Source organism: Solanum lycopersicum, chromosome 7, assembly GCF_036512215.1.
Source record: "Solanum lycopersicum chromosome 7, SLM_r2.1".
In the NCBI taxonomy this organism is placed as follows: Eukaryota; Viridiplantae; Streptophyta; class Magnoliopsida; order Solanales; family Solanaceae; genus Solanum; species Solanum lycopersicum.
In genome coordinates, this window is record NC_090806.1 from 2,891,146 (window position 1) to 2,946,151 (window position 55,006).

The 55,006-nt window shown below is 31.1% G+C and overlaps 4 protein-coding genes across 4 annotated transcripts; 2 read left to right on the forward strand and 2 right to left on the reverse strand.

The window, feature by feature from the left end:
• The first annotated feature begins 1,577 nt into the window (after positions 1–1,577).
• Positions 1,578–10,691, forward strand: LOC101263426 (cyclic nucleotide-gated ion channel 17). The gene is made up of 7 exons (XM_004242614.5): positions 1,578–1,944; positions 2,824–3,364; positions 4,887–5,099; positions 5,293–5,594; positions 6,293–6,404; positions 8,066–8,302; positions 9,633–10,691. The coding sequence occupies exons 1-7, from the start codon at positions 1,916–1,918 to the stop codon at positions 10,359–10,361; spliced, it is 2,163 nt and encodes a 720-aa protein (XP_004242662.1). The 5' UTR covers positions 1,578–1,915; the 3' UTR covers positions 10,362–10,691.
• Positions 10,692–11,126: 435 nt separating this feature from the next.
• LOC101263722 (preprotein translocase subunit SCY1, chloroplastic) lies at positions 11,127–19,129 on the reverse strand. The gene is made up of 8 exons (XM_004242615.5): positions 18,244–19,129; positions 15,962–16,104; positions 15,485–15,870; positions 14,691–14,990; positions 14,513–14,605; positions 13,391–13,514; positions 12,666–12,829; positions 11,127–11,593 (listed from the first exon to the last, which is right to left on the reverse strand). The coding sequence occupies exons 1-8, from the start codon at positions 18,414–18,416 to the stop codon at positions 11,366–11,368; spliced, it is 1,611 nt and encodes a 536-aa protein (XP_004242663.2). The 5' UTR covers positions 18,417–19,129; the 3' UTR covers positions 11,127–11,365.
• A 27-nt stretch (positions 19,130–19,156) lies between these two features.
• On the forward strand, positions 19,157–25,529 carry LOC101263129 (uncharacterized). The gene is made up of 10 exons (XM_004242613.5): positions 19,157–19,354; positions 21,206–21,358; positions 21,502–21,717; positions 22,097–22,279; positions 22,429–22,650; positions 23,086–23,202; positions 23,286–23,429; positions 23,849–23,950; positions 24,099–24,167; positions 24,735–25,529. The coding sequence occupies exons 1-10, from the start codon at positions 19,157–19,159 to the stop codon at positions 24,969–24,971; spliced, it is 1,641 nt and encodes a 546-aa protein (XP_004242661.2). The 3' UTR covers positions 24,972–25,529.
• Positions 25,530–37,944: 12,415 nt separating this feature from the next.
• LOC101262825 (SMAX1-like protein) lies at positions 37,945–45,219 on the reverse strand. Its single transcript, XM_004242612.5, has 3 exons — positions 40,769–45,219; positions 39,997–40,294; positions 37,945–39,903 (listed from the first exon to the last, which is right to left on the reverse strand). Exons 1-3 carry the CDS (start codon positions 42,028–42,030, stop codon positions 38,305–38,307), a joined length of 3,159 nt encoding a protein of 1,052 aa, XP_004242660.2. The 5' UTR covers positions 42,031–45,219; the 3' UTR covers positions 37,945–38,304.
• Between the last annotated feature and the right edge of the window lie 9,787 nt (positions 45,220–55,006).

The following is a 55,006-nucleotide window of genomic DNA, read 5'->3' on the forward strand; positions in this document are numbered from 1 at the left end:
TATATATATAATTTTTTTATGAGTATATATAATCGATGATGATAGATACTTGAAAGAAAATCTCAGCCACTAATGGGTAGTGACGAAAATTATTGTTAAATGATTTTTCGTTTTGTGATACTATATATATTTTTACTTTAAAAATAGTTGCACAATCAATGAAAAGAGACAATAAGATTTGATCGTTCTAGTAACGCAAATTGTTATACAATAACTGAGAAATTCTATCATATAGTATCCCCTCAATTTTGAATAAACTAATTATTGATCTCCTTTTGTAGTTCTATATATGACGAATTCAAATTTATAAAATTTTAATTTAATTTTCGATTCGATTTTTTTTTGTCCAATAACAACACCAACATACATAATAGCAACTTGGATTTGGATTTTGGGTTGGACTGCTGCTGAAAAAAAGGAATAAATTAGGGGTATGGGCTTGGATTGTGAAAAGTTTTGAGCCCAAATATGAGTATATGTAACTTTAATATTTTCTAAAAAGTTTGAGCTCAAACAAAGTCTATGACACTTATTCCAAAATCAAAGGTAAACTTATATAAAATTTACTAATTTAGAAGCTAATTATTTAGATATATTCTAGTTCGTAATATTATTTATCTTATTAGCTTTTGATACCTCTAGATAGATGTATCTCAGATACATGCGGTGAAAATTAAAGTAATTTGTTATGGATAAGTTGTAACCAAATAGAGTCACATGTACATTTGATAGATAGACAATCTCGCTCGCCTATCTCCCATCTCACTCGTCACCTTTTCATATTTGATATCTAAATACATGCAAATCACTCAAGATACATACATATACATGTATCTAGAGTGTATCTAGTGTGATAATATCTAAGTGTATTTTCTTTCTATTTTTTTGCAGCAAAAATACATGTATATCTAAGTGTATTTTCTTCAATATATGATAAGAAACTCTTAATTAGTGGTAAGATATGTAATATTACGAAAGTATGAATAATAATAGTATATATGATAATGAAAATATGTCTTATAGTGTAGCTTTTACAAAAATGAAATGAACTAATACATATAAAAATCGAGATGATGCTGAATTCTTTTTTAATGATGCATAAATTTTAAAATCACAAAATTTAAGCTCAAACAAAAGGTCACATATATTTCCAAAAAATTATAGACTAATTGAAATAATCCTTAATTCTTATTTGATGACACATAAGCTCCAAAAAATGACTCCACCTTTCAAAAATAACGATTATCATTTAATAGATCGTCACGAACAAATCATTTCTTTTTTCATTATGGGGAAAATTAAGAATAAACAAAGAAAAGATTAGTAGGTCCACTAGTAACCATGCCTCACAATAAGATAATCAATTTTTTTTTTTTTGAAAAAACAAAAAATTCTTCATGGACCCACAAATGAATATGACTTCACATGATTTTTTTATTTTTTTAAAAAATGCAATTTATTAATTATATAATTATATATATACATATAGTCCTGTTCTGGTCAACATTTTTTGACTAATTGCATCTGTACCTTAATTAACACCATAATTTAATACTAACAACTAACACTAATTTATTAAAATAAATTAATTACTTTGAAATTTTCCAAATCTAACTCACTCTTCCTGTTCACACTAAAATTATTTATTTTATCAGAATTTTACAGAACTCTGCAAATCTTAACTACAAAACATACTTTCAAGAATGTTTTTTGTTTTTTATAATTTTTTTTATCTATTTTCTTGATTAAAGGGCTTTTTGGGTATTTTTGGTTTAGTTCACTGTTCCCTTCTGACCACTTTTTTTTTTTTCCTTTTCTGAAGACTTGTTTTGTGTTCACATTTAGAAGAGATGAAAGGGTAAAGGGGGTTAAAAAAAGCATATTCTTGATTATTTTTTTGGTTACCCTTCTTGGAATGGAGCTGAAGAAGGAGAGGTTTGTAAGGTATGTGGTATTTTTAAAAAAAATTTGTTTTGTTTTTGGTTTAGTTTATGTGATTTGATGAATTCTTGTGTGGTTATTTGGAAAAAAGATGAGATCTTTTTTGTTTTTTTGGGTGATGTATTGTAGAAAGTAGAACTTTGGGTGTTTAAAGATTGGATTTTTTTTTGGTTCTTGATTGTTCTGGATGCTAGATGTTGAGATATTTTGTGTTCATTTCTGCTTTTCCAAAATATGAATTGGAACATAAGCTGGATTGTGCAATTTTGTGTTTTGATTTCTTTGCTGGAAGATCATTTTGTTAGTTCAATGAGGTTTTGTCGACTGGGCAAAGCGCGGGCAAGTTTTCCTAGTTTTATCATGATCAAGGACCTACTTTGATTTGATGTATTTGAGCTGAGGGTCCTCTGGAAACAGGTAGAGGTAAGGTATGCGTGCACTATACCCTTCCTGGACCTCATTTGTGGGATTTCACTAGGTATGTTGTTGTTGTTGTTGTTGTGTCGTAATCAAGGACTTCCTTGTTTAGCTCATGTAGTTGATTTGTGCATTTTTTTTGTTCTTTATTGTTCTGGACTCTAGATATTGGTTTCTGCTTAATATGACCTGGAACATAAGCTCGATTGTACAATTTTGTATTTTGATTTCTTTACTGAATATTGAAGCTCATTTTGTTGTTCAATGAGGGCAAATTATCCTAGTTTTATCATAGTCAAGGACCTACTTTGATTTGATGTACTCGAGCCGAGGGTCACTGTACCCTCCTTAGACTCCACTTGTGGATATTACTGTGTATGTTGTTGTTGTTGTTGTTGCTGTTGTTGTTGTATTGTAATCAAGGACTTTCTTGTTTAGCTCATAGTTGATTTATGCATTTTTTAGGTTCTACTCTGGTGAAAAGCAACAAGGTAGTTTTTTGGGAGGAATAGCAGACAGTTCGAACGTAGAGAAAAAATTCTCACCTCCATTATTGAACTCTGATGGAAAATATAAAGTCGCTGATACTCTTAAGTTTGGGAGGCCGAAGAAGGTGTATCCCGAGGACCATGAGTCCTGGAGGAAGCGAATACTTGATCCGGGGAGTGACCTTGTAATCCAGTGGAATAGAATTTTTATTATATCATGCTTGCTGGCACTGTTTGTTGATCCATTGTATTTCTTTTTGCCCATCATACAAGGAACGAAAGAGTCGAGTTGTGTGAAAACAGATTTGAATTTGCGAATTGTTGTCACCATTTTCCGAACTATAGCGGATTTTTTCTATCTATTGCATGTGTTCATTAAGTTCCGGACTGCTTATGTTGCCCCAAATACAAGGGTATTTGGGAAGGGTGAGCTTGTAATGGATCCTGGAGAAATTGCTCGAAGATATTTAAAATCCGACTTTTTCATAGATCTGATTGCCACTCTTCCTCTACCTCAGGTATGTTGTTCTACTAGAAGAATTTTACCTTATAAACATTCACAAGCTTCTGTACTTAATTGGATTGCGACAATTTGAATGATTCAAACATAAGCTGATCATTTAGTATTCTATAGGCATTAATCTCATGACAAACATATCGTTTTAACTGTTTATTTGATGACATTGTTATCACAAGTAACTGTCATGAAGGTATTGCATAACTTAAGCAACATATATCAAGTCAATTTCATATTAAGGATTTGGGGAAGCCGAAATACTTTCGAGGCATTGAGGTGATACAGTCTGATAATAGCATTGTCATCTCATAAAGAAAATATGCCTTAGATATTTTGGAAGACACAAGTATGTTGAACTACACACTTGTGGACACTCCATGGATCCAAGTACTAAGCTTGTTGAATGATAGGGGGAGCCTCTAACGGATCAAGGTAGATATTGTGGACTTGTTAAAAAACTCAACTATCTTACGATCACCCAACCAGTTCTCCAATCACCTTGTGATAGTCATGGGAATGCAGTATCTCACGTCCTAATATATATGAAAGGCCTCTAGGACAAGGTCAATTGGGGCAATGGAGATGCACTCTTTGGGTATTCTGATGCAAATTAGGCAGATTGTCCCTTTGATAGACGGTCTACTTCAGGTTATTATATTTTATGTGGCAATATTTGACCAAGCATAAGTTTAAAAAAGAATGGAGTACTTTTGAAATTTGTGGTCTAAAACAAACCTTAAACATTTATGGAACAGGGAATTTAAGTGTTTCTGTGAAATTAGATCTTAGGTCTAACTCATACCGCAAGCTAGCTCAAAGGGAGGAGGATTGCCCAAGCCTTATAAGGCGTCCACCCATCTCATTAATCACCGATGTGGGACTTTTGTCATTCTTTAACAGTTTCTAATTATAAAAAGGTAACATTCTTTTTGGTGTAAACAAAAAAAAGTGCCACATAAATTGGGACGAAGGATTAATTTATGATAATCAACCCATACTAGATATCGTTTCAAATCTAGTCTTTTATGAAAGAACGAAACACATTGAATTGGATTGTCATTTCATACGACAAAAAGATTGAGTTTGGGTGCATTGTTATGAGTTTGTCAACTCAAAAGGCCAACTAACTGATGTTCTCATAACACTGTGAGGATCCAAAATTGACCACATTTCTGGCAAGCTAGGGTCATACTTATATACACCCATTTTGAGGGGAGTATGAGATATGGTAAAATATATACCCTTGTAAATATTGGATGATTCTCATATATTATAATTAGGAGGTTTTGTAGGAATGATGGCCTGATTTTGGACTAGTCACTAGTGATTTTGCCGCACTGTTCCAGTTTCTTGATTCTAGTTGGCAACAGGGTATTTGAATCATATGCTGTTTAAAGGTGGTAGCTTTACATGTGAAGAAATTGATAACACGTTCTTCTAGTTTATATCTCATCTGTCCTTAAAATTTCTCTATTTTTACTGTAGTAGAGCAGTGCATGATGAAACAGTAATCTTTCTTGCAGATAGTCATCTGGTTCATTATACCAGCGACGAGAAGCCAGCATGCTAATCATAACAATAATGCTCTTGCACTGATTGTCCTAATCCAATACATCCCCAGATTGTATCTTATATTTCCACTAAGTTCACAAATAATCAAAGCTACTGGAGTTGTCACAAAAACTGCTTGGGCAGGGGCTGCATATAATCTACTTCTCTACATGTTGGCAAGTCATGTATGTAGCTCCAACAACTTTATTTCCAAAATTAATGCATTAAAAGTCTGGTTAGTTGTAGTATTAACTTGTGACCGTTACAAAGTATTGGTCGAAAACCTCTGCATTTATGCAGGAGTTTTGCTTCTTTTTGTTTTCTTTTCTTAGAGTTGATGTAACGACGGAGTATTTGTTTTTCTTTCTTTTTCTTCAGGTTATAGGTGCAGCATGGTATTTACTGTCAGTTGATCGATATACTTCTTGCTGGAAATCAATATGCCGAAAGGAAGACAGCTCTACGCAGTGTGTGCTTCGCTACTTGGATTGTGATACTTTTGACCTAAATCCTCGTAAGAGTTGGGCAAATATCACCAAGGTATTTGAAAGTTGTGATCCAGATGGGGATAGTACTTTTAAATATGGAATATTTGCAAGTGCAGTTAAAAAGGATGTTGTCTCCTCAAGTTTTATAGCAAAGTACTTCTATTGCTTGTGGTGGGGCTTACAACAGCTGAGGTAATTTTCCTGTGGGGTTGGACCAAATAATGATGTCATTTACATGTATAATGTTCTTATCTAGTGTTTTTGCTGTAATTTATTGAAATGATAAACCAATTAGGCATTTCCAATCTTGGAAGTGCATCCCGCCTAGCGGTCAATGAAGTGGGTTGTACACCATAAGGTCTCACGTTCAAATCTCATTAGATACAAAATAGGTGATCTTCCATCTGATCTAACCTTGGTGGATAGAGTTACCTAGTACCTGTTATTGGTGGGATGTGGCAGGTAGCCCGTGTAATTAATCGAGGTGCACGCGAGCTGACTCGGACACCATGGTTATTTAAAAATAACCTTGTGTATGAGTTCCAACTATCTAATTCACGACATCTTTCTCAGGGAGTTTCTGGGGGTGATGTGATTATTATTGTCTTTCCAAGAACAGTCGTAGATGATCACTGTTTATTGTGGGTATCCATACATCTTTTGTTTCATTAAACAAGCTAGCACCTAGAAATGTTGATATAGCGGGATCTGTCGTCTATAAATCATGGTTTTGTCTGCTTTGTCTTACATGATGGAGTCGTTGAAAAAGGTTCTTAAGGATTTTATTACATTTAGAGAGTAAATGTGCCAGTTGTCCTTCTAATCCACTTATTAACTATCCATTTGTAGGAAGATCTGAACTTCAAATCTTTCCATTTCTTGTGTTACAGCTCTTATGGGCAGAATTTGTCAACGAGTACATTTATCGGGGAGACTTCCTTTGCTATACTTATTGCAATTTTGGGTCTGGTTTTGTTCGCACACCTTATTGGGAATATGCAGGTAAATCAAAGGTTCTGCTGCTATTCATTCTCCCTCGATATGAGCTTGTTTTATTAGACCTTGTACTTCTTTCTCTTGACTGTCTATTAATAGCATGATCTTGACCAACAGGTGGACAGTTATAATTGTTGCTCTTGATTTGACATATCCTAGATTATGCTTGATTGGTGAATTTTTTGCATATATTATTACTCTTTATAGATTTATTTGTCTGTAGAAAATGTAGAGAGCTTCTAGAGTTAAAGAAACTACTATCGTTGTATAAATGTAATGTTTGATTCACATGGGCTTACTACATGGACCTTGAAGGTTCAACATAGCCGATCCAACTGGAATCAACGTGGTAGTAATTTTATAATTCCTCTTTACGTGCATAAATTTTGCATGAATGTCATGGGATGCTTAAGTTTTTGAGTGCAACTTAATATCAAGGTTTACATAATAACAGTTGCAGGAGTATCAAACTGCTAGTTCATGAAACTTATTGTTAGTATGAGATGGTTTTTCATGTTCTGTGTTGCCCTCTAGGTGCACCAGTCGATAGGCATGAAACCATGATGAATATAGGTTTTAAAAGGGATAGTCAGAGTTAAAATCACATGGAAGGGGAAGATGTTTGAAAGACGAATTTCTTGGAATCGATGCAGACTTAGCGAAAGATAAGACTACAGAAGAAAAAGATGTATATAGGCATGGGTGGTAGTAATTAATCAGGGATATATTTTGTATTTAGGCGGTACTAATTAATTAGGAATATATTTTGTTCATGTTAGTACATTTTTATTAAGTGCTATGATTTCTAGGAGTTTTTGAACCTCATTCGAGACTTCTATGCCAATAGAAAAGAACTTCTAGTATTTTTATCTTTTAAATTTTTTGTATAACGTTGGCCTGAGATAGTATTTAAATGGAGAACATGATCACTAAGGATTCATACAGTCAACCTTAACTTGTTTGGGACTGAATCATCGTTTGTTTATAGCATCATCATGAATAAAATTAGTAGTATCTAGTCATATGGTTTTACAATTTATAGTTAGTGGGTAAGACTTATAAATATAAACCTTTGATATGATTTTTTATGCTCTTCTTTTTAGTTTTTTAAAAATAGTCGATCAAAATTAATACATGCTGCTCTTAAGATCATGTAATCACGCACTTGATCCGACCAAGTAAAACAAATGACGCATAAGCTCTGTCAAGGATTTAAAAACAAGCTTTTAACAAATTCAGGTGCTTTAATGAAAACCCAGGGAATAGGAGGGGCGGAATGTCAACACGGAATAGTATATCATAAATGTGCCAATTAGGCTATCTGGCCTTTCAAGAATGATCTTTTCTGCAAACTTCAGTTATAAGGTGGTGGATAGAGGAGCCATGCTCAAGTCTAACAAGTTTGGTTGGCCTTGTTTGATAAAAATAATGATATTAGTTTAATAAATGATAAATAGTGTTATACTCTAGCGGAAACAGCCTCTTTACCTCACAAGGTAGGGATAAGGTTTGTGTACACACTACCCTCTCCAAACCCCACTTGTTGTTGTCATGTTAATACTCTCATTGGGTGCAAACTGCAAGTTGTACATAACTTTAGGACTTTGCAATCAACTTCTTCTCATATCATTTTTGGATATTAACTCCTAATTTTTTCTTGCATGTAGACATACTTGCAGTCTTTGACGTTGAGGCTCGAGGAATGGAGACTCAAGAGAAGAGATACTGAAGAGTGGATGGAGCATCGTCAACTTCCAGAAGATTTGAGAAAGCGTGTTAGACGTTTTGATCAGTATAAATGGGTTGCTACTAGAGGAGTAGATGAAGAGACAATTTTGCATGGCCTGCCTACTGATCTTCGTCGTGACATCCAACGCCATCTTTGCCTGGATCTTGTCCGAAGGGTATGATTTTCCTTCATCTTGACTGATTCTTTTGGAAGTGTTTGGTATATTTATCAAAAAGCACGTGTTCGAAGGGTGGCCTCTAAAAAGATGCACCCTTATATTGTTGGTCTTTTTTCCGTTTCTTCAGTATGTTCTCAATATGCATCTCTATTACTCCACCCTTTTTGGCCCTGGTATCTTGCATATGTCTACTGCTGTCAGATAAACACATTTTTATATCGAGTTAATGGTAACAACATAGCTGAAGTTTCACGTTTTGCGAGTCTTCTACCTGAACTATCAAGTAATCACTTTTCCTACCTAAACCATCACCAACTATTTATCTAAACACACCTCAACTATCAGTTGTTCCCTTTTCCTACCTGAAATATCACCATCGTTCAGATTGGAAAAGGGAACAACTGGTCGTTGAAGTGTGTTTTGATAAATAGTTAGTGGTATAGTTCAGGTAGGAAAAGTGAACACCTTTCAATAGGAAACTCGCTAATATGTGATACTTCAGGCGTGTTCTTGACCATCATCTCTTTTATATTTTCTCACTTTTCGATCCGTATAGGACAGATGTTTGTTGATTCAGTTGGAGACGGAAACCTAAATAAGCCATAAAAATATAAAAATGACCAAAATAAGGCACTATTTTAGTTACTAACTAAAATAAGCTTAGTGGAAGAAAAAATTCCACTTTATCTAATTTTCTAAACATTTTCCGTTAGTGTCATAACGTGTATTTTTAACGCATAACAGAACTTTTTCTTACACTTTATAAAGTAGAATTTTTTCTTCCATTTTATAAAATGGAATTTTTTCTTCCACTTTATAAAGTGGAAAATTACTTTATAGAAAATTACTTTCCTTCTCTCTTTCACTTTCATGTCTTCTAAGTTTTTTTACTTTTTGAAGATTAACATTGATGGTTCAGTTGTCGGATTGGGACAATCAATGTTAATCTTCAAAGTGTAAAAAAGCTTAGAAGCCATGAAAGTGAAAGAGAGAAGGAGAATGTGAAAAGGTAAAGTAATTTTCTATAAAGTGAAAAATTTATAAAATGGAAGAAAAACTTCCACTTTATAAAGTGTTAAGAAAAAGTTCCGTTATACATTAAAAATACATGTTATGACACTAACGGAAAACGTTTAAAGTGAAACTTTTTCTTCCACTAAGCTTATTTTAGTTAGTAACTAAAGTAGTGCCTTATTTTGATCATTTTTATATTTTTGTGGCTTATTTAGGTTTACGACTCATTCAGTTGCAATTATATAAATAGTGTTACAGATGCAGTCTCTGTCATGTTAAGCTCATCTTGACTTATTCTGTTTTAACTATTTAGGTTCCATTTTTCTCCCAAATGGATGATCAATTACTTGATGCAATATGCGAACGTCTAGTCTCGTCCTTAAGCACAGAAGGCACTTATATTGTCCGTGAAGGAGATCCAGTCACGGAAATGTTGTTTATCATCAGAGGTAGGCTCGAGAGTTCTACAACGAATGGTGGTCGGACTGGTTTCTTCAATTGCATTACATTGAGGCCTGGAGATTTTTGCGGAGAGGAGCTACTCGCTTGGGCTTTGCTTCCGAAATCAACAACGAACTTGCCTTCTTCGACCAGAACAGTCAAGGCGCTTGTTGAAGTAGAAGCATTTGCATTGAGAGCTGAAGATCTCAAGTTTGTAGCCAACCAATTTAGACGCCTTCATAGCAAGAAGCTCCAGCATACATTCCGGTTCTACTCTCACCATTGGCGCACATGGGCAGCCTGTTTCATCCAGGCTGCATGGAGACGACACAAGCGGAGAACAATGGCAAAAGATCTTGCAGCACTGGAATCATTTTCTCTGGATGAGAGTACGGTCGATGAAACAGAGCAAAATGAGGAGCACGATCAAGGTAACGCTAACTCAAATCCGTCCCCAAGAATATCACACCTCGGAGTCACAATATTGGCTTCAAGATTTGCTGCTAACACAAGAAGAGGAGCTCAAAAACTTAAAGAAGTAAGATTACCTAAGTTACAGAAACCTGAAGAGCCTGACTTTTCAGCTGAGCCTGATGACTAGATTACGATTGATAGTTTCATTGAGATATCGATACGATGACCAACTCTGAGATTGAAGTTTTCCGCGATACATTCTTACACTCAGGATCATCGCTGTACATGTAGAACGCGCGTTTCTTAAAGATAATAGTGTTGCAAGAGAGGGAGCTTTTGGTAAGGGAATCTGGTTTTTCATTTTCCCTTTTGGTTAATGTAATTGTATTTAAGATTAGTTGTTTCAGTATCAGGATGCTAAATATGTACTTGTATAAACTCAATAACATCTCAAGTCATTTGTAAAAACTTAGAGTTGCTAGTTCCATAGTACAAGTAAATGAGTATTTTATCAAAATTTTACAATGTTTCATGTCCTTCCCCCCCCAAATATCTTGCTTCAAGGTACTTGGAATCTGATTTTGGTTATGCTTATAAATTTGTATCCACGGTGGGTCTTTCGGAATTAGCCTCTTTACCTTTAAGGTATGGATAACCGGATAAGGTCTGTATATACTCTATCCTTCCCTAATAATACATGGAACGCAATGTAGGCCCTTAACTACTTTAAGGGTAAAATAGAAAAATACTATAGATTTTCGCATAACTTATACCCTCGGAAACGCCTTGGAAACTCGAGGGATGATGAGTTCACACATCAAGAATTGGTTCACACAGATCTGTGACTTAAGACACAAGTCCCTCAACCTTTGGTCTAAGGCTATAAGTTTCAACATTTTCCCTCAACTAACTACTTAACAGAAGTCCAGATATATTGAGACACTCCAGAAAATTGAATAAAAGCAAATAACACAAAAAAAGATGGCAGTTGTGTGTTACAAAGATCTAAGAAACATGTACATCTAAGTTAGTATTACAGAGAAACTAGGATAAATTGATTATGAAAAGTAGGGGGGCCGGGGGAGTCGACAGTAGAGTCTCTCACGTCCAGATCAAGTTTTTGTCGTGGCGTTTATGTTCTCTTTTATGTAATACAATCTCATTTCTCCAGCTTTAACCAGAAGTCTTGTTTCAATATTTATTATCAATGTCGTAAAACTCAATATTCTTGTACTTTTGGGATATGATCTCCGCTTGTACTTTCCTTGCAGTGTCTGTAGCACAACCAACAAGAATAAGCACTGACGTGCCTGCAAAGCCTCGGAAAGCAGTGAGGTGTGTGGCTTGTTCAATCACAGCAGGGCCAGCAGCGAGAAGTGCCAAAAATGCTGAACCAAGAACTGATATCCGGCTGAGTACCTGTAAATCCCCCATTTATGGCATGCATCAAGACAAAACACTTTCATCTTTGAACCTTAATAAGATTACCGCGTGCAGCTATTTATACAGTATATATGCGGTACATCAATTACTGATTCTAGAGAGTCAAGTATAAAGAAGTGGGACACTATCCTTACTAGAAAAGAAACAATGAAGTGAAATAGCACTACCAAAGGTTGTGGTGGGATAAATAGTGTCCTTCAACCCTTAACCAGAGATCTCTTATTCGAGCCTTGAGAATGGTGAAACTCCTAGTAGGGAGCTTCACCCTTTAATAGGCCTTATGCGACACAAATTCAGATTAATCGGGTCATCGATTTCAAACACAAGATCCACCTTGCTTAAAACAGATGAGGATCCAAATATGGTGGCTAATCTAACTATTAAAGGTAATACATATAACTATGGGGATATGACACTATAACCATGGGGTCAATCATTTTTCTTTGATGAGAATTTTTCCATCTTATTATCTTGAATTATTCTTATTTTAAGTCGAAGATCTATCCGAAACAACCTTTTGTCAACCCCCAAACCCACTTCTGGGATTACATTGGGTATTTGTTATTGTATTATCTTGAATTGTTAACCTTGTGACTTCTATTACTTTTATGTAGTTTCAAATATACGTCTATTTTCTTCAAAAAGTTTGATAAATCTGTCTAAATTCCAACCAAAAATTAGGTGCTTTGACCCTCACTCTCCGAACTTATCACATAGAATGAGACAGAGAGAGAGTGTGTCTTTTATATAAATATCTAAACATATTTACAGCTTTCTGATATCTCCATCAAAAGATCCAAATACTGAAAATGCCTATTCTCACTTAAGAATGAGCATCGGTCCTGCTAGATTAATACTAGAACGATTTATAGTTTCTTAGTGCAGTAACAACTGAGCTTACCAAAGCTGTGGGACAATTTCCCGTTAGATGTGTCAGATAATTTCGATGTTATGAAAATGATGGGTGAAGAACTATTTTGAGAATCAAGATAGGCATTAAGCAGAAAGAGAACGCGACTATCAAAGAAACCGGAGAAGGGAAAAATACCGTTTTGATGAATGCCGCTGTGCTTTTACCCGGTCGAACAAGTGGGATTGAGGCACCTTGTCGTTTCAACTGATCACTGACATCGTCAGGGTCCAATTGCAGGAATGTATAATAGTAATTGAAGAAGGCAATCAACAAAATGTTTGTCGGCAGATAGAAAGAACCTGCAAATGAACAGCTGTTTAGTTGTAGCCCTCAAAATGTTACAAAATGAAAAAAATTAAGTCCACACATGCATGTGCTGAAAGAAATGTACTATCAATAATAATACGCTAATTCTCATTGTTTTGCTATTTCTTTTGTTGAAAATACAAAAAAACAGTTTTTATCTTTTCCCTTTTATTTCCAAAATGACAGTCACCAACTCACCGATAATCTCCCCTTGGGGAGAAGATTTGGACCACAACCCCATGTAATTCCTCCGTAGTGCAAGGCTTTAATATGAATACCACCTAGTCCACCTTAGACAAGTCACTTTCCCATTTCTGCCTCTAGTTGCTCTATCTTTTGCGTATTACCACTAACTCAAAAGTATTGCACAACAGGTTTTACAAGACTAAACCTCTTCGCTTAGAGATAGTCGGCAATTTTGTTTCAAATTTTTTGTACATCAGGAAAGGAGATGCATATGCATCATAACTTCAGACAGAGTCGAGTTTAATGCACAAAATTTTTTCAGTGAAAGGTGAACGTGAAGTAAGGTAACTGCACTGTCTTTTACTTACCTCCAGGGTTTAAACCTGCTGCAGCGTTTCTCAGAAAACCTACACCGGTGAAACGTGCCAAAGTGCCAGGAAGGGCTAGTGATGATGTAGAGAAAATAATCGGCATTACTCCTGAACTGTTCACCTGTTCATTGTAATATATCTGTAAGTTGTAACTAAGAAGGATCATAAATTTCTAAGTGCAAAAGAACTTCACTGCACACTTCCATCACAAATATAAGGATTAGCAGGACCGATGTGTCTCCTTGTCTTATTCACTTGAGCTACCAAACAATCTACAAAAAGTACTGGAGATTACAATATAATGACTCTGATAAAAGCATGCGCATGAAACAAAACATGACTATGGTCTAAGTTGCTCAGACTCGGGTGCAGGTGTCCGATACGGGTACGGATCTAGAATTTTAAGATTCGGGGTATAGATCCAAAAGCCGAGACGGGTGAGGGGATTTGGCTAAATTTAATTCAAATATCTAAGAATAGAGTTATACGTCTAAATTTTGACATAATATGTGGAAAAGTAACAAGGTATTCCGAGGAGAAAAGATTGATCAAGAGGAAAATCCTAGAAGTAGATATAAAGAAAAGGATTGACAGAGAAATTTCTATATACAAAGTATTCCATTTTCTTCAATTTCACCTTAACTTTTGTTTTAACATCAAAAAATCATTGCATCTGCACCAATTTCTCTGTCGATTTTGGTCAAAGTATCCAAAATTGGTTGCCAGATCCAGTAAGGATCCCATTCCCACACCTGCTCCCAGACCAACATCGTGTTGATACGGGTGCAGCACTGAAAGTGAGAAGTTTGAGCAACTTAGATTACGGATGTAGAGTTGGGGTTTCTAGGGTGTTCGGAAGATAAATTGTAGTTCTGAACCTATGACGCAATTGTCGCACTCACTTCTCCCGCACATGCTTGCATGTGAAATGACACATCCGATGACTAACCACAAACGAAGCAAGAGGAAATTTCAAACCAGTACTAAGTAACTTCTTCCACAGGTAAATAATTTCAACCCTCACTCCTCTCATAAAATAAGAGTCCGCACCTCGCGTTTATTTAGCATTACAATCCTTCAAAATTGACTAAATGAAAGAGGAGACAAAAGACTACTAACTTTAAATGGTAAGTATGCAGATTTTTGAAGTCCTCCTCCTGTTCTGCCAGTATACCTTGATGCATAATTTAGCGGAATTTTCCTCTCTGCTTCCTGAAAAACGTGGTTGAGAACGCTGTTAGCAATCAACGGCATGAAAATAAGTTAAATGCCAAGTAATTTAGACATAAGAACATACCTGAACATATACAATGCTAAGGACTAGCAGGAAGAACGAGACTAGGATGCCAACGAGCCCAACATAATTACCATCTTGATAGGCCTGCGCGACTGTCCTACCAAAGGACGCTGGCAAGTAGGAGATGATATTTGTAAAGATCAAAAGAGATGTACCATTTCCAAGTTTTAAATCAGTGATTCGCTCCCCAATATAAGTCGTAAATACTGAGCCGAGGGTCAAAAGTACAACGGAAGAAATTGCCCACTGGGTACTGAAGTCATTAACATAAGGGCGAAGGAACAATACTTGGCCAATTGCCTGCCACAGAAGTTAAAGAAAAGTGTAATTTTCCAATTGATTCTGCAATTATTTGACCACGACGTACAAGTGAGATCAGATTGAAAACAGACTACAGATACTGTTTTGTTCACGAAATATCTTATTCAAAAGGTAAAATACATAAACAGATAGACAAACTTGGCCTTAGCTGGAAAGTAAGCGCTCCAACGTTGAGTATGCACATCAAGACACCTCAACTCGTCACCACTGTCAGTTGAACACTCCAACTAACAAAATGATCATCTAGACAACTCCAAAACATATGTCCACGTCAGCGTCGAGTGTCCACAAGACACAGAGGGGACAAGTTGGAGTGTCAAGTTGTCAGTTGCGACCAAGTTGAGGTGTCTAGATGTGCACTCTCGGGGAGCTTACTTGCCAGTTGAGTTCAAGTTTGAGTGTTTGGTTGTGTATTATGCCTAATCAAAATGCTTCTTCATTCAAGTAATAACAGTTTTTCTAGGAAATATTACCTGTACTACGGCAAATCCAACAGAAGCATAGCGAGTATACTGGAGAACTTTCTTTCTTCCAGCTTCACCTTCTCTTTTCTGAAGTTCTTGCAACTTGGGGTAGATTTGAGCAAGAAGTTGAAACACAATTTGTGCATTAATGAAGGGAACAATACCTAGGGAGCATATTCCAAGGCGACCTATACCTCCACCGGAAAAGGAATCCAAAGTACTTAAAATACTATTCTCATCTAAATTGCCAACAAAGGCCTCCCGATTTACTCCACCGAGCGGTATATAGATCCCGAGTCGTGACAAAGCCAAAAAGCCTAATAGCTTTAGAAACTTTCCCGGTAACGGGCCTTTGAAGAAGTCTCCAAAATCAATGCTAGTATCTTCAATTGCAGCTGACAGTGACAAGAAATCCTAATCAAAGGTTAAGATTGTGGGGTGTTATCAAAAGTATAAAAGCACAGTAACACAGATTAGTTAGACTACCTGCCAACCCTCTAGCTGATGAATTTTTCTCTTTTCTAGTGTTTGAGGAGCTTTCAAATGTCTGAGAGAGCAAGCTCACTAAATTATCCCAGGATGATTTACCTGAATTGATACCCAATGGATCAAATACTGAATTATCACAGCTGGAGAAAGAGGGTAACAGTCAGAAAGAAGAAAAAAATTAAAAATTTAGGAATTTGGTGCAGAAATAGTTAAATCAATGAAATGGATCGACAGAAAATAGTAGCACAAAGAGATCAAGGAAGGAGAAAGTGTATGTAAATGGCACATAACAGTTCAAGATTTCATGCACAAATCCAACTACTTCACAACCTCAAAATCATAAAAAGAATGTGTATGATCAACATACAAAAATAGAGAAATAAAAGTTGATATCCAACCATGACAAAACTTTGATGTCCCGAATAAGCATATCCTTCTATAGTTCAACTTAAAGAGTTTTCTTTCTAGTGAGCAAGTGTCTCAACACTCTAAGTGACTAGCTTTTAAAAAAAGGCCAAAGTTCAAAAGAAGAAAAAAAAAGAACTTCTGAGCACTACTTAAATCTTCCCATATGCAATGTTGTCAAAGGTACACTTAAGCCCTGAAGCGAGGCTCAAAACGTGTTGAGCACTTCACCTCGATTAATGTACATTTTAGTGTCATCAACAAAGCTCTAAGGCACACATTCCCTTGCCAATGAGCCTCTTTTAAAGAGGCGGGACCAAACAATTGATGTTTCACTTTATCGTAAAAAAATTCCAATCTCCTTTCATATATTTGCTATTCATGCTTATAATTAGTCTTGGACTAAGCATATATCCCTTTGAGCCTTTTCTCATTGAAGCTCACACTCTATTTGCATATCGCGCTTAAAGCCCCCATGGACCGTAGAGCTTTTTTACGCTGCCGATAAATCGCACCAATCTCCAGGGCTGAACTTTCTCTAGATTCCCTTTCCATAAGTCCTTTTATCTAGTTTCAAGATAAGGGCCCTTACTCTTACATTTCCTCCATTGTTCTCAAAAAAAGAATATACTCAATAAGTCAAAGATTTATTGAACTTCCTCCGCGGGAGAAAAAGAAATTATCCATCTCATGCTTTTAACCGGAAAAAAAACCTTCAGATTATAATTTAGCAATAGGACCATAGTAAAATTCTCCAAAACAAACAAGCATTCAGATTCAGTAATTCTTTTCAGAGAAAACACTCAACATGAAAGTAAAAAACACAATTCCGAAAAAGAAAAGGCAACACAAATGTCTTAAATTCCTCAAAATTAGAAGCTCTATACAAGAATCATCACAATAAACAGCATGGAAGGTCAAGGCTTGTTTGAGGAATCAATGAATTAAAAGTTATAAGTTTTAAACATGACTCATTACAACAAATAGGTGAGAAAGTTCAAGTCTTTATCTACATAACATATTTTCATCGAATTGAGCAAAAACCAAGGCATCTAAGAACAATGAGACTAAAAGGGTATATTCCATTTTCAACAAAGTATCTGTTTGTGGAGTGAAGAAAACCAATATGAATGTTCAAGACTTCTTTGAGGAATCAATGAATTAAAATTTAGAAGTTTCAAACATGACCCATTACAACAAACAGTAAGAAAGTTCAAGTGTTATTTTTTATAACCGTGGTGTCCGGGCTAGCTTGCGCGCACCTCGACTAATTCCACGGGATCCCACCGCCAATAAGCAATAGGTACAAGGTAACTTTGTCCAACAAAGACAAGAACCAATGGAAAGAAATCATCTAGTGTTTTTGTCTGTGTTGAACCTGAGACCTTATCATGGTCAACCAACTACATCGACCACTAGGCCACACCCTCGTAGGCATAAACTTCAAGTTTTTATCTTCTTCACAGCACATTTTTATCAAATTGAGCAAAACCCAACTCAAGTGAGAGCAAAGACACATTTTTATCAAGAAAGTACCTATCTTTGAAATAAAGAAGACCAAAATGGTACATTTTATTTTCAAGGAAGTACCAAAAACCATTACAACAAGCAGAATAAGAAAGTTCAAGTCTTTTCCATTCACAGCATATATTTTAATCAAATTGAGTAAAATCTGAACAAAGAAACCAAAAGGGTTCATTTTATTTTCAAGACAGCACCTACCTTGGATCAAACATAACCAGGATTAAACAAAAAAAAAAAAATTACAACAAACAGAGCAAAAAGCTCAAGTCTTTATATTCACAGCATATAGTTTTTATCAAATTGAGCAAAAAAACTGAACAAAAGGGTACATTTTATTTTCAAGAAATTACCTGTTTGTGGATTCAAAAAGACCAAGATTCCATGATGGGGCAGTGGATTTTTTATGGAAACTGAGGCTGCTGGCTTTACAAATTGGGGTGACTCTATTAACCTTTAAAGAGTGTAGCTGCTTGGAATTGAAGCACAGAGAAGAAGAAGAAATTTCTCTGACTGTTATCAACATTATCCTCTCACACAGACACACACTCTTCAATTTTTATCTTGAAATTTTATTTATGAATTACATTATTCTTGAACTAGAAAGAATATATACTTTAGCTCTTTCTATATATAAGTTCATTGATGATCACTTGGGTCCTTATAGTTTATAATTATTAGCTTTTAGGTTTCCTTAGTTTGAGAAAGTTATATTTTCCTCTTATTGATAATCAAATAGAAAATTTTTGAAGGTTTAAAACGTATCATTTGAAACTCAATGGATAATGAATTCGTCTTTTTATCCTTTTCATTTAAATAAATATCTTTATTTGATTTGAATTCATAATCTATACTTAATTCAAACATCATTTTATTTATTTGAATCATAATAAGTTTGGTGATTTATAGCCATTGTGATGTCATTTGAAAATTCATATTTTTTTCTTAGAATCTATTTTCTAATTGGTGAACTTTTATTGATTTTTATTTTATTATAACATCAAACACCAATAAATATTTCATGTTTCATTTGTCACGCCTTTTTTATTTGATATGAAATTTTTTAAAATTTATAAAAATATGTAAAATATATAAAAAATTATTTAATTTTGACCTTGAGCAGGTTCTTAAACCAAATTTCCCTTCCACAAATAAATAATAAAAGAAAAAAAAACAAGTTTATTATAACAGTAAAAAAGAACACTTCACCAAAAAACTAAAACCCTACTTCTCTTGTAGTCCTACCAAGTTCAGCTCAAAAAAAAAATGGAACTTGGAACTTCTTTCAGTGCTTCAGGTGTCAACAAGACAATGTATTTATCGAACCCCATTACCCAAAAATCCAACTTTCTTCAAAATTCTTGGCTAAATCAATTGAATTTTTCGTTTCCAGTAAGAAAAATCTGTTCTTGCAGAGGAATAGCTAAAGGGTCTACTATCAGCTCTTTGAAAACTCAAGAAAAGGTTAGATTTTTCTTAATGGGGTTCTTTTATATGAGATGAAGTTTCAATTTGTGGTGTTTTCTTTGGACAATTCTTCCTTTTTATTTGTTTGGTTTTTATGCTGAAGACTGTTTTTTTATGTGTTTGTGAATTAATTTTATCAGTTCCTATGTATTTAATGATGTGAGCTAACACCAATAGTATACTCTGTGTTGGAATGTTATGGCACAAGTGGGGTCGGAAGAGGATAGGATGTATGCACACCTTACCTCTACCTTTACTGGAAGAGGGAATGCTGTTTGAATCTTAAAGAATCCATATAACAGCAGAGTTGTTAGCAGTTTAGGAGTTCATAGGGGAATTATGTTTTAGATGCTTGCTTACTAGCTCTGTGGCTACTTAGTACTAATAGAAGAAAAATAGTTTTTTGGGAGCATTCTTGTATGCATATTTCCAGATGACAGGGTGCTGATTAACCTTCCATGTGTTGTTTGTGTCTTTTTTAACTATCTTTTGATAGAAAAAATCTTCCCATTGTGTGAGAGATTGGTAAGTTGCACATGGAAAATGGCTTTTTAGCTCTCGCATTTGCTCGTTTTCCCTAATTTTAAAAGCACTAGTTTGATTGGCGAGTTTTAAGCATGAGATATGTGCATCTAAGGGTGTAGTTTATTGGTCAATGAAGTAGGTGTAAACATTGGAGGTCAGGACTCAAATCCTAAAGAGATAAAGATATCCCTTTTAGTTGTATGTTTTCGTCCGGACTTACTTTAGTGGACTGTCTAACTTTAGTTCCTTGCAAACACATCTGCTAATTAGAACTGATCTTTATAACATCAGCAATTGCGCATCAATACCAATCAAGTTGCAGGCTGCTATATGGATCTTCATTGTACACAGTGTTCCATTTAAGCTTATCTATCTATTTTGAGGACTCAACATAACTTGACTAGTTTTATCCTGAATGTCAAGTTACCACAACTTTTCTCCTTTATCACGGCTACCATCTAGGTCAATTTGCTATATGGTATATGCATATTACATAAAGGTGCAATCTTGATGATAAACAGTTGGGTTTTCATTCTCCTTCTTTTAGGATTCTCTCCTCCTTTGCCACTGCTGGCACGATTCTTGTCAGCTTGTTGGGATGAGACAATTATTCAATAGAATTCATGAAAACCACCTTTCACAACAGCCATCACAGTTCTAAGCAGTAAAACAACAGGGAAAGAAGTACACAACTTCAACCCAAAATCACCAGAGTCCTCCTTCAACAGCAATGCAAGATATTTATCGTTTAAGAGAAAAAGTATACACCATAAAATAACGTATTGAGAGATCATTTCCACTAAATTTCACTCTCTTCTTTGTTGTCACTAGATCTACAATTCCATGGTTTAGAATATGGTCGTGTATATTTACATCTACTTCTATCCGAACCTAGGCGTTGCAGAATCTCTGCAATTTATTGAACAGGCTGTCCAGTAAAGTGTCTATTCTTGTTACCCGCCAAAACAACGAAAAAAAGAGATGTTAGTTCCCTGTTTTGTATTCCTAAGTTGACTAGGGGGAATTGCATAGTTCCAGATGCTTTTGTGGGACAACATCTGATTTACCATCTTGCAGCAAATGCTCTATGGGAATTGATAATGTACGAGATGTATCATTTGATGGGGTAAGATGCAATTATGGGAAGACTCATTATGTTATGTAATTTTTCCTACAATTTCATATCTCTGTGTGGAGTTCATTGGTACTCAGCTCATCTTATTATTATTATCTTGTGGAATGATGTCTCTTTCTTTTTTTCTTTTTTTGGAGGAATTAACGCTTGAATAATGTATTGATATGGTATCTTCTTAAACTTCCCAGGTCACAGAGATGTCTTCTAATCATTCTCAAGATCTAGAACTCTCAAGTTTAACAGCTTTATGCCCATTGGATGGTCGTTATTGGGGTAAAGTCAAAGAATTGGCTCCGTTTATGAGCGAGTATGGATTAATTCGGTTCCGCATTTTGGTTGAGGTGGTTACTTTTTCCTCCTTGACTATCTAGTAGTAAAGTTTAATTTTGAAATATTCCTTTGAGAATTTTTGAAAAAAAATTAGATTGCTGTGTGGATAAACACTTAGCAATAGTGAAATTTTTGTGATGTCTCTTCTTGTCAGATTAAGTGGTTGATAAAAATGTCTCAAATACCTCAAATTATTGAAGTTCCAACCTTCTCTGAAGAAGCTCAGACATTTTTGCATGACTTGATTGATGGATTTAGTATGAATGATGCCTTGGAAGTTAAGAAGATCGAGAGAGTCACAAACCATGATGTGAAAGCAGTGGAATACTTCTTGAAACAAAAATGCCAATCACATCCAGAGATATCTAAGGTATGAATAGATTCTTGTCATACTATTGTTCGGGGTGGCTCAGAAGGTTTGGCTTGGGACTTCTATTATGGAGGTCTCAAGTTCGAAACACTTTGACTCCGACAGCAGGGAGTTGGCCTTCTGGGTTGAGCTCGTCGCATGGGGCTTGACTAGTGTGGTTTACCTCTCTTGTCTGATTTGTGAGCTATTGTGTACGGGGTTTGCCTTGTGCGCACCCAAAGGGTAGTGGCGTTCCTTGTCCAAAAAATAATAATTCCTGTCATACTTTCCACGTGCATCTTCTTTCAAGCTAAAAGTATTTCTATGAGACCTGGCAACCCCCGAAAGCTTTATTTTGCACATGCATCTTTTTTTATAGTTGTCCCTCTTTTTGTGGTAGGTAATCGAGTTTTTTCACTTTGCATGTACATCTGAGGACATCAACAATCTCGCCCATGCATTGATGCTGAAAGGAGCTTTGAACACGGTCATCTTGCCAGTCATGGATGAATTGATTAAAGCAATTTGTGACATGGCCACAACACATTCTTCTGTTCCTATGCTTTCTCGCACCCATGGGCAGGTATACGTCTTTTCCCGACAGTCCTCTAGTTAGGTGTACTTTGAATAGGTTTTGATACAAGAAGCTTAACGTCCGTGGAAAACAGTGGTCTTATATATATCCTCAGTGACTGCATAATGTAGTTCACTCATTCTTTTTTCACCTTATAGCCAGCTTCACCGACAACCCTTGGAAAGGAAATGGCAATTTTTGCTTATCGATTGAGTAGGGAAAGAAAGGAGATTTCTCAAATTGAGATGCTTGGGAAATTTGCTGGTGCTGTAGGAAACTACAATGCACATGTAGCTGCGTATCCTGAAATAAACTGGCCAGAAATTGCAGAGGAGTTTGTCTTGTCACTTGGATTAGAATTCAATCCATATGTTCCTCAGGTTTGTTTTATAGGCTGATTCCTTTTGTTCTTTTCAATCAGCTTCGGTGTAGCTTTACTTTCCTTTCTTCTTTTCTAATTTATTGTATTGGATGTAGCATAATTCATTTTGAAACAGAGCTTTATGCATTAGTTAGAGGGAGGTTTATAGCTGGTGTATAACTTATGTATTGAGTTTAAGAAATAAAGACTTTTAGTGCATAGGCCAAATATATGTAACACACTAAATTAACCCTTAGAATCTTGCGGTCTTCAACATGTCATGTCATCAGGGCAAAATGTGAAATGTTAAAGTCGAAGGAATTCCAAATATAGACATAAGTTGATCTTTTTGGAACAGTCCAGAAAGGAACGTGTGATATAAAATGGAAAGGAGGGTGTATTACCACATTAGCAAACGTTTTTTAACTTCTAACTCAATATCATTGTAATGCAGATTGAAACTCATGACTATATGGCCAAACTTTTTCACTCGGTCGTCCAGTTTAACAACATTTTGGTTGATTTTGATAGAGATGTTTGGGGATACATTTCTCTCGGTTACTTTAAACAGGTGACTATCCTGTATTTTAGATATATCTTCTATTATATTCTTTTGGCAGAAAATGGAGTTCATAATTCTTTTATGTTACGTAGACAACTAAAGCTGGTGAAATTGGGTCCTCGACAATGCCTCACAAAGTAAATCCAATTGACTTTGAAAATAGTGAAGGCAATCTTGGAGTAGCTAATGGAGATTTATCTCATTTGAGCACTAAACTACCTATTTCACGCTGGCAGGTATGTCAAATCTGGTCATGGTATCTTTATCTTGTTTGTAAATGTTATACCAAATAATTTAAGCTTCATTTTTCGTTGATTAAACACATATTTGGGTGCTACAGTAAGACCTCTCTTATAACAACATTTCACTATAACGGCCAAATTCTTTTCAGAGCTGATTTTACATGTTCTGGTAATGTAACATTTGGCTATGGCAGACAAAAAATATTGAAACGAACGATGCAACTATAGAAGCGTTTGACAGGAGTAGTTTTCTACTCGTGAATCGTGATGGCATATTATAAAGTTTGAAGCCCTTAGGACTTGTATAAAAACATATCTTAGAGCATGTCGATTTGTGGGCTGTGCTCTTATATGATGCCTTTAGTTGCTTGTCTTGTTCATAAATTTTTCTTGATCCAAATTGTCTTTTGCAGCGGGATTTGACAGATTCAACTGTTCTGAGAAACATGGGAGTAGGACTAGGGCATTCTCTTCTTGCTTATAGAAGTGCATTACAGGGAATTCAGAAGCTTCAGGTAAGCATTACGTTGAAATTGTACGATTAAACTACATGTTGCAGACATTTTATTTTATTTTGAGAATGTAATGAAATACGACCCATGCTGAAGCATGAACTCATCAAATTGTTCCGACTTTGCTGACTTATTGGTTTTTTGAATATAGGTGAATGAAGCTGCTCTGATGGAAGATTTAGACAAAACATGGGAGGTTCTTGCTGAACCAATACAAACGGTATGCAGCTTTTGCTTTATCTGGACTTCTTATCGGTATTAGTCAAGCCTGAAAGGCATATGCATTTACTTTTTATCCGTACGTCCTTATATGAAATATATTAGGTATAAAGCTGGTAGTGCTTGCAAAGATATGTTTCAAGGTCTGGTCTTCAAACCTATCTATTGATATACAACAAAGCCTCCAATCCCAAACAAGTTAGGGTCGGCTATATGAATCATCACTGACAATGTTGTTCTAATTAAAACTCGTCTCAGACTGATATTGCACTAAATAAATACGAATTGAAAAGTACTAGGATTTCGCTATTTTCAACTGGCATAAAAATGTCTGCAATGACTAGTAGACTCGTAAATGACATAGGACCTAAAGTAAACATAACATAATAACATAACCCAACACATTTTTTTCCTTCTTTCTCCATTTTTCGTTAGATTTGCATGGATTCCAAGGAATTGTAGGTCGTCCAAAACAACTTTCTTAGGTGTGTATGAAATGATCTAAATATACGTACTATGTTTCTTGATAAACTTTATGATAAGATTTCAGTTTTTGTTTGGTATTTAGGTGATGCGAAGGTACGGTGTGCCAGAACCTTATGAGAAGCTGAAGGAGTTAACCCGAGGAAGAGCGGTGAACAAAGAAAGCATTAGAGAATTCATACAAAAGTTGGACATACCAGCTGATGCAAAGACATCTCTCTTGAACTTAACGCCTCATACTTACGTTGGAGCAGCTGCAGAATTGGCTAACAACGTTAACGAGGCCATATTTCTGTTGAGTAGTCCATATCTTTTGAAATGAGAGCTGAAGAACCTTGCAGCCCTCTGCATCGATGGCGTATGGAGCATACAGTCAACGGGTTCAAACTGAATCCAAGTACAGATTATATGTGAAAAGTCACTAAAATTTCAAAAAGTTCTTGAATTTTGATCACCTAATTTCAGAAGAGATGCATTCGGCTGCAAGAACCTAAATGTTCACTTCGTCAAATTTAAATTTTGGATTCGCTTCTGCTATCCATTATTTGCAGATGCAGCAGAGTCGTTCGAGATGTTGCATTCTGAAGATAGGGAAAGCAGAACAACAATATTTCCAGTTTTCCATTCATGGGAAGGTAAACAGTACGATACGTTATCTCATTTTTCGAAAAACTTCCATGTTATTTATCTCTGCGCGATTGGAAGAGACTCTAGATGCTATCGATAACGATTATATGCTAGGGTGATGCTATGCACTTGAGAAAATGGAAAATTATGTTGTGATAAGTCATGTTTGGGATATGTTTTTTGAAGTACAATTTTTATTCTACCTATCTTTAGATCATTTACATGAATTCAATGCTAAACACATTGTGTTAAAGAGCAGTTCGATGCACGAAACATCTCTCTCGTGTTAGCAGAATCTGAGGAAGGGATGCACTTTGAGGCTGGTGACTGTTTCCACAACTCTAACCTACGATCAAACATTAGTTTCAGCCATGAAAAAACATGGACTTGTACCAAAGCAACAAAAATGGTTTTATTAATCACAACTTGAACTATGACTGGATAAGTACAAAAATTGGGCCACATTGTATGATTATATTCAAAAGATATAACAGAAATACAAAAGGGTCATAATCTAATAATAGTAAAGGAACATGAATGTAGGCCAAAATGAGTCACTTCAATGTATCTATTTCTATACTAGTTCAATGTAATAAACACTTCCATCATAAATTCTCTCAACTCCTTTTGAAGTAGTCAATGTTTCATCAACCATAATCATAATTATAATGTGATGGTTCCGCGTCTTGTTTGAAATCTTAAATTTAATTGAACTCTGATTTAAAAAGATACCTTCTTAGAGAGCGTTTTTGCCCTTTTCATTATCAGTTAACAATGTCTGATATTTTACAATGAGTATTCAAGATTTGATATACATGTATAAAAGTAGTTTTTAACTTACACGCATATACTTGCCCTCTCGTCATGCATGTCGACTACCTACTTTATATAATTAAAAAAGAGTATCTGACTGATTATCTTATACGATATAAAGCTATTATACTAATAAATAGGCTTATTTATGAGTATGATATGAATTAGTCGTATAAGTGAATTTTGAATATCGAAAAAAGAAAGACAAAAAATAATAAAGTAGTTAATGTTTTTTGTCAAGTTGTCTTCAATACAAAAGACAAACAAAGACAAGTTGGCAAGTTTCAAGCCATGCCTTAGCCAACTCTTCCATGGCTCCCCACATATTAAATCATGTGGTTGATCCTTTTATACTTTAAAAACTTAGATTCTTTCTTTTATTATTCGATATTCAGTATTTATATTAAGATTTCTTACCTCAAAAAAAATTACTCACGATTCGAATTTGTGATCTTTACTTTAGATCTTTATTTTTTTAAAAATTTCCATATTCTGTATTGGAATTTCATCTCATCCGAATCCACTCACGTGGTTATAAAGTCTATTAAAAAATCGCTTGATATCATAATATTTTTCATGTTCAAAATTTGAATTCGAGACATCTGATTAAGATCGTTGATTCCATAGCTTTCTACAACCTGGATAAAAGAAGAAAAGTAAAGATTGTATTTTTGTGTGTTGGGGATTTGTGCCTTTACTTGCTCTTTAATGTCTCCTCTATTTAATGCCTTTACCCAACACATGCATGGGCTCTTTACCCTTTTTTTATATAGAAGACCCAATCAACTCTTTATTAATCTGATCGATTTAAAATAAGTGTTATTTTAATTCATTTTATGTTTATTAAATGAAATAGTAAATACAAAATTATAATTTATTAAGTTTTTCTAATTTTACAAAGGAATGCCAATATTATATTTTGGGGTACAAAAAAATGTGATAATTAAATGGAGATACAGAGGTTGTTACCTAAAAGTTCCTTTATAAATCTTGTTTTCTTGTGAGAGGTAAAATTACAATAATGGCCATAGGATTAAGAGATCGTATCAAAATCAAGAATTTCACTAAGAGTGTTTAAATTTTTGAAAAATAAATAATTTTTTTTTAAATTTCACAAAAAAAACATTTTCAAATATTATTATAATGATCGATAAAAGCAAAGCAAGTTTCACTAAACGGATATATTTTAATAATTACCTAAAAAGTACCTTTACAAATCTTGTTTTCTTATATAGATAATAAAAATTACTAGAATATCCCCCAATCAAGATAGGGGGTGGGGTACAAATTGCTAATAATGTATTGACAAAAAAAATATAATAAGTGAGTGAAAAAAAAAAGTGATATTATAAAATATATTTTTAGAGTTTTGGTTAGAGGGAACATGTAAGCATGGTACTAAAAAAGCCTGCATATCTACAAAAAGATGAGAAAAATATAAATTAAAATAAAAAGCATGTTCTGATTTGTCCTTTTTATAACTTGTTCAAATAGGCACTCACATAAAGGTATTAACATTCCATTTTATTATTGTTTAATCAAAATTTAATCTTAGTTTATTTGATTGATTAAAAAGTAAGATCTATAAAGTTGATGCATCTTAATTATTTTATTAGTAAACTTAAAATAATTAATTAGCTAGTTGCTTCATTAGGTGGTTAATAGAACTTTTTGTTGTTGTTTGTATCCTGTCCATAAAAAAGATATTATTCTTTATGTTGTCATATACACGTATACGAGAGTTGTGTGAATTAATTTTCACAATAACTTCATATTTGAGTCCACATTAGAACTTCAACTAAATTTGGATCGCGCTTTGCAGGGCCTATTTCGGAGTGACGCTTCCAGCGAGATTTTCTCTATATCAGAGCTTGAATTCGATACTCTCACCAATGCACCAGAACCCATGTTGATGACGTTGAAAAGGTGTTAGCTACAATTAAAATGGTGACTTTTTTACACATTTCTAAAAGTGTAAAGGTGGTGCATTATTAATCTTTTTTCTTGAGAAGCAACTCTTTTTACTTTTTAAATGTTTACGTAACTAATTAAATGGTCCTTTACTTTTTATTTTTTATTTGGTGAAAATATGATTGATTGATTCTCTTGTGGGGGGGGGGGGGGGGCTGTATTAGGTTAAAAGAACACTTTAGTCTTAATTATTAATTAAAGAATGCTTTGATGCTGACTAATAATGAGTATTATTTAAATCATCCCATTATTAAAAATGAAACAATTATTTTAACAACATGAGTATTGGGTAATATTAACACCAACAAAAAATTACAGTTCATTTTTTAAAAATCATGTTTCATGTAATCAAAATTTTAAAGTATATAATATACTAATCTCCTTTTGAGTAAAATTTAATTATAATTTTTCTTTTAATTTCTTGATAATTGAAATGCTATGTCGATTATTTCGACTTGATTTTTTATAATAAAACGTTAGATATTTGTTTTTAATTCAACACACATATGTTGAGTATGGTGTATGCGATTAATATTATTACTTTCTATCGAGCTATATGTATTATTAAAATTACTTGATCATATTGCAAAAAAAAATATTTTTTTTTCAATTTTCAATTTTCAGTGATATTTTTTTTTCCCTAAAGGTTATAGTAATGGATAGTATTCCTTCATTTCAAATTAAAATATTTGAATTTAAAATATTATTTAATATTTCTTTTTTCGATATGAATTTATATTAATCAGTTTCTTCGATTTGATTTTATTTGTTGGCTCACAAGGGCTTATCACCTTTTTTTTTTCTTTCTTCTTCTAGAAATTATTAGTATTTGGCTTTTTAATTCAAACTTTCCATTTAATTTGACTTTATAAATTTTTTTTCTTTTTCTAAAACGCGTTTTTATTTATACTTTTACCAAAAAAAGTCATGTTTTGTTATCAATCATTATTATGATGTGCATGAATGAGATAAGATAAGAATGCATGCGTATTAATGTTTGGGCTTTTAAAAAAAAAACTCTTTAATTAAAGAACAATTAGGTATATTAAAATTTCGTTATTTATATTACAGTAATAATATATTTGGTGTAATTATATACATAGAGTTTTGAGATGTAAGCGATCAAGATGTAAAGATTATTTTCGATAAATCGTCGATCAAAAGCATACCAAAGAATTATATTACTATGATCGATATTTTATTTGTATTGAGTATTCTGATCACTTTATTTGTATTTCTTTTAAGTATATTAATAAATTTATTCATCCATATGTCTTATTTTTATTTCCTAAAATTATCACTAAAACAAATTAAAATATATACATAATACTATTGAGATCGATATTCAAATATAGTTTTATATACATTAAAAATAATTAAACTTATTTATATAGCATAATTTTTTAACGAAGTAGAGTCAATTTACAAATCCCCTTGGCGAAGAATAGTTTCATCTTTGATATCGATATTATTTTGATATAACATGTTAAATTACGCTTTTAACATAAATTTATTTTACATAACTAATATATATTCTTTAAACGATTTAAATTGAGAAGAATATAATCCACAAAATTGCTTGGGAGCAATGAAACAACTAAGAAAATACAAAAGTGATATTAAAATTGTCATTAATATTTATATTATAATAAACTGTCTGCCTCATGTGATCTAACGCAATATGAAAATTTCAAACTCTGCTAATACGAAAAGCTTTGTTTATCAAAATTAATTTATAAAAATGTCATAGCAAATAAAAACAGATGGAAGTAGTGGGGTTTGGTAATTAGGTAAAAGAGTGAAAAAATATGTACTATATTATATTATATAATATAATATAATGTGTATATTATATATTATAAATTAGAAAAAAATAGAGTGGTTGAGATAGTAGTTTGTCTTTATATTAAAAAGGTTGATTTGACACAAGCAATAGGACAAATAATATTGTAATAGCTTTAGCTTTTTACAAGTAGTTGCAGCATATAATAAAGTTGTAAAGGCAATATTTTGAACTACTTTTTTTTTTCTGATCCAAAATAAAATATTCTTTTTTCAGACAGACATGTGGTAGCTTTTTTGCAAAAGAATATTATCAACATATATACATATTTGTTCATAAATTATATTTTTACATTAATTAACAATAAGCCCCATAAATTATATTCAAATTTCAATTTCCACCTCTTTAGTTTGAAATAATGTTATAATCACCCTTTTATGATTCTTGAACTTAGTGATGCTTTTACCTCGACGTGGTGAGAAAGTCATCGATTCGAATCTGATCTAATTAAATTTTTTTAAAAAAAATTAATTTATTGTACTCTTTTTGGATTAAATTAAAAGTGTTGTTTAGAATCTTGAGGCATTCTTTAAGAAAATCATTAGGCATTAATGATGAGAGTTGTTTGGGTAATAAATGTTTTCTTAGTTTTTTTATTTATTCTGGTCTAAATTAATTTGGAGAACACTTATTATAGACCAGATAAAGAATTAACTATTATTATTATTATTTGTCTCTTTTATTTTATTTTTTTCTTTGTGGCTATAATATAGGCTACTTGCATGGAGTGGTTGGAGAAAGGCAATATTGGAGTTTTATGATAAAGTTATTTTATTATATGATACAACCCATTTAAAAAAATAGTGGATCCAACAAGTCCATTTGGCTCTATCTATTAGGAGTTGTTTGGTTTAAAGACGAGTTATGTATATATTAGTAATTTAGAGATTATTATTTTATGGATGTTTAGTATGTTAGTGTATTAGAAATTAAAATATAATGTGATGTAAATATAGGTTTACTTTTAAAAATGAAATAGAAGTTTGTTTACTAGTATTTCTTTTGTTCTTAATTACTTGTTAACTTTTAAATTGACATACATATTAAGGAAATAATAATTGACACAGTGAGTTTATCATTTTATCCCTATTAATTATGAGATGAATGAATTAAAAATTTAAGATTTTTTAGAATTTCTATATTTTTTAAAGTAATTAATTGAGGGTATAATAGGTATAAAAAATTTGTCACTTCTTGATTTAGCAAAATGAACGAGTAATTAGAGACAATTAAGAGAAAGAAATGTATTAACAGGGCTAATTGTGTCATTTTACTTCTTTTGTTCATATGATATAAATAGTGATACTCTTATTTTATATTTTGTTCATAATAACTCATGTCATGTTATGTTTAGTTTGTACTAATATTTTCTATTTGAGGGTGATATATTTTTAAAAATATTACAAATATGACATATTCACACACAAAGGATCTAAAAAAATATTTTAGCTAATTGAAGGTTAAAATGTATTAATTCTTATATTATAAGGCTCAAAATACAATTTTTCAATAATGTAAGGACCAAAAGTGTTATTCTCTTCTTCTTTTAAGTATCATCATCGTAATAATAACATTTTCAGTATAATTCCATAAATGAGCTTTGAGAATGGTGCATACGCAACTTTACTTCCTCGTAAAGGTACGTAAAATGGTTGTTTTCAATAAACTCCAAGTTTAAGTAAAGTATGATAAAATCAAATATGAACGAAAAACGATGAAATAAAGAAAGCATACCGAACATAACAGAGAAGAGAACAGTAGCAACAACATATAATTTTACATCATAGTAACAAATATTAAAATTCATTTTTCTCTAGAGGTATTCTCAATCTTTTTTTAATCTTCTAGTTTCCCCTCAATCACTTTCAAAAGTTGCTTTCAAGAGCCAAATGTGTATATATATTCAATATTTGAGGCTACCCTATTGAATTAAAGAAAAACAACATATAGGTATACTAGCAATTAATTGTTAGAAGACTAAAATTTCCCTTTGACATTCAAAAAAATGTATGCTTTTTTGCCTTTTGCATAGTGGGATTTTTCTTACAAAACACCAAAACTACAAGTAGCTATCTTTTTGACTTCTTTGGAACATCCCATTAATATGTATTGTGTGCATAATTTAAATCACAATTATGTATATCCACAAAACTATATGGCATACATGCATCATAATCATTATTTCAAAGTAATTATATTAAAGAAAGACCTAACATATTGTCATATTTGTAGATTCATAATAAACTTCGAATAAAATAGATAGTTCATATATAACTAAAAAATATGATGAAATAAATACAATCCAAAATTTATAATACATTCAAAATATTATCTTCACCGATTTCATAAATTATAACATTTATCGCGATATTTATAACTTAGGTTTTGCGCTCTTTCCACGCGATTTTTTAAAGAGAGAAAGTAAGGCATTCTCTCCATGTGATCGGCCTTCTTACTAATCTTTTGTGATCTTCGTCATGAAGGGTGAGTTAAAATCTAGACTTAGATCAAATCGAAAAATGATAAATAACATGTCTACATACAATATATTATTTTTAATCAGAAACTTCAATTTGAACCTCTAGTTTGAAATGGAAAAAAGCTTATGAAATACTAATTTAAATTAATCAGACTAGTAAGTGCCGCATAGTTAATTATTTTGTCCTTTTTCTCTTATTTTCCAATAATCACTTTATAGAGGAGTATTTGAATACCAACTTACATTACAACAAAAATAACTTTTAGCGATATTATATATTGACATTAACAAAGAGTGCTAACCTCTTTACCAGCATTAGTTAACTGTCTTTAGAACCAATGTCGTTAAAGGCTTTAGGGACATATACAAAGAGTGACAATTGCCGCTAAAAGTACATGTTTAGCGACAATTAAAAATTAAATTTCGCTAATGATCGTTTTTATGGCAGTGTTATTTAGCATTTGGGAAGATTCTTTCTTTCTTTTAGATGATGATAGACTTATTGGCAAGTGGAGCCTTTTGATAGGCAAATATATGCATGGTTTTAATGTTATTGGCCAATATTGCATTGATTGTGTTGTGGTTGGGACAAATGTGAAGCCAATTAGTTTAATTTGAAGAAAAAAAAAACAATCAATAAATGTGAACACATGCATGGTCTTATAGTCAATCCTCAATAGGTTGACTAATAAAGAAGATATTATTAGTATGTCAAAGTCTATCACCACATTATACACAAATAAACCACTCACGTATTACCCTAAAATAGGAAAATCATGAGTGAAATTTGACTATGATTTATGGTTAAATAATATAATAATATTATTAATAATAACAATAATAATTTTAATAATAATAATATATTCGATATATTTTCATAAATAATATTAGAAATTGGAGTGATGTATATACCATCGTATGCTTACTTCATAAAAAAATTTGATAAATTTTTAACTAAAATAAAGAATAAAGAATTTTTTTTAAAAAAACAATAAAATAAATATAGTACTAAATATTTCGACATAAATATTGTCATATTTGAAAATGACTAAGAAAGAAGATATTGTCAGTATATCAAGTCTATCATCATATTATTCGCAAATGTCTTTATAGATTGTTCAATCAATGTAGATCACACAGAGTTACCTGACCCTAAAGAAAGGGAGCAATTAGTTATTGATAAAAGAAATTTGTCTTTGATCTATCATTAAATAATACGTCTATAAGACATTTTGATATAAATGTATGATATTTGAAAATGACGAAGAAAGAAGATATATTCACTATATCAAGTCTATCACCATATTATTCGTGGATGTCTTTCTAGATTGTCCTATCACGTAGATCACACAGAATTGTCTGACCCTAAAGAAAGGGAACAATTAGTTATTGATAAAGGAAATTCATCTTCAATTTATCACTAAATAGTACATATATAAGGCATTTCGATATAAATGTATGATATTTGAAAATGACTAAGAAAGAAGATATTTTCAGTATATCAAATCTATCACCACATTATTAGCGAATATCTTTCTAGATTGTTCTATCGATGTAAATCACACAGAATTGCCTTACCCTAAAGAAAGGTAGCAATTAGTTAATGATAAAGGACATTCATCTTTGATTTATCACTAACTAGTATGTACATACGGCATTTCGATATAAATATTACGATCATTATTACTTTTTCAAATCTATCACCATGTTATTCACGAATGTGCAATTAGATTATTTTATAGATGTTAGTATATAATTACAAAATATTCCTTATCTATTAATCTCGTCCTTAAAATAAGTACTGGCTATTCACCAAAACTCATTGATTATACTTCGCAATCCATTTACGACAAAGATACTAAAAAGACACATATCATCACTCTTTTATCTCGATACACATTTTTAAACGCGTGTTTTTTTTAATTATATACAAACAACACAAAAATGGAGGGAAGCAAGATAACAACACTTTTGTCATATTACTTATTTGCTTCTTTACCCCCCCCCCCCCCAACACAACCCCACCCCCACCCCACCCTACACACACTTTGTCATTGGTGTTTGTTAAAGTTGTGTGGATACAATTTTGCAATTAATTTGGCGGAGGAAGTGGGGTTAAGGATATGGGGGAGATTTATCACACATTACATTAATTGTTTATATAGTGATAGTTTTGTTTTGTTTTGTTTTTGTTTGTTTTTTAAAACCAAATAATATTAAGTGGTCTCCACATTCAAGCACCTTCTAATGTGCATTAAAGAGGCCGGTTGTCTGTTTCTTTCGTATTTTATTTTTGCGTTCGATATCTATATTAAAATTCGATTAAATTTAATTTATATATGATAAAATTTAATTCACATCTGGTGTGTGTAGGGGAGGTGATCATATTTTCAACATAATCTTTTTCATTTCGAGACTCAAAACAAAGGTAAATTTGATTCAAGGACGGAAGGATTTCAACTTTCGTCTGTTTTACTACTGATTTAATTGCTTCTTATCTTTAAGCTAGGTTAATCTTGGTCCTATCTATGTATCATCTGATTCAACCACTATTATCGTAATATTTAAAAGATTTTAAAATTATATCTATTTTATCATACTTTTTTATGTTCTTTGTAATTTCCTCTAAATAAAATGTCAACAATAAATCATTTCTAGTTTCTATCAATTCCTATCACTTTCTTCATGAATTTAAGACTCTGCCGTCCTAAGTAGGTTAATTTTTTTTATAAAAAAAATGGTCCATATATAACAGGGCTGACTAAGAAAAGTCCTTACAATATTAATTATAATTTATAACAAAACCTACCTTATTAAATTTTGCATTTGTCTTATCTCATCTATATGTAACTCTCCAAGAAAAAATATCTTAATGGATAAAGTTATTGTAATTGACTTGGAGATCACGTGTTCGAGTTCTGAAAATATTTTTTTATAGAAAGTAAAATCAAGTATTAATACATATTTATAGTTAAACCTGATATCGAATCCTACGTAAAACGTAAGTTCATAATACAAATTTAATTCAGTACGATATTAAAAATTCTGGTTCAATAATTTTAATTTTTGACTTTTAAAATCACTATATTATTACCATACAAAATTACTCTCGTATTTTTAAGTTTGACTTTGTTATTTTGCGGTATAGTAAGTCGATAATCACAATTTGTTAGACGTCGACCTATATAATATAGAAAATTATAACTTGAGATTTTCAAGAAGCGTCTCAATTAAATCATATTGATATCTTACATATTTTAAATATTCGCAAGAAGTATTTTCTTAATTAATCAATTACGTAAAAATAATATTTCAATCAAAAGAGTAACTAAAATTCAAATAACGCGCAAATAATTAATTTCTAATGTATATATTTGCTAATTATAATATATATGAATTGTATATATAGTTATATATTTTGATATAATATTCAATATTTGATAATTTTCTTGTAAATACCAAACGATATACCAACATTTTCAAAATATATACTAAAATATTATATTACCTTATAATATCAAAAAAAAATTGACATGATATCAATATTTATCCTACAGACAATTTATTTTTAGCTCTTTTTGGCTGACGACCTATTGTTTTTTTTTATTAAATAAAAATATTAATGTATATTTCTAGGTTTTATTATTTAATTAGAAAATAATAACTGAAAACTTAAATATACACATCATCAATGACGATATTGTCCAAAAATTTTGCCATTTTTGTATCCCAAGGGACAATTGGTCTTAAAAAGAGTATCATTTTGAATGTTGCAAAAGACACTTTCATTATAAATTTAATTTTAAGTTTGTGAATAATTTTTTTCTATTTATAGAACTAAAAAATATATAGAAGAAAATGTTTCATACCTCTTCAGTTTTAACAAAAATATCATGTTTAAGTTTTGAATATAGATAAAATTTTACTAAAAATATTGTCCGTAGAAACGGATAGAGCATTTTCTATAAAGATTATTTTTTATCTTCAAAATCCAAATTCGGATCGCATATAAGAGAAGACTGAATTTTAGATTAAATTGAATATATATTCTCATAAAAAAAAAGTATATATGGTGATTGTGACAATGAGTAGAATCTTTTGGGTAAGCAATTGTGTTCACACGTATAATAGATATTTTGGTAAAATCAAAAAATATTTTTTAAGAAATTAAATAAGTTAATTTATATTTTATTTATCTCAATTTATGCGGTAAAATTTAGTTTAATAGTATAGAAATTTTATTGCACTATCAAGTTATTTTTAAATAGGTACTAATTATTATTTTTAAAAGATAATTAATTGCACAAACTTAAAAGAAATAACAAACATTTTTGTTATTATAAGAAATTGATAAATATATAAATAATATATAAAATTAAATTATAACTTTTTTTTAAAAAAATGAAATTATAATAATTACATAAACACGTAGTAACCATGTCACTTTTTGATAATATATATTTGCATGGTCCACATTTATACACTTACAATTACAGCTTTTTAGAGGGGTGGCGACACGTAATACATGCATGAACGTAGTATCCATTATTTTTTATTCGTATTTGCATTGAAATTCGATTAAATTTGAATCTGATCAATTTTTGAAATCCGAGCATATTTTCTAGAGTGATGCTTGTTTTCATTGTTTAAAAACTTGAACTCGAAATACATGCTTATGAGAAAAGAAATAGCAATCATCGATCTCTCCATGACTCGCGATTGGTGCTTTGACGTGTCCTTTTCTTCATATTGAGACTCGATTAAATTAACATTTACTTAAATTTGAAAGTCTAGTGCTATTGGGCATATTCTTGAGAGTGATGACTTCTTTTATTTTTTTTAGAATACAAACTCAAAATATCTCATTAAGAATGAAGGAATCTTAATCATTACTCCGCAACTTGTGTTTGATGCATTAACCTGTCTTTTTTCTTTTCTCTGTACTGAATATTCATATTGAGATTTAATAAAATTTGAATAATCAAAACTTTGTCGAGCATATTCTTGAGAGCGGCGACTTCTTTCATTTTAAAAAAAAAAACTTAAATTCAATCGAGATATCTATTAATTAAGAGTGAAGAAATCTCGATCATCAACTTCTCGTGTACAAATATGAGGCCATTTGTTTTTTCTGATTTGCCCCTAACTTTTGGTTTTATTTTCACCCACAGACCATTTAAACCAAAAAGTTCAATTTTGACCATTTGATCTCTGCCACACATGTATCTTTGACCTGCCACCAGAATTCTTTAAAACAAAAAAAAGTAAAATATTTTTTGTGACTCTAGATAATTAAGTATTTATAAATTATAAATTATTATTAAGTAAAATAGTAGGGTATTTGTGTGTTGCGTGATTATATTAATAAATATAATTGCAAAAACTTTATGAATTATAAATTATTATTAAGTTAAATTTTATTTAATTAATGAGATATAAATTTAATTCTGAAACATCTCATCTTATCCCGTTTACCAAACCTATTTTTGATTGATTCCTTCTTTAATGGTTGACTTTGTCCAAAAATCTTTAAGAAGTCTTCAAACTATGATTTAATGTGTAAAAAAAAAGACAACAAAAATGTATTATACTAAAGTTATGATTACATTGGAAAATGGAGAATTTCTTAAGGAGGAATTCCTCCATTTTATTAATCATGGCTTATAATTATAATAATATATATAAGTATCTAGTACAATATTACATTACTATAACAACCAAACTAATAAAAAAAATTATGTGGAAAAAAAAAATAAAGGTTCTCTAATCTATCAACATCTCACTCTTTTGGTAATAACTCTTTTTTTTTTTTGCTTCTTTACCCCCTCTAATCTTGTTTTGTTTGTCCCAAAGCCACACAATTTTCCCTATATACAAAATGTACCCAAGTGGAATGAGGAAAATATCACTTTCAGTCTTTCACTACTGTCCATCTTCCAATATTGTGACTTTGCTAGGAAGACATTCTCCATTGTTATGGCTATTGGAGTCTGTATGCAGAAGTTCAAGCTGAAGTCGAACGATAGTGTTTTCGTCGGAAGAGGGTAGCCGGGGCTGGATTTGATCGAAACTCGGACCTAGAACTTTCTCCACCCATTGTTCTAGGCTTGTTCGACCACGCCATAAGCCACCTAGGATCCGGTCTACTATCTCGTCTTCAACTTCGATGGAGACCTTGTCATCGACGATGACCATGGAGAATTTCTTGCTGATTGTTTTCTTGATCTCACGTCGAGCGAACAGGAATTCAATTGGCTTGAATGGGATAGTGTCATCCGCGGAGCTGACGAGCTCGTGAGGAACTGATGTAACTGAGAATCGCCTGTTTTCAAGATGAGGATCTTCTTCGCGCTCAACAGTTAGATCACTTGAATTGTGTGATCCATCAGTTCTATAATCCTCGAACTCTGCTGCTTCGTTTAGATCGAAAGAGAGACCTAGATTTAATTCTTTTCTAGGTCTGTCTTGATCATGCAACCAACTCGCTCTGCGCTTAGCGCTCTTTTCACCAACTGTTAACCTTAACTGCCAATCGGAACTGGCTAGCGAGACCAGTTTCTTTTCTTCCATCAGATACTCATTCCTGTAGCTCTCGGGGCTCATTGTAGACCAATTTCCAGTAAGAATGAATATAACATTGCCGAGACTAATCTCACGGCCATGTGAATCTGTAAGCCTACCTCTGTCCATGGCTCGTTTTATGCTCCCACGAACTAGCACATTTGCTTCGTCTATATCCTCGAGCATAATAACTGAAAGTGGATGCCTCCGAACAGCCTCTGCAATACGATCTACAGCTGTTTTACCACGGAATCCTACGTCTGACTCTTCATCATCTCGCTGTGAGCCAAGGGAGATCATTATAGGACTATTTCCGCACATTTGCTCTGCTAGAACCGATGCCATCTTTCTCTTGGCATATCTGTCAGGACCCGTGAATAACAGCCATATGTCACCCTTCGGTGCACCACCCCGCTGTTTCCCATTGCCCAATCTGCACCTCGACACAGCAGAAGCAACAGAAGAGGCTGCATCTTGCTGCCACCAAGCTTTCTCCATTAGACCCTTGAGAAGCCTTTTAAACGTATCAGCATCTAGTGCACTAGCAAATTTGTCGAGTAACTTGTTCTGAGGCACCGAAGAAATGCAGCTGAGGAAGTCCTTTGCTTGATCTTCCAGAGTTTTCTCCGGGCCAGTTCCACTTGGTTTTGGCCCGAGAACCAAGTCGGTCCTAACAGGGCTTCCAGGAGGGGTAGCTACCTTCTCCGGAGATCGGCTAGCCGTTTGGGTGGTGTTCAGTTGCAGGCTCACTCCCAGGCTTCTACTTGGAACAAGCTTGGGCTGTAAAGGTTGACGCAAAAGCAGGTTCGGATTATATAAGCCTGGCATAGAGAGAACAGGTGGTACTGTTCTGTGAAGCCCGACACTGTGCTGGAAATTAGGATGAAGTTGCAAACATGTATCGTTCCACTTCTTTTGAAGTTCTTGAGTCTTTTGCAGCAAAAGACCTTGATCCTTAATCTGCAAAGACATCAAAAGACGAAATGATTCATCCGTTTGTACGTACGCAATTTAAGTCATTCTAAGTTTCCATTAATCAAGTAAAAAATATACCTGTGACAGAGCAGTTGCTTTACTATCATTCTTTAGCTTGGCACTTTGCAACCATTGAGGCAACTGAGGTCGAGGAGGAGATTCTGATTTGGCTTCGGATGATGAATTCTCAAACTCTGATGCAAGTTTCGCCAACTCATGCTCAAACTTCTCCTTGCACTGTGGGCAACACGACGTCCTCAATCTCGGATTTAAATTCTCCGGTACACGCCTCGGTAGCGAAGGCACCGGACCAGCAAAGCTCTTCAGCGGATTCAAATGATCCAAAGAACTTCCAAGAACTCTTTCATTTCCAAGCCTAAAAAGTCATAAGATTACCACATCAACAGATAGTACTAAAACGTTTAGCATAAGTCACAGAATTACACAATCTACTAAATTGTGGAATGAACCCGCAACCTCAGAGCCGGGACGGTGCTTACCATCTGAACAACCCCATCTTCTCAATCATCAAATGAAGAAAACAAATTTTCCTAACATTCTTGAAAAGTGCTGTGTTTTCTTTCAAAAAAAAATTGACTAGTGTATGAACAAGCATAACGATCCCAGAAATAAGGAAATGCAAGAACATTTAATCCAAGCAATACTAGAGCAAAAAAACAAGTAGTTTCTACACAGAGAAAACCATAACTCCAAGAATAATTCCAGACAAAAGCATCTTTATACTAGATTATACACAAACAAAATATTCAAAGATTCAATTTTTATCCAAAATTGTTCATATTCCCAACACAGATCAATTCCAAAAACAGGATTACAGCAATTCAAATACCTTGGAAATATTCCTGGATGAGGAGATCTTGAAGCTATAGGAACAGCTTGAAGATCCCAATCGTTTTCCATAGTAGAATGATAAACTTGACATCTCAAATACGTCTCACATGTTGCTGTACCAATCAACCATAACCTATTGTTATTATTACTACTATTACTATTATCCTCTCGAAATCGCGCTAATAACTTCCCCATTTCAGCCACTGCTGCCTTCCCAATCTCCGAAATCATCGGTTGTTGTTGCTGCTCAACAAGCCATTTCAAATCACCTAAATCAAGAATCACACCTCCACTACCATTACTCATCTTACTCTCAATTACCCCTTCTAATTCTTTAATCTTATTAAGCATCTGGATTTTATCACATGAAAATGAAAACTCCTTATCCATTTGAACAATTTGTAAGTTTTTCAAATGCCCTTCACTCAATTCCCCTTTCTCAATCTTGTTAAAAAGCTCTTTCACTACACTTTCTGGTTCACCTTCACCAACCAAAACTGGGTTCTTTTTCTTACTTCTCAACAATATCTCTAACACCTTTTTCACTTCTTCACCTCTTTGTAGACTGCCCAATTGTCCTCCTACCCCCACCCCACCCCCACCTCCACCTCCCTGCAATTTTGGATTCAAATACATATTTCGAGTTACCTGTACTGGTGTCACCGGATTTGCACCGATAATCCTAGACCCACCACCCATAGCGGTGAAAGGTGATAAATTGATATTTGTTTGATGATGTTGTGAAGACGAAGAGGTTTGTGTTAACGATTGTTCAATCGTGTTCTTCACAGCTGGGCTAGAAAAACTAGCTTCCCTCATCACCCTGCTCACACTTGGGTCATCGAGAATCGAAATTATCAACTGTTCTAATTCAACTTTCACAGCTAAAAGCGGTTGTTGTTGTTGTTCCGGACACCCTCTTCGTTGATGAGCTTGTGCCCTTTTCAAAGCAGCCATTAACGCATTTGAAATTGGGGGTTCTGTACCTTGAAGCATATTTTGAGCAGTGGGTAATCTTTCTAAAGCAACGCTAAAACACAGCTCAAGTGCACGACACTGAAGTGGGTGTGATGAATTCGGGTGAGAACGGATACAAGCTTGCCGGAGATACCCTGACGGCGACGACAATAAAGTCGCCGCCACATGTAACGGCGTCGTTTGTCCATGATTCCGGCGACTTGCTTCAGCTATTGAATGGTTTAATACTGTTGCTGCTTCTGGGGTTAACGTTTGTTGGATTGTACTCAATCCTGCCCTCATAATTGGAAAATTTTCTTCAAAGAATTTGAAATCAACAGAGCAATTGTTGATTTTTCTTCACAAAATTTATGAAATTTTTTTCTGTGATTTTCTCTCTCTACAGCTAAGTCTTCTTCTTATTCTCTCTCTAAAAGATGATGATGAAGATGATAAAAGCAATGAACACATGCACACCGTCTTCTTCTAAACTTTCTTTCTTTTTTTTTTCTTTCATACTACTATTAAATACCCAACTCCTTTTCTTCTCTCCTCTAAGAAAAAGAAAAAACAAAAGTACCGTTCAGATCAGAGTCAAAATTTGAAATTTATAAGTTAACGATAGAATTAGGATTTCGATATTCAAGCCGATTGAAAATTTGAAATTTATGAGTAAATGATGAAATCAAGATTTTGATTTTATGTATTTAGAATGTGTTAGATAAGAAGGGAAATGTTTTCTTTTTATGTATTTAAGGTGATTCAGAATTTGAATTTTATATATTCAGGATGTGTTTGATACGAAGGAATTATGTTTGAGAATTTGAATTTTGTGTTTCACGATATTTAAAATTTAAATTTTATGTGTTTAGAGTTTGTTTGATACGAAGGATAATGTTTCTTTTTTATTTTTTTATGTTTCAGAATTTGGATATTTTTTGTGTTTAGAATATGTTTGAAACAAAAAGAAATATTTTTAAAAAAAATTCATGTTCGATTGATTAAATATTTTTTACAAAATAAATTTTCTCTAAAATAATAAGTATATTTAAAATAATTTTTTCTCCATCATCCAACATTTCTACCTCTTTAGGTTAATGATTTTACTTTTTTATTGAACGTAAGAAAATACATTGTAAAAAAAACATTTATTTTCTTCAAAAATGTTTTAGAATTTTCAAAATTATACATACTTATAGTGTGTGTTATTTTTTATGGTAAGTTAATAATTATATTTATCGGACTATTTATAATAATTATTGAAAAGTTACTTGTAATTACCTTTTGAGTAACTTGATGCATAGAAATTAATATTTTTTCCCAAAATATTTATATCATCACATGTTTCATCTTAAATCCTTAATGACACTTTCTCTTTTGGTTGTTTCAAACAATGACATGTTTTTACATTTTAGATTTTAGTTTATATTTTAAATTTTTTTAGTTAAATGACATATTTTTTGTAATGATAATTGACAAGAATATCAAAAATTTATTTAAAATTAAAATTTAAAAACTATGTTACTAAATTTAAGAGTCTTTTTTCTCTCTTAAATTTTGTATTAGATTTTAAAGAAAAACTATTGTAATATTTAACTATTAATGTAAAACAAATTATTTATTATTAAAACTTTATAATATTAAATTTTTGTATGTGACAAATAATTGTTGATTGCAAGAAAACACAAGAAAACAAAGAAGGCAAATTCTTGGTTAATGAGGCAAAGAAAATAAAGGTATGGCATTGTTTGTTTTTATTGTAATGTTCCTTTCTTGAGTTAGGGTAGGGTTTTTAAGGGGTAGGTAGATTTAAAGGTTTGGGATCGTAATGGCGAAGTTAAAATTTTTACTAAATATACTTAAAAGAGTTAATATAAATTGCAGTTCGATAGTGTAATTGTTTCATTCTTAATCAGAAGTTTCGAGTTCAATCTCCTGAACATGAAGAAAATCTTGTTGGGACTGTCACTCTACAATGCGCGACTCAAATTTAATCAAAGCTCTAATATAAACAACACTCACGAAATAAAAAATTATATCGTTCGATTAAAACCTCTATCCCCAAACCCCTAATTGTTTGGGGGGGGGGGGGGGGGGGGGTGTTTGAAGGGAATTTATGGAAGAAAGGGAGATAAGTGAAAGTACTTTTAGTTGCAAAGATTTCTGGAAAATGCTCTATGGACAGAGGAAAAAACCAAAATTACTCTACTTTTTGTGTCATCTTTTTTCTTTATTAGTATTAGTACAAAGTATATATATATATATATATATATATATTTTCTAAATTCTTTAATTGAATTAAAATAATAAAAATGGTTTCACCTTTTCATTGTATTGTTTATTGTTTTCTTCACTAATAAACAAAACAATATTATGTCATTGTTATATTATTTTCAAAAGATAATAGGAAAGAGTGAGAGAGAGAGAGAAGCAAGAAATAAAAATAATACTAACTAAAAGTTGAACCTTTTTGAAGAGTAGGTTGAAAAAAGTGACATTTAGGTTTAAATTTCAGTTGGAGACAAAAATATTAATTTAGCTATCTTACTTTTTATATTTTTATATTTTTTAAAAAAATTAATTTGGTATTTTTGAAATATAACTTGTATTGTAATAATTTCTTGTACAAATTCTAAATTTAGTTTAATTTATAAAATTAATTATTGAGAAGTGAAAAGTGCTTTGGATGGAAGGCATGTTTTGTATTATCAATTTTAATGGATAGAGTTATTTGATACTTATTTAAGATACTAATAATATATTTAGTATAATTTTATAGACGGAATTCGAAAAAGACGTAGTGTATATATTTATCTTGTGAAAATAAAAGATCTTCAATTCAAATAACTCACGTCAAAATAGTTTATTTAATACTTATGTCAAATACAGTAGTAAAGTTGGAATTTCAATTAAAAAATATTTAAAAAATTATGTAAAAGTAAAAAAATGTGTACATTTTTTAACCAAAAGTTTTTTTAATATTTAAATTCTCGATGTGAATAAATTTTTTTTAATTAATAATAAAATATTTATACAAAATAATTGAGTTACACGTAAATTGATCCGAAGGAGAGTGAAGCAAGGAATAAATTAATCAAAAACTTAAAAAGTTGAACCTTTTTAAAGAGTGAGATGAGGAGATTCATGAGTAGCTAAGATTACTTTATTTATATTTTTTTTATTATTATCTCTAAAAAGTTTTTTTTTTCTCTTTTTAATTCACTATGACTATAGATTGACTGCCTTTTTAGTTCCTTCATTTGTTTTGCTATTAGTTGTTTCTCTACTTTTTATTTATTGATATATAAAAACTTCCCCAAATTACTTTTCTAGCGCGTGTATTATACTTTAAAAGTAACATGTTTTTTTCGTTTTAATTTATTTGACTTATTTTAATTTAATTAAATTTGTATTTTTAAATTAAAGATATGTTAAGTATATTAATTAAATAGTTGCTAAAAACGTAAGACTCAATATTTTGCAACCTATTAAAAAAAATAAGTCAAACTAATCGAACTAGAAGATTTCTATATCATATTCTGATCAGCGATCATCTCCATGTACATGATATTTTTTATGTTAAAGGTTAATAAAAAATTATCTCTATATTTATAAAAGATTAAGTATAAGATCTGTGTACATTAACTTTATTTAGCACGGTATTAATGTTGTGGTAATGATAATAAGTACAACAATTAATTCAACTTTGAACTTTATCATTTTATCTTAGTGAAATAATATGCAATGACATAAATATCAAGAATTTTTTTTCTGGATCACATGAATAATGTTCGAGATAGCAGTTCACGTAACGTACGCTCAAACTGATTTATATATCACATAATATATATATATTCTTAGTATTAAACTTTGTGCAAGTTCAGTTACTTGTTCATATTTTCTTTTATATTTGTCTCTATTTACTTGTTCATTTTAACAAAATAAAGAAAGGACAATAATTTTTTTTCCTAATATGCTCTTATTTAATTCTACAAAATTTCTAGTACTACTAAGTTGTAATGCATGCTTTTTGGAACCAGAAAATACATTTATTATACTTAGCAAAGTTACATAATCTTTTAAGTCAAGGGTAAATTGTAACTAACCTATGATAATCATTGGTGTTTTAATATGTGTATTACTTTTAAAAAAAATAACTAAAAAGAAACAGAAAAATATATACATAAAAATTATATTTATATATTACGTCTTTTATATTAGAATAACTCGCTTAATACCTCCGATCAAACGATATAGTAAAAAAAAATAACAATATTTAGAGAGTGAGTGAGACGATTTTGTATAGAAGCGTGAAGTTAAGTGTAAGCCGTGTTTGCCTTTAAACCAATTTTCTGCTTTTCACACGCAATTGCTGCTAAAAGGTGTCGCACGGGTTATTCATACTTATTATAACCCCCCCCACCCCCACCCCCCACCCCCCACCCCCATGGGGTCCACCTATCTTTTTCTGAAAAAAGAATCAATAAACACCTTTATGGTAAAAGTTAAAAAAAATATTTAAAATTTGTTTTGTTATTATTTGAAACTTAACAATTTTATCGTTCGTTAAACTTTTGATCTAATATTAAACGTGTTGTTAACATTAACGTAGAGTGAGTATATCGAAAAAAAGGGTTCATCTTGCATCGTCTTATTTGTGTGTTTATTGTCGAGTAAATATTTAATCAGTATTAAAAATATTGTAAAGAATTAAGGGTTTATTAAAAAAAAATCGTTGAAAAGATATTTTGATGTATATATAATAAATATTCAGTTGTTTTGATAATAGTGAGTTTACCTTCTTATATTTTAAATATTCTTGATAAAAATCTTTGGATTCATAAATGCTTAATGTATATTTATTGTCGTTTTACATAAAATTTGATGTATCTCATGTTATTCGAGTCAATATTTAAAAGTAGGTGAAATTTTTGACTATTGGACTTTTGTTATTCCGTGTGCACCATTGATAGATAAAAGATTTATTTATTATATGTTCAAATCATTATTTAGAGGGCTGAATTTAAAGTTACTTACAATTTTTTTTAATATATAGCATATACTTATTTTATGTTGGAATTCTGCTAATATCGAATAAAACATAAAGACGATTCGATAATAATATAGTTATCTTCATGAGTTCGTTTCTTCTTTTTCTTTTTTACTATTTTGTGAATGATCATTCAAAAATACTTTACCTTACAAAATGGTCCTTGTTGATTAACGCGATTATTCACGTGTATACGCTACTCAGCTTAAATTATTTACATCGCATGATATTTTTAACCTATTGAATTACTTGACAGAAAACTTAAATTATAGACTTAAACAGAGGATTTGTGCAAATATCATAAATAAAACAATCTCTATTAAAATTTTAATTTTTTATTTATTTTCATAATTGACACTGAGACTTCTTATTAAGAATCGAAAAATTATAACTATTTCAACCTAATACATAAATGGTCCCCTGAGTTATTCTTTTCCCATTCAGGTTCTTCCTGAACTTAAAAGATTTTATTGACATTAAAACAGTAAAGTGCCTTGTCCCCCCCTATAATAGTAAGTAAAAAAAATAGAAAAAATATAAATAATAAAAAGAGAAAGAAAATTGATATAGTACAATAAATTCCAATTCATGTTATAATATATATGGCAAATAATTATTGTGCCAAGTTCTCTAATGGAATAACTTGTAAGTAGTTAAAAATAATTTCAACAGGTAAAATAAATATACAAATATAAGAGTTCCAATCATTCTAATAACAATATATATCACATATAATTTTATAAGTAGGATTTAAAGATAATAAAATCTACGTATTTTTATTTTGTGAAGATAGATAAATTGTTTTTGATAGACCATCGACTCAAATAAAATTAGAAAGTATGGTGATGCAGAAATAAATGTTATAAGAATGTTTGAGCTTCATATCCTCGTAATTAAAATCATAACCTCGATCAGTAAGCTTCGAATATATCACGTTATGTTTAGTATAATCATTTCTTATCATTGTTATTTTTAATCTATTCTAATTTTACTTAAATCTATTATAATCAATCTCTCGTACCTTCTCATTCAGATTTATATATCATTTTTTTATCTGTTCGAATTATAGTGAAAAAAAAAAGTTATTTGAAAATGACTAGCGTTAGGCAATTAATAAATACCTAACCATATTTTCTCATCTACTATAGACTACCATTTTTGGTAAACAAAATTAATTAAATACTTAATAAGCTCGTTAAGCTTGCCTAATTTATTTTATCTTTTTTGGCACTATGGGCAATATTTTTTAATTATTATTTTTTTTGTAAAGAGCTTTCAATTACCTTAAATGTTCCTAACTAACATTCGTTTATTTAAATTTCAAAAATAAAAGTTCGTGATTATCACTAATAATATTTGACTTTTTAGTACTCTTTAACTTTAAAGTAGGTATTTGAACTAATCTCATACTAGGAACAATAACATTTTAATCCCTCAATTATTAACAAAATATAATTTTAGTCCTTAAAATATCATAATCATATTTAATTTTTAATTAATTGAGACATGTGTTTTAGTCTTTAAATAGTAAATATGTTATATTTGAACAATTTTTTAAAATAACATTATTACCACAAGCTTATCATAAGAATTATTTGGAGATTAACACAAAACAAAAAGTATTTAATTAATCAAGTTTATTAGAATAGACCAAATTAAATTAATGATTTTTTATTTTTTAAATAAGCTACACCCTACATCTACTTTTTATTTATTTGTATATCCTAACATTACTTATATTATTTTATATTAATTATTATTATTATTATTATTACTCCCATAGAAACAAAGGGGAATTTTATTGAAATTTGAGAATGAATTAATTAATGAGATAAAATCAAAAGAGGATCATGCATAATCCAATATCATTGGGAAAAGTTGTAAACTTAAGCATGAGAACAAAGGAATTTTTATTAAAAGTTGAAACCATATGGTTGATTCTCATGTACCCTTTTAATAAAACTTTTTTTAAACTTTTTACTTTTTTTTTTTAAACCTTTTTTCAGATAACTTTTTCTTTGTGTAAATTAAAAGCAACAATTTAAAAAGTAGTAACTATCAAGGGACGCGACCGGATAAAGATGAATAAGATTTTTTTATCCTTAATCAGAAGTTTTTTATTTTAAAAATAATTTATTTTATCTTTTTACGATTCAAAAATAATTATCATCATGAAGTTTTGATTTTTATAGGTGAAATTCAAATTTGAAATTAAAATTTCATAAAAATGACTTTCTTCAAAAAAATAAAAAAATTTCGCCTAAAATGACAATATTATTATAAATGAAATTTCATTTCACTTTAAATTTAAGTAATTCATTTTGTCCTTTTACGATTAAAAACAATTATCATCATGAAGTTTTATTTTTTATAGGTGAAATTCAAGTTTGAAATTAAAATTTCATAAAAATGACTTTTTTTTAATAAAAAAAAAACTACAGCCTAAAATGACAATATTATTATTGAGTTTCACTTGTGAAATTTGAAATTTCACGACAATTACCTAAAAAGTAATAAATTAAGTGTTAGTATTTCTTAGAAATTCTTGATAAAAATGTCTCCGCTTTTATTCACGTCCAAAGTAAAAATAATATTATTATGATATATTACATGTAAAATTTGAAACTATACAATAATTATTACTTTTCATAAGACAACACAAAAAAATAATCAAGTTTGGTGTTATTTTTTAGAAATTTTTGATAGATAGTACTTTCTCTTTAGTAAATCCTATAAAAAAAATTAAAATGATTTCATTATAGAAAAAATTAAATTTAAACTTAATAACACAGATTATATTCCAATAACATGGCTAAAAGTATCAATTTAATGCTAGTTCTTGATGGTAAATAATCTCAATTTGATAAGATATATATAGAGCGAATTTGAATTAATCAAATTTTTATTTAAAAAGATATCTCAAAAGGAAGGCTATAGAAACAAAATATATCTAATGTGGACCATATGCTAAAGTTCTAGTTGAAAAATATTGTACTCTTAAATGATACAAATTGTAAGCTTTTTTTGGATTCTTAACTTTCTAGACAAACTTTTTTTGTAAAAAAATAAATAAATATACTTTTTAATTTTTATATATATATATATAAATTATTAATTAATTTAGAAGATTACTACTTTTTGTGGAAGAAGTCTTCACGAACAAAAATCATCATCATATTCCCTTTTTATAACGCACGCTTTCACTTGCCTTTTACGCGTTTTTCGAAACTTCACATTACTTTTTTATAACTTTTTTAAAAAACTTTTCTACCGTCCCAAAAAAATAAAAAATAAAAAAACTTTACTTTTTCTTGATGTTGATAATAATTTGTGTTCACTTTATTATCCATGCAATTCAAGTTTTAGATATTGTTGTTAAAGTCGTAAGTGTAAGTCTAGGTTTAAAACAGATAATACGATTATTAATTGGATTATTACATGTCATGTTATTTATTAAGTACTTTTTTATAAGTATAATATTATTTTTTATTGTATTTTTTATTCTTTTTTATATTTAGTCGCGCATCACTTTCTTTGTTAATTATTGTGTTTGTACGTTGTTTTTTTTGTTTTTTATTTGAATCGAGTATTTTTCGAAAGCAGCTCTCTAGCTTTAGGAGGTAGTAGTAAGGGTGTACACTTTATCGTTTCTATTTTTTTTATTTTTTTTGTGAAATTTCAGTGAATATGTTATTACTAATTGTTTGTTGAATTACATATTCACTTCATGTGCGATTACATATAATATAGAAATAAGTCTTAATGGTTCAACTAAGTGATAGCTAGACGAATTCCACATCTATGGACTTCAATAAGCATGTTGAGAAACAAGTCTTAATGGTTTAACTAAGTGATAGCTAGACGAATTCCACATCTACGGACTTCAATAAGCATGTTGAGAAACAAGTCTTAATGGTTTAACTAAGTGATAGCTAGACGAATTCCACATCTACGGACTTCAATAAGCATGTTGAGAAACAAGTCTTAATGGTTTAACTAAGTGATAGCTAGACGAATTCCATATCTACGGACTTCAATAAGCACGTTGATACGATATTTTTAGATAAATCAATAAAAATGTAAGAGAAATAAAATGAGTATACGACAAAACAAGTCTTAAATTCTATTGACGTGTTACAAGGTAATATGAAACGTAAGTCTAAATCAAAGCGAAGAATATTAGTCCCATAGTATCATCAAAAGTTTACTTTTGGTCCACTTTAAAAGTACATTAATTTATCTTTAAATATAAGAAATTATAAACTTAAAAAAAACATAAATATAATTATTAAGTGTTAATAATTGTCTATCTTAGATTTGTTCATGTTAATCAAACCCTAAACTATAATTGTGTAATTTATTTTATCTTTATACACTTTGAATTTTATATTCTTTAATGAGCATCTTTTCATTTTAGATACTTAAAAGAAAAAGATAAAAAAGAATATGCTTAGAATTAAGATATGGAATCAACATATTAATTATTATTATTTTCCAATATTTATACATATTTTAGTGAGTTGGTCAATGTTGACCTTATAAAGATCAAAATCAACTTTTATTTTATTTAGAATGAAGGAGAAAATATTAAATTAGTTTGGTAATTTATTATTATAATAAATGAAATAGAGATAGTGATTCTTGTTAATGGTCCAAATGTAGTCCAATTGGGGAAATTAGTATTAAGTATTAACAATAATTTATTTTCTAGTTGATACGTAGTTTTCAATTCAATATGACAGCAGTTCAAGATTTTTATTTATGTGTTCTTTACATAATATTATATTACAATATTTTCAAGCAAAAGTTTGTAATATATATTACAGAATTTAAGGATTAATTTAATTTTGTATACATATTAATTCTAAGTGTAAAATTGGATTATCTTACGTATATAGTAATGATAAAACTCCAATTTATTAACAGAAGCAAATTTAAACTATTTCATAAATTTCAAACGCTAATTTTCCATTTTTTTACATAGTAAAAATGTTACAGGTGTTAAAAGCTTATGTTATTACGAAATATTAGCACATAAATTCAAATCTTTGGTCTCGTGATAAGAATATATTATATTCAATTATTAATAGGGGCAAATTTAAACTAATTGACAAAATTCAAGGATAAATTTAAATCTTTTTCGTAAATAAATCAAGTTGTAGATAATGTTTTATTTGTAACACGTGTCAAATACATAGATAGGACACATGTACTCTCAACAAATTTTAAAGTGACCATATACATTCTAATGATATAATAGTCTTAATTTTCGTATGATGGAGTGTGAAATTGCTCATCATGAAAATAGAAAATCAGAATTTTTAAATCACACACATTTTAATGACATATTAGTCTTAGTTTTAGCATGATGAGATATGAAATTGTTCATCCTAAAAAAGGAAAAGTAAAATTTTTGACGTAGATCAATCAATTATGTTCTGTTAATTTTAAATCATCCGGATAAGTTAAAAGAGAGTAAAAGTATATATTAAGCTTTTAAAATATTTTTTCAAAGAATATGATGATATTTATATGCCTATCAAAGCTGAGTTGGCATTTGAAAATTAAAAAAATGTTGCTTTCAAAGAATTCTAAATAATTGTCCAAACACAATATATTTCATTTACCATTTTCATTTGGATTTGAAATAGTCAAAAAGTTCACTATTATCTTTTCTAGCTGTATTTGGAAATTTGGCATCTTTCTTTTAAAAAAAAAGATTGACTTTATATAAATTAGATGAATGAAAATTGAAATAATCCACAAAATCTTACTTTTTCAACTAAATAATTGCAATTTATTTAAAATAAATCTTAAAATTAGTTTTAGTTTTATTATTGATATTTGGAATTAAAAAATTGATATTTTAATTGTCCATTTCTAAAATTTTTTTTACTATATTTGGCAAAATATTTCAACTTTTCCACCCTTTGGGTACTAATTTTATTGAAAATTGAATTAATTTTCTTTTATATATTCACACCTAAATCATGATACCATAATATTTCTTTTACACATCAAACCCTAACTTAAAGACTTTTTAAACCATCTATTAGTTCTTTTTCTAATCATTCATGGTCCAATGAAAAGGAAAAAAAAATAAAAATTAATCAAATTACACCATACTAATATAATAAATAATTTTAATTCCATTGTTAGGCCCTATCATCAATAATGGAAGGTACATGATTGTCAAAAAGTCCCTTTTTTCTTCCTCATAAAAAGTTTACTTTATATAAAATTTTATATATATAACCAAATTGGACCCCATTTTGCCAAAAAAAAAAAAGGATTTTGATTTCTTTCTAGTCATTTGCTAAGGTGTCATTGGTTTTGTCCTATAAAAAAATAACAAAAACATGAGGTCCCTTTTTCTTCCTTCAAGTTCAAAATTGCCATTGATAGGATTATGATCAAGAAGAAAAGCTATTCTCAAAGGCTAATTGATGGAGTATTATGAGACAATAGGGCCCATAATTCAATTTTATATATATTATTTTTTTCACTAGTGAAAGTTAAGCCCCACTTTTTTCAACTTTATGCACAATATTGAAGAAGAATAACATATGGTTAATCATGTCATCAAAGGTCAAACTTTAAGCAAACATATAACAACTAACTTACTCACTCACACCTTAGAGGTAATTGATACCTTCTAACCCCACCCCTAACCCCCTTACCCCCCCACCCCACCCCACCCCAAAAAAGTTCTTGGTAGCTTCTTGTGTTCAAAGCAAGAAGACTTTGAAGCTTCCACTCCCTCCTTTTTACCCTTTTACTTAAAAGGATTAAGTGTCTGTTTGGATTAATTTATTTTTAGATATTTTTTTACTATTAAGTTCTCATTTTGTTTCTAATTATTTGTTCTTTTTTGAATCGATAAATGTACTAAGAAAATAATTAATGACGTAGTGAGTTTATTATTTTGCTTAAATAAATTATGAAGTGGATGAAATTTTTTAGGGATAATGCCCAAGTACCCTCTCAACATGTGCCCGAAATCTCAGAGACACACTTATACTATACTAAGGTCCTATTACCCCCCTGAACTTATTTTATTAATAATTTTTTACCCCTTTTTAGCTTATGTGGCACTATCTTGTGGGCCCAACGATGGTTGACTTTTTTTTTCGAACTAGTGCCACGTAGGCTAAAAAGGGGTAGAAAATTACATATAAAATAAGTTCAGGGGGATAATAGGACCTTAGTATAGTATAAGTGTGTCTCTAGGATTTCGGGCATAGGTTGAGGGGGTACTTGGGTATTTTCCCAATTTTTTAAAAGTAATTAGTTATTTAATTGAGGGCATAATAGGTAAAAAAATCATGTTTTCTTGATTAGTCAAAATGGACAAGTAATTAGGGATAACTATAAAAGAAAAAATAGATAAGTAATTAGAGACGAACAGAGTAGTTTTTTAATCGTGGAGTTGTTTGAAAAGGTTATAAAATGCTTTGAAGCATTTGTTTTTGCGCCAATTTTTTTTAAAAAAAATAAGTCAAGAGTAGGATGTCATCTACTTGTGTTTTTTTAACTTTTGTTAATAAGTTAATTTTTATGAGCTCATTTAAATATGAATTTTATATTATCAGTATAATTTATCGACTTATCATCTTTTTCAGATAACTAATCTTATTAATTATGTATAATTTATTTGTAGTTTTTTTTAGGTGGCATAATAATGTTAAACTTGGCTGATTTATGCAAATGTTCCTTTTAAGGACATTATTTAAATTTTATCCCTATTTCTAAATTATTTAAATTTTATCCCTATTTCTAAAAGTTGTGCAAATTTGTTCTTTCAAAAATTAAAAATTATCCTTATGGATAATGTTTAAAGTCGGTTTAATATTTGTTTATATATTGCTTAATAATATAAAAAAAACTATCAAATTGTGGTCTAAATTTGCAAAACTTACAAAAGTTTAGATTGAGACCTAAAGTTCTTTTCATAATATTTTTAGTTTGATTTCATAAATTATAAGAGAAATGACAAAAATATTTTAATAAATAATTATCTCAAAAAAGAATAACCCCCCAAAATTCCATGTTAAACTATTTTATTAATTTGAAAAAAAAAAAAAGAGGTAAGTGGACTTACTTTTTTGATGAGAAAAATAAGGAAAAAGATGCACCAATCAAGCTAAAGACTATTGCTTTTCACAACTAGAAGAATTGTGTCATCATTGTTGAAAAGAAAGAATCTAATAGAGAAAAAGTTGGATTTTT

Excerpts from the sequence above, each read along its gene's own strand:
- LOC101262825 (XM_004242612.5), bottom strand. The coding sequence starts at position 42,030 with ATGAGGGCAGGATTGAGTACAATCCAACAAACGTTAACCCCAGAAGCA. Across the intron at positions 40,295-40,768 it reads CATCCAGGAATATTTCCAAG|GCTTGGAAATGAAAGAGTTC; the intron begins GTATTTGAATTG and ends ATGACTTTTTAG. Across the intron at positions 39,904-39,996 it reads AAGCAACTGCTCTGTCACAG|ATTAAGGATCAAGGTCTTTT; the intron begins GTATATTTTTTA and ends ATGTCTTTGCAG.
- LOC101263722 (XM_004242615.5), bottom strand. The coding sequence starts at position 18,416 with ATGTTGATAACAGTCAGAGAAATTTCTTCTTCTTCTCTGTGCTTCAAT. Across the intron at positions 15,871-15,961 it reads ATCAGCTAGAGGGTTGGCAG|CTGCAATTGAAGATACTAGC; the intron begins GTAGTCTAACTA and ends TGTCACTGTCAG. Across the intron at positions 14,606-14,690 it reads TTAGCATTGTATATGTTCAG|GAAGCAGAGAGGAAAATTCC; the intron begins GTATGTTCTTAT and ends CACGTTTTTCAG.
- LOC101263426 (XM_004242614.5), top strand. The coding sequence starts at position 1,916 with ATGGAGCTGAAGAAGGAGAGGTTTGTAAG. Across the intron at positions 1,945-2,823 it reads AAGAAGGAGAGGTTTGTAAG|GTTCTACTCTGGTGAAAAGC; the intron begins GTATGTGGTATT and ends TGCATTTTTTAG. Across the intron at positions 6,405-8,065 it reads ACCTTATTGGGAATATGCAG|ACATACTTGCAGTCTTTGAC; the intron begins GTAAATCAAAGG and ends TCTTGCATGTAG.
- LOC101263129 (XM_004242613.5), top strand. The coding sequence starts at position 19,157 with ATGGAACTTGGAACTTCTTTCAGTGCTTCAGGTGTCAACAAGACAATG. Across the intron at positions 19,355-21,205 it reads CTTTGAAAACTCAAGAAAAG|GTCACAGAGATGTCTTCTAA; the intron begins GTTAGATTTTTC and ends TAAACTTCCCAG. Across the intron at positions 24,168-24,734 it reads TTGCTGAACCAATACAAACG|GTGATGCGAAGGTACGGTGT; the intron begins GTATGCAGCTTT and ends TTTGGTATTTAG.